The 61608-nt window shown below is 42.8% G+C and overlaps 3 pseudogenes; 2 read left to right on the top strand and 1 right to left on the bottom strand.

Moving 5' to 3' along the window:
* The first annotated feature begins 40599 nt into the window (after window positions 1–40599).
* Window positions 40600–41870, top strand: LOC102476230 (keratin, type I cytoskeletal 18 pseudogene; annotated as a pseudogene).
* Window positions 41871–41910: 40 nt separating this feature from the next.
* LOC102475819 (keratin, type I cytoskeletal 18-like) lies at window positions 41911–49973 on the top strand (annotated as a pseudogene).
* Window positions 49974–61059: 11086 nt separating this feature from the next.
* On the bottom strand, window positions 61060–61433 carry LOC106735572 (microtubule-associated proteins 1A/1B light chain 3B pseudogene; annotated as a pseudogene).
* Window positions 61434–61608: the final 175 nt, after the last annotated feature.

Here is a 61608-nt window from a genome sequence, read left to right as displayed (position 1 = left end):
GCCGGCTGTTCTGTGGCTTCTGCGGCACCGGGGTGGGAGCCCCAGGGCCGTCCGGCTGGCGGGCGTGGCTTCCGCGCGCCCAAGTCAAAGTGTTTTAAGACCCTAACATTAACAGCAAGGTGGCAAAGTTATTAATTAATAATAGATTTTTTAAAATAATAGTTATAGTATTTAATGTAACTAATAAAAAGAATACATAAGCTAGCAGAGGGAGAAAACAGTAAAACATAATTGATCTTTTTTTAAAAGCATACAATGAGGCGGGGGAAGGAAAATAAGATACATGCAACATAATATAAAGAGTAATGTGGACAACATATATGCAAATATATTAGTAATTCGTTCTATGAAAACAATTTAAATACTCCAATGACAAATCAAAAAGACACCAGGATCTTCTGAACTGGTGGAATAAAGCCCTCCAAAAAATTCACTCTTTCATGAAAGTGTAGAGAACAAGAAGAGGAAAAGGCATAGAGAGTAACAGTTGCAGAATTCATCAAGATCAACTTTTTCAAAAGTGAAAATTAACCAAAAGTTGACCAATATGAAGGGCACTCATTCAAGAGATTGCAGAGATTCACCTGTAAGCACAGTGAGCTTTGTGGTGTTTTGACTTGCCCCAGTTGCACACCCCCACTCCCATTTCTGTCCAGCTCATTGGTAGCCTTGAAAACCAGCAGCCTCATAACCACAGTAACCATGAAAAACAGTGGCCTGGCAGTCACTGGAAGGGTCAGGACAGTTCTGAATCTCCCCAAAAGAAACAATCCCCAGAGAATTGTCACTGTCTGCCCTTTCTGGCAGCTCCCTGCAAAAGCGTGGTTCATAATGCTCTTTACTCGACCTGACTCAGAGCCCACTCTGACGTTTGTCAGAAACCATCAGTGCCAACTAATTAACATCACAGCTGCAAAGCTAGTTGGGCCAAACAAGAGGCTAGCAAAGAACTTCAAAAAAAATGTGGAAAATGAGCAGTCCCTAGGGGCTTGGAGAAACGCCACTATATTCCTTGAATCCGGAAGGCCACGCTCATGGCTAGGGCTGCATGCATGCCCAGGAAATATCTGAGAAAGTCCTAACTTGTTATCTCTGGCTGACCTCGAGGCACTGTGTAAGCAGGAAATGAAGGCAAGGACCGACCTGTACATGTTTACAGTTTTATCTCCTACATTTAGCTGTTGATCCATTTTAAGTTCGTACTATGGTGTGAAGCCAGAATCAGCTTCATTTGTCCTCACATAGGTATCTGTTGTCCCCACACCATTTGCTTTGTTTTTGCCAGAGGTTGTGTACATTCACCAGACAGAGAAAGAGAGGGAGAAAGTACTCCCTACCCATGGGGTATGGCCATGCCTCAATCCCTTCACCTCCATTTTTCTATGCTGTTGGAATAAGGGGCATGCAGACACACACATGGGCTTTTTTTTTTTTTTTTTCAAGCTACTAGGACCAGGATTTTAACCACAGTTGGCCATGTGAGATCTGACCCCCTTAACCACTAAGCAATGGGGCTGGCCCTGTACTATTTGTTAAAAGACAGTTCTCCCACTGAATCATCTTTTTTTTTTTTTTTGGAGAGGTTTTCGCTATAGGGTGCATGCGCTCGCCAGACAGACAGAGAGAGACAGAGAGACAGAAAGCGAGAAATCACCCCCCAGGGGGGGATGGTCACGCCGCAATCCCTTCTCCTCCATCCTCCTCTTGGGATCTTGGGCACGCACGCACACGCGCCCGGCGTGAGGTTTAAACCACTGGGTCCGGGACACGAACCGCGGTCAACTACATGGGAGTCCAGCAACATAGCCATTACGCTAACTGCTGGTTCCCCCACTGAATCATCTTAAACCATTGTCAAAAATAAATTGATCATAAACGTAAAGGTTTATTTTTGGACTGTCACATATTCCATTGACATATTACATTTGTCTGTCATTATTCAAGTATTATAAAGCTGAGAAATTCAAGCCCTCCAACTTTGTTCCTTTTCAAGATTATTTTGGCTATTCTGGGCCACTTGCATTTCTATATGAATTTTAGGATCATCTTGTCAGCTTCTGGAAAAAAAGTGAAAGAAAAGAAAAGAAAAAGCCATAGCACAGATATTGCATTAAATGTATACACCAGTTTTGTTGGGTCATATTTGGTCACCAGGTCAATGTATTTCCTGATCCCAAAACCAAAGTTTTCAGTATCTAAGAAGTCATTTTTTCCTAAATCATACTCCCAAACCTTTAAACCATTCTCTAGAATATCTTCTGCCCTGGTCCCACAGACTGTGCAGTAGACAGCAATCTTCTCACTTCTCCTAATGCCAAAGGATCTGACCGTGTATCTGGCTTTGGAAAACACAGAGGTCTGGCCTGTGAGCTGCTCCAACACCTTGGCTGCTCAAGTCAGTCTGTCTCCACTCTCCCCCATGTAGAGGTGGAGGCACATTGCCAATGTGAAGTCCCCCATGTGGGGTCCTCCTTTTCACCCTGTCCTGCACCATGATGGAGAACAGGAAAACAGGCAGTGCTTTTCCTTTTTCACTCTTTCTCTGTCTCTCTGGTGAATGAGTGTACTCTCTGGAAAAAGTTTTTTTTAGTTTCTTTTTAATTTGTGGTAGAGCACATGTGTATACACATAAGAAGGCGGGGGCCGGGGGAAGATGAGCACCTCTGCAGGGTCCGGTCATACCATGGCCCTCTGCCTTTAGTCCTCCAGCCCATTAGAACCTCGGTCACCCTGTGAGATCCAGCTTCCCTTGGGCAGCACATTACATCTGTACCAAAGAACTGGCTCACTCTCTATTTTCTTTAATAATGAATCGTATTTCACTGTATTGGGGGAGAGGGCTTTAGAAAGTCCATGGAAAATGCATATTATTAAAAAAAAAACTATGTATGAATTTCAGAAGTTTTTTCACCAAAATACTTTTTTAAGAATAATTATTTATTCAGGACCAGCAGTTAGTGCAATGGCTACGTCGCTGGACTCCCATGTAGTCGACTGCGGTTCGTGTCCTGGACCCGGTGGCTTAAAACTCATGCTGGGCACGTGTGCGTGCGTGCCCAAGATCCCAAGAGGAGAACGGAGGATAAGGGATTGGGGCATGGCCATCCCCCCTGGGGGGGGTGATTTCTCTCTTTCTGTCTCTCTGTCTCTCTGGCGAGCACATGCGCCCTATAGCAAAAACCTCTAAAAAAACAAATATTTATTTATTTTATTTATTATTATTAATTTTACAGTCATCAGAGAGAGGGAGGGAAAGTGAGAAGCCACCAGGTCCAGGACTTGAACTGTGATTGACCATATGGGAGTCCAACACCCTTACCACCACCTGCTGACCACCTCCATCAAAATACTTTTATTCCATTTTTTTTTTTTTGAGAGATTTTCACTGTAGGGTGCGTGCGCTCGCCAGACAGACAGAGAGAGACATAGAGACAGAAAGCGAGAAATCACCCCCCAGGGGGGATGGTCACGCCACAATCCCTTCTCCTCCATTCTCCTCTCGGGATCTTGGGCACGCACGCACATGCGCCTGGCGTGAATTTTAAGCCACCGGGTCCGAGACACGAACCGCGGTCGACTACGTGGGAATCCAGCGACATAGCCATTACGCTAACTGCTGGTTCCTTATTCCATTTTTTAATAAACGTTTTGAAGTCTGCTCATATTTACACGAAATTGCTTGATGTTGCTTAAGTCTGAGGCTCTGTTAATTTTTCTCAATTTCTTTCTTTTTTTACAACTTTAAATATCTTTTTAATTTTATTTTATTTTTATGTTTTTGCCCCAGGGCGTGTGTGCTCACCAGAGGAGACAGAAAGAGGGAGAGTGAGAAATCACCCCCAAGGGAGAGAGCCACACCACAAGCCCTTCTCCTCCATTCTCCTCTTGGGATTGTGGGTGTGCATGCACATATGCCCAGTGAGAGTTCAAAGCCACTGGGTCCAGGACTTGAACCATAGTCAGCCACATGGGAGTCCAGCACCCTAACCGCCACACCACTTGCTAATGGGAGTCCAGCACCCTAACCGCCATACCACTTGCTGGCCCTCTTTTCTATTTCTTATGTCCTTTCAATGGACACATCTTCAAGTTTTCTGATTCTTGTGTCAGCTCAGATACTGAGCTCCTCTGGTGAAATTTTTGTGTCAGTTATTCTACTTTTTCACTCCAGACCTTTCATTTCTTATATTCTCTATTTGGTAAGATACTGTTTCCATACCTTTGAAAAAAATTATATAGATTTTTTTAAAAATTATTTCTTTGCTCGTTTAAAGTCTTTGTCTAGTAAATTCAACCTCGACTTAGGAAGAGTTTCTGTTAACTGCTGCCTTTCCTATGGGTGAGCTATACTTTCTGGTTTCTTTTCAAGTCTCATAATTTTTGTTGAATATTGGACATTTAATATGATGTGGCTACTCTGGAAAATAGATTCTTCCTTATTCCTCAAAAATTGTGGTTGTTTATTGTTTCTTATTTGTTTTGTGACTTTCCTGGACTTTCTCTGCAAAGCTTTATTCTTTGCTGTGTGTGATCACTTAAACTTATGTTCGATTAGCTTTATGTTTATCTAATATTTAGACAGAGGTTTTCTCAAATCCTTTGGGCAGTAAGTGTCTCATCCTTTGCCAGGGTCTCTGTGCATGTCGAGGAGTATGCCCGTGGTAACTGGAGAACTGCTGGCAGTTCCTCAGTATGTTACCCACAGGGTCATCGTGTGACCCAGCAGTTCTCCTCTTACATGTACACCCAAGAGAAATGAAAACATGTTTATTCAAAAACTTGTATGTTTCTAGCAACATTTTTTATAATAGCCAAAAAGTGAGAACACCCAAATGTCCATCAGTGTATGAATGAATAAACAGTGTGAGATACCCACTGGAATATGAATTGGCAATAAAAACACGAACTATTGATGATGAACCTTGAAAACATTAAGTGAAAGAAGCTAGTCACTGGGACCAGCAGGAAGTGTAGTGGTTAAGGCTCTGGACTCCCACATAGTTGACTGTGGTTCAAGTCCTGGACTCAGTGGTTTGAAACTGGGCACACATGCATGTATATCCCAAATCCCAAGAGAATGAAAGGGGAGGGATTGTATAGCATGATCATCTCCCTGGGGGGTAATTTCTAGCTTTCTGTCTCTCTGTCTCTCTGTGTGTGTCTGGTGAGCACACAAGCCCTATCATAAAAATCTCTCTCAAAAAAAAGAAAAAGAAAATAAGCCAGTCACAAAAAACTGCATATTGTGTGATTTAATTCATATAAAATAGATAGGATCAGTCCCATAGCACAGTGATGAACCCATGTATAGAAAAAGCTGGATCCCAGGACCAGCAGTTAGTGTAATGGCTATGTCGCTGGACTCCCACGTAGTCGACCACAGTTCGACTCCCGGACCCGATGGCTTAAAATCACTCTGGGTGCGTGTACGTGCGTGCCCAAGATCCCAAGAGGAGAGTGGAGGAGAAGGGATTGCAGTGTGGCCATCCTCCCTAGGTGGTGATTTCTGGCTTTCTGTCTCTCTGTCTCTCTCCAAAAAGAAGAAAAAAAAAAAAAGCTGGATCCCACCTGGCTGAACAGCATTCGAATCCCAGTCCTGTTGTTTGAAAAACGTGCACTCACATACCCTGCATCCTAATGGGATGGAGAAATGGAGGAAAAGGGAATTTTGATATGGCCAGGCACTGGGGTAGGCACGTTCCTTCTAATATGCACATGCCCCCTCTGGCATTTAAAATAACACAAAATAGGGACCAGCAATTGGTGTAATGGCTATGTTGCTGGACTCTCATGTGGTCAGTCATGGTTTGATTCCCAGACCCGGTGGCTTAAACTTACGCTGGGCACGTGTGCGTGCGTACCCAAAATTCCAAGAGGAAGATGGAAGAGAAGGGATTGCAGCGTGGCCACCTTCCCTGTGTGGGAGGGAGGAGCGATTTCTGTCTCTATGTCTCTCTCTATTTTTCTGGCAAGTGCATGCACCATACAGCAAAAACCTCTGGAGGGGAGGAGATAAAATATACCGAATTGGCAAATCCATAGAAACAGAAAAGTAGATCAGTGCTTGTAGAAGACAGGGGATGGGAGGAATGAAGAGTGCTTGTTAATGGATGTAGAGTTTCTGTTGGAAGTAATGAAACTGATCTAAAATTAGATAGTTGTAATAGTTGCAAAACTGGATATACCAGAACCACTAAATTGGATAATTTGAAGTGGTGAACTTTATAGTATATGAATTATATCTTGCTAAAACATTACTTTGAAATAGCAGAAGAATGGGGCCAGCCGGTATCATGGTGGCTAGGTGCTGGACTCTCCAACCCCCACCCCCACCCTGCTCCATGAGCACATGTGCCCTATAGCAAATTAAAATAATAACAATAATAATAACAAAATTAAATAGATAGTTCTGTAAAAAAAAAAAAAAAGCAAAGATTGGGGTCAGCAGATGGCATAGCCATTATGTAGCTGGACTCCCACATGGCCGACCACAGTTTAAGTCCTGAACCTGGTGGCTTGAAAATCAGCCCAGGTGTGTGTGAGTGTGTGCCCAAGATCCTGGGAGGAGAATAGAGGAGAAGGGATTGCAGTGTGGCCACCCCCCCCAACCCCCGTGGATGATTACTCACTTTCTCTCATTGTCTCTGTCTCTCCCCCCCTCTCTCTGGCGAGCACAAGAATCCTAAGGCAAAAATCTCTCAAAAAAAGAGTAAAGATTGACAGGTTGGATTTTTATTGAGTTGTCGGAAAAGTCATGACGTATTTTTCTGTTTTTTCTATGGAAAAATGCATCATGACTTTTCCAATGACCCAATAAAACTATATATGCTGCTTACAAGATATTCTATATATAATAAAGCTGAGGGGCCAGCAGGTGGTTAGCATGCTGGACATTCTGATGTTGCCGACCATGGTTCAGACCTGGACCAGTTGGCTTGCTTTCTCACTTTCTCTTTCTGAGTCTTTCTCTGGTCAAATAAAAATAAATGAATGAATGAATAAATAAAATTACATAATTATTTTTAAAAAGAAAGGAAGCCAAAAGTAAAAGGATAAAAGGTATACAAACACTAACCAAAGGAATGTTGGCATAGCTGTCAAACAAGGTGAACTTTAAGACAAGACGCATTATTAAAGATAAAGGAACATTTCTCTGTGTGTCTTAATTCTTTATGTCAGCCTTTGTTTCTCTCTGCTCTACTCTCAGGAATTTCTCAGTATCTAACTCCAGCTGCCTAATTTGCTGTTTATCATCAACATTTGAGTTCATAATTCCAATTATTATATTTTTATTTTCAATACTCTCTTTTATAGTTCCTTAGTTTTATTTTCAATACTCTCTTTTATTCCTTTAAACATATAAAATACATGTTTTAGGGTCCTCCTGGCTGATTCCAGTATCTGGAATATGTATCTTACCCTGGTCATACTACATTACAGTTCCAAAATCACAGGAGAGCAGGCTTTTCTCCCACACTGAGAGTCAAGGCCAAGACAGGCAAGACTCCTTTACCCCTGTGAGACAGGCTTCCTTCTTGGTGCCTGCTTCTTGGCTGTCTTTGTGGGAGGTCTCGAGTTTAGTGAGGTTAGCGGAGATGATGAGGGAGTGAACTCTGATTCATCTTCACACCTTGGGTGGGCTCCAAGTCATCTCCTGTATCTTCCCTCCAGCACGCATGTGGACACACACACACACACACACACACCACACCTATACTCTCTCTAGTCTTCTAGGAGCCTAAAGATGACCCACGGGTAACTGTTGTCAGCGGCACTGATTTGCCTTCTAGATCACATCTGACCTTGAAGCAGTCCCCTCACTTTACTCCTAGGTCACTCATGCATTCTTTTTTTTTTTTTTTTTTTCTTTTAGGTGCTCTTGAGACAATAAGATTACCAATTTTCTGGAAAATGAAGTGTAGACTTTTCAGATGACAATAGGAATAACCATTGTTGAATGGAATGGCTTTCTCACATTTAGACGATGTGATTTATCAAGGAGTGGGGGGTAAACAAATGCAAGCAGCATCATGAGTTGGGTTGGGGGAGGACTATTCCCATTGAACTGGGTGCACAGGGTCCTAGCAATATAGTTAGGAATAAAATCTGTATAATCTGATTTCCAAGGTTGGTCCTTAGTCTGCATTTTCTGACTGCCCTTCTTTAGAGAACAAAAGTAGAACACTGCATGCAAGAGAGCAAATAATAGAGCAGACACCGCCAATAGCCTATTGAAAAAGAATGCACTTTAGAGATATCCAGAACTGGCTTTTCTTTTCTTTTTTTTTTTCTTTTTCTTTTTTTGAGAGGTTTTTGGCGTAGGGTTTGTGTGCTCACCAGAAAGAGACAGAGAGACAGAAAGTGAGAAATCACCTCACCCAAGGGGGGGTGGCCACACCACAGTCCCTTCTCCTCCATTCTCCTCTCGTGATCTTGGGCACGCACGCACACATGCCTGGTGTGAGTTTAAGCCACTGGGTCCGGGACTCAAACCGCGGGTTGACTACTGCTGGTCCCCAGAACTGGCTTTTCAATGTGAAGTATTCAGAAATCTCTACATTTGGCAAAGTAAGCAAAATGTGTTTGGGAAATTAATGAGAAAGTTCTCCACAAGGAGCTTTATGTACCAGACTCATCTAGGTCAGTTCTTTGCTCTCAGATGAACCTACAGTGAAACTAAGACATAGCCTTCTTTGGGTCAATCTGAGAAGCACAGCAGGTGGAACTTTGCTTCTCTGGAGGTCAAAGCCCTCTTCATCTACAGAGCAAAGCAGAAGCCCAGCTCCTAGGGCCTCTGCTGCCAGACTTCATCATGCCAACTTCACTGCCCAGTGCTTCCCTGTGCTTCATACCTGTCATCCATCATAGCTGACCTTGCTTCCCCCTTCCTGTCATAATGCCTTAGAGTCCCTTGTTCTCTTAGCTCTCTCTTAAAACAAAAAAACGAAAAGAAAAGCAAAAAAAGCAAACAAAAAAACAGAGAGAGAAGACATTTGTGGGACACAGATATGGTTTATTATCTGTTGATGAGGATGTGTATAGTAATCTCAACTGGGCTGGACTGAGGTGTATATCATACTGGGTAAGTCTCTTTACAATCTAAATGATGTATAACAATTGAATGTATAAATAATAATAATAATAATAATAATATTTTTTAGAAAGAAAAAAATAATAATTGTTTATTGAGACCAGCAGATGCCATAATGTTTATGTCGCTGGACACCCATGTAGTCGAATGAAGTTTAAGTCCCAGACACAGCAGCTTAAAACTCATTTGTGCATGCATACCCAAAATTCCAAGAGGAGAATGGAAGAGAAGGTATTGCTAAGTGTCCATCCGCCCAGGAGGTGATTTTTCACTGTCTGTCTCTCCAGTGAGTGCATGTGCTCTATAGCAAAATCTCTGAAAATAAATACTTATTTGATTTTATTATGATTTAATTTGCTATTGGACCCACACACTCACCAGAGAGTGAGAGAGGGAAAGTGAGAAAGCAGGCCACTAGGTTCAGGACTCAAACTACAGTCCACCATGTGGGAGTCCAGCACAATAACCATGATACCACCTGGTGGTCCCTTCTCATATCTCTCTTCGTCATGTTCTTGTGAATGAGTTATACTGTTCCTAATTTTCATTGTTACAAAAAAAAAATTAGTATTCTTGTGCACATGTGCAAGGTTTTCCATGAAAAATGTCAGAGTAAAATTTTGGTGGCTCTTATGGTATGCGCATTGTCCACTTTCCCAGGCTTCACCAAAGGGCTCTCCAAAGTAGCTTACCAGTTGCAATACCAACCACAAAATATGGGTAACTCCCGGTACTCCACGTCCTTGCCAATATATGGCATTGTCAAACTATCATTTTTTTTTTCTAGAGAGATTTTTACTATAGGACACGTGCTCTTGCCAGAGAGACAAAAAGCAAGAAATTATCCCCCAGGGGGAAAGGTCATGCCACAATCCCTTCTCCTCCATTCTCCTCTTGGGATTTGGGGCATGCATGCATAAGAGCCCAGTGTGAGTTTTAAGCCACCAAATCCAGAACTTGAACCATGGTCAAGTACATGGGAGTTCAGTGTCAAAATCAGTATGCCATCTGCTGGTCCCCAAACTTTTCTTCTTCTTCTTTTTTTTTTCAAATAGTCATGGTTTAAGATGTGATTTTACCATAACCCGAAACTGACAAATTTGATCATTTCTATGATAAACTATGTTAGAACTATTTATCATTAAAAGTATGACTAAGAGCAGACTAATATGTAACAGATATTTAAGAATCTCATACAACTTTGGAATGCCCATTGACACAAATTTCTATACACAGAGCTAAACACCATTTCATATTTGACAATGTTTCCCATAAAATTTCAACACAGCAGGAAGTTTAATCTTTCTTTCTTTCTTTCTTTCTTCTTTCTTTCTTTCTTTATTTATTTTTTGTTTTTTTTTTTAACTGTGGCGATACTCAGCACTTTTTTTCATTTTAGCAAAAGTACTTGAAAAGTAAATATATTTTCAAAAGAAAAGCAACAGATTTAACCTAAGATTTGATTTTTCTAAAAGTGATCCAAACTATTTTATTTCTACAGCATGTGAAGAATTTAACATCGGTACAAATACATTTTTTTTTCATTTGGGTCATAATAATTTTTGTAGTGTATACAAATAGCACATTTGGAGATAGAATCTTATTAAGAAATCAAATTTAGACTCACCAAGGAAAGTGAGTACATGACTAGTTGCTTGCACCAAAAGTACTGAAAATAATTGTAGATCTAACATGGTTCTCTTGATTGTTTTTTTGTTTGTTCGTTCTCTTACATCTGTTGGTCTCTCTTTAGTTTTCCTGGGGTAACACTCCCTTCGGTACTTCTTGAAGAGCTAGTCCAGTGTTAATAAATTCTTTGTTTATTTGAGAATGATTTCATATTTTCTTCCTATTTGAAGGATAATCTTGCTGGATATAGTAATATGGGTTGAAATTGTTTTTCCTTTAATGTTTTGAATATATTTTTTCATTCTTTCCTTGTTTGCATTATTTCCTCTGAAAAGTCCAATGTTAGCCTAATGGGATAACTTTTGTAAATAAGTTGGCATTTTTCTCTTGCCATTTTTAGAGTATTTTCTTTATCTATGATTTTAGCCAATCTGGCTATGATGTGCAATGAGGAGGATCATCTTGAGTTGAATCCATATGGGGTCCTTTGTATTTCCTGAGTCTGGATATTTGAATACTTCTCTAGCTTTGGAAAGTTTTCTTCTAGGATTTCATGGAATAGATTGTTAATGCCCTTACTAGTTCTTCACCTTTTGGAATACCAATTGTTCGGATGTTTAGGCATTGCATGTTATCTAGTATTTCCTGTGTATTATTCTCATCATTTGGGGTTATTTTTCATTCTTTCTGGTAATTTTTTCTAGATCAGAAGTTTTGTCTTCTACATCTGAGATTCTATTTTCTGATGATCTAATCTGCTTTTAATACTTTCAAGGGTGGTTTGGATCTCCTGCTTTGCAGACTTCAACTCTAGAAGTTCTGTTTGATTCTTCTTTGTGTTGTCTTTTTCTTTAAGTTTTCAAAGGACTTTCTCATCGCTTGGAGTTCAATGTCTCTTTTCTCTTCCATCTCACAGAGTTTTATTGCCATGAATATTCTGAATTCCTTCACTGACATTTCACTAATATTTCTTCTGATTTTTCCATACTTGGAGACAAGTTACTGTGTTCCCTTGTTGGAGACATCTTACTTGGTTTTCTGATATTAGGCTCTTCTTCAATTTTTGGTCATTTGGTGACATGTTAATTTTTGGCTAATTTGTTGGAGGAGGGTTCTGCAACTGTGATCTTGTATGTTTCCCCTTAGTGTAAGGTATTTCTGTGCCAATATCTCTCTTCTCCAGTGTTTTAAAAAGTGATACTCACAGGAGAAGTTCTGAGGTCAGATTTATGAAGAGGAGTATCTCCCTTTGCCACTGGTTCAGTGACGGTGGGGGTGGGGAGGGGGAGAGGATTTCTCTGAGTCTAACAAAATTCAGAGATTTGGCTACTATGTACCTAAACCTCTCTATATACTCACTCAGTGGAAGCTGAGCAGAAAAATGAGAGAGTAAGATAGAAGAATAAGAGAATATAAAATGGGAAAAAAGACACACACATGCAAGAAAAGGTGCAAGTGTGGTGCAGGAAATGAGCAGAGCACCTCAGATGTAGGTGTCTTCCTTCAATGCCCTTGTCCTATGTGGGGGAAGGAGAGTAAAGAATTAGCAAAAGAAAGAATTTTTGAAGAGTGAAAGAGGAAAAGAAGAAGAAGAAGAAGAAAGAAGAAGAAGAAGAAGAAGAAGAAGAAGAAGAAGAAGAAGAAGAAGAAGAAGAAGAAGAAGAAGAAGAAGAAGAAGAAGAAGAAGAAGAAGAAGAAGAAGAAGAAGAAGAAGAAGAAGAAGAAGAAGAAGAAGAAGAAGAAGAAGAAGAAGAAGAAGAAGAAGAAGAAGAAAAAAAGTCCCTGCTCCACCTTTCTAGCTATAGAAAGCCAGGGAGGTAAGTTGAGCCAGAGAGGTGAGTTGGAAGAGGGGGGGGGAGCTGCAGCTTGGGGCTGCTCAGTCCTCACATTGGTCCCTGAATTGAGCAGAGTACCTCAAATGTAGATATCTCCTTGCAATGCCCCTGTCATTTCTGAAAGCTGGGGAGGCCAAGATAAAGGCACCAGCATCAGATGAGGGAGGGCCCTCTTGCTGTAGCCTCTTGAGAGGAACACTAAGTCTTCACATGGTGGAAGGCAGAAGAGCAAAGATCCAGACTTTAATTCTTAAAGACCTTCTCTTTGCAAGCCAATCCGGTTAATTCTTCTTGAAGAGTGAGCTTAGGTTCCTCAATTTGAGCACCTTTTTTGGGAGAAGGAATTATGATGTATCATAAGGAATTTCACCTATCAACTTGTTTGGATTATGAGGTGCCCAGATAGCTGGTTAAACATTGTTTTAGAGTGTTCCTATGAGGTTGTTTCCAGAAGAGATTAGCATTTGAATTGATAGACTGAGTAGGGAAGATGTTCCTCTCCAATGTGAGTGAGTACCTTCCAATCCATAGAGGACCTAAACATAATAACAATAGACATAAAAGGCAAAAAAAAAAAAAAGGTTGAATTAACTTTGCCTGGCTGTTTGACCTTGGTTATCAGTCTTTTCCTGCCCTTAGCACTCCTGTTACTCAAACCTTCAAACTCAAACAAGAACTTCCTACACCATTGGCTCTCCAGCTCTCAGGCTTTTGAACTATACCACTAGATTTCCTGGATCTCTGGTTCATAGATAGCAGACTGTGGAACTTCTCAGCCTCCATAGCTGCATGGATTCATGTAATAAATCTCTTTATGCACACACACACAGGGTTTGGTTTGTTTCTCTGGAGACCCTCACTACAGAGGGTCTGACTATCTTTCTTTGAGTGAGAGCACGTGTCAATGAAAAGGAGAAGAGTTGAGGATCTGAGATCCAAGGGGGGCTGTGCCTCCACTGTTTGTCAGCATGATCTTGAAGATGAGGTTGGCAGCTACACTGAAACTTGAACGAGTCAAACCAGCCTACATTCTGTCATTGATGTGTTCTAATGAAAGAGTGCCCAGATAATGGGGATTCCAGGTCCTAGGGCCAAAGATTGGAGCTGGCCTCTTGATGACAGATGGCAGTCTGGAGGAGGCCAGACAAGGAAGAGGCATGGAAAAAGAAATTATGGCAGTGAATGTTCTGGCAGATCTGTGTGCACATCTGGATCTGAGGCATGTGCTTGTCTGTCATTCCACTTAGTGTCCAGAGGTAGTTAAGCTAACAGAGTGGTTACATGTGACCTTAGAAGGTAGCTAAGCTAGGGTTTTTCACCTCCAACTCCACGATGTTAAGCAGAATAATTAAAATCTCTATGCCTCAGCTTCCTTGCTTATAAAACTCAGATATTCATGCTTAGCGAGGGTCTGGTACATAGTAAAAACTTAGTAAATGTTACTTGATATTCTTAACACTATCATTTTTGCTGTTTTAAGCCACAGCCTATGGTCAGCCCCTCTAGTGCAAACTGCAATTTCAGGACTAACATCTTATACATCAATTTTGATTGATTGATAGTGACTGCTTTTAGAATGAATTACAGAGGCCAACAGGTACCATAGTGGCTAAGGTGCTGGAATCCCATGTAGCAGACCACAGATTGAGTCCCGGACCTGGAGGATTGAAACTCACACTGGTCGCGTGTATGTGCACGCCCAAAATCCTAAGAGGAGAATAAAAGAAGGAATTGTGGCCTGGCCGCATGTTTCATGTCCAGATGTACACACAGCTCTCTCAGAACATTTACTGCCATCGTTTCTTTTTCTATGCCCCCCCCTTTTATTTTTGAGAAGTTTTTGCTATAGGGCACATGTGCTTGCCAGAAAGACAGGAGAGACAGAGAGACAGAAAGCGAGAAATCATCCCCCAGGGGGGATGGCCACTCCGTGATCCCTTCTCTTCCATTCTTCTCTTGGGATCTTGGGCACGCATGCACATGCATCCGGCATGAATTTAAACCACCAGGTTCGGGATTCAAACTGTGGTCGACTACATGGGAGTCCAGTGACATAGCCATTATGCTGTTGGTCCCTCTATGCCCCTTTTTTGCCTGGACTCCTCTGGACTGCCTGCCATCTGTCATCAAGAGGCCAGATGTCTCTTGCAGGTGATTTCTCACTTTCTCTGTTGCTGTCTCTCCAGTGAGCACATGCACTCTATAGCAAAAATCTCTCTCTAAAAAGAAGGATTCCAAAGTCACCCTTGTGCTCATCCAAAAGGAACAGTGAACTGCCATTAACTGGCAATGTCTGCCATGGCTCCAGATGGGGAGCAGTAGCAGACATGCCATGTACTTGCCTCCCATGGTCTACATTTCACCGCTTATTTGGTAGGAAACATGGATTCAGAATTGTTCTCATTTCAAGTTTCTAAGAGAGTACCTATAAACAGACCCATAAAAATAAGGATTTTTTTAATGAGGCGAACAGCACATGGTTTTTCTCTAATGTATGTATTGAAAACAGGTACTACACCCTCTTCTGTTCTGAGTTCTATAAAGAATTTCCATTTTATCATTCATGGCTGTTTGGCTGTATTGATGGCTGCCATGGAGGGTGAGCAGGTGGGCTCACCATCAGCAGAGCTGGCACCCAACTTTCCACAGCTAGTGCTACAAAAGCAGAGTACCCTGGGGTGCAAAGAGATTCACAGGAAAGTACATTGCAATGGGAAAAGTCTGGAATCCACAGGCCTGGATTCCAGGGTAGCAGAAACCCAGAGGGTGAGACTGGGAGGGGCAAATTACTTCCAGACTCCAAGTTTCCTATCTTGAAAAATGGTAAATGATCCCCAAGATTCCCTCCAATTGTGTTATTCTATTCTAGGAAAGGAAAGGTACATCTCATAGCTATTATGTTTTTGAAAAAGAGAGAAGTATGTAAAAATGTGTGGAGGAGTCCAACCTGGTGGGGCTCCAGGACCCGTCTGAGCCCCTTGACCTTTGAGCATCGCTTCCGGTCGGTTCAGTAAGTTGGCAAGGCTGTGACTGTATGCCTCCCGACCTTGGAACAAGCTTGGGTCATTTAGCATGTCGGCAAGACCGCTTGCTATTCGCTCTGGGACTGTGATAGCCTTGCTGGGAAGTGACCCCCCCCCCGACTCCCCGATATACTGCTATAAAAGAATTACATAGCTCCCTCATACATCTTGAGTGTGTGGTAAGATTTCCCGAAAAGTCCCCCCGACCGCTCCCCTTTACCCTGACCACTTACTGTTAATTACAATGCTTCATTGGGCACAGTAAAGGGTGTGCTAAAGTTCTTCTTGATCTTTGGAAGGCCCTTCAAGACACATTTAATATAAATAATCTTTTCACGTACAATAGGACTAGGCCGAAACTGGTCCAGGACGCTCCCATCTCATGGTAACTAATGTTCTAACAATATACATAACAGTGGTGCCATAGGCTACACAAGTGTATCCACAACACCATAAACCCATTTTAAAGTTTTTCATTAACTTATTAGTTACTTCACCACCAGTTGAAAAGGCTGCATCCCCGCCCTCATCAAGTGAACACTAACTCTACCCCTTCAGGATAGGTAAATATATTAGGATTCCTTAAGTTTTAAATCCCTATAGAATTATATAAGTATCATTCTTTATGAAAATCCATAAGAACTAATATCTATGCTTGAGATTTTCTTTTAGTAATCATAAGACGGCTGCTGCTGAACATCGGTTGATAGTTAACTCTGCTTGCTGGAATTGTTTCCTGAAACTGCACTGCTTGAAGTTACCAGGAACCTGCTTTCATCAATCAAACAATTGTTGAACTGTATCGATGATTAATAGACCTGCCCTTAATCAAACCCTGAATGGTTTCTATTGTTAAAACTTTATGAATTGATAATTAGAACATGTAGCCCCTCTCCCATTTACTTGCATGTATCGCATTTTTAATAAAAAGGCACGATGATTCCTAACAGTTGTCACTCCTCAGAGAGCGATCTTAGAGGAGTGTCCGACTTAGGACGGCAAGTTAAAGCACGAGGCCTTTGTCTTTCTTTCCTTCCAGCGTCACCTCTGCCTCCGTAGTGCCAACCCACCCCCGCCATGGCTGGTCCCCGGCAAATGCGCATTTTAGTAGACCCTTGACCTTCTTGAAGGACTTACTTTAAAATTTTCCTCAATTCCCAAATGGTGAAACATCACCAACCCACATTTCTCCTGGAGATGAGTTTTTTACAATGGAAAAAAAAAATAGCCTTTTCAGTATAAAAGATGATATAGTATGAAAACAAGGATTAGAGAAGAAATTACCTGAAAAAGTGGATTATTAGGGAGGAGCTGCTTCATGTAAAGGGGATTTCAAAAAGTTTAAAGCAAAGGACCAACAGTTGATGTAGTGGTTATATGGTTGGATGTAGCAGACTGCGGTTCAAGTCCCAGACTTGGAGTCTTAAAACTCACACCAGGCATATGTGTGCCCCAAATTCCAAGAGGTGACTGGAGAAGAAGGTATTGTGGCATGGCCATCCCTCCTACAAAGTGATTTCTCACTTTTTGTCTTTCTGTCTCTCTGGCAACTGCACATGCCTTATAGCAAAAATCTCTTTCAAAAAAAAGTTCATGACAAAAATGGAATTGAAGTTAAAGGTTGTTCTCTTGCAAAGGATTTTTGAAATTCATAGTTCATTTCCAATATGCATTTCCCTTGAATTTAATGAAAAGTCCTTGTATTGCACCTAATTTCCTACCTACCCTGCCCCCCACAAACAAGTACTCATACACTCTGACTTCTTAACCTGGTAAATCAAAGTCATAGTTCAGTGAAATTATAAAATAGAACTTGTCAGGGGCTCCTGACACTAACACTGCAACTGTTAAATTCATCACTGGGAAGGGTCCATTAAATACAAATGCATAAAATACTCAGACAACCATGTTATGTAGTATGTTTTAATAATATGACACCAAGAAAATTAAATATTAAAACATGAGATTTTTCTTACCAACAGCTATATATTCTGAAAACATCATAACTCCCCAAAATCATCATGAATTGTCTTTTCTTAAATACAATAATAATAATGTATAATAATTTATTGGCATAAACTCACAAGAATGACTTGTTTTGTAACAGAAAGTGTGTGTGTGTACACATGAGAGAAAAGTAGAGAGGGCCGACTTTGTAACCTAGTGGTTCAGGAAGCTGGACCCCCACATGGCCAACTACAGCTTGAGCAGGAAGCTGGACCCCACATGGCCAACTACAGCTTGAATCTCAGCTCTGGCAGCTTGGAAAATATGTCAGGCTTCTGTACATGCCCCAAACCCCAACAGGATGAAGAAATGAAGAAGAGATTGTGACATGACCATGTCCCATTGGGAGGTGCTTTTTCCCTCTCCCTCTCTCCTTGCCAAATGCATGCATCTTCCGGCAATTAAAAAAAAAAAAAGTGTAAGAAAAATAGAAAGAAAGCACCCTCAATAGGGCCTTGTCTTGCCTTGATCCCCCTTTCCCAGCCCTCCAGCTTCTCAGGATACTAGGCGCTCATACGCCCTAGGGCATGGTTTTCAGGAGACCAGGGATCTGAACGGTGGTGGCTACTAGGATTCTTGCCCACAGACTGCTAGCACTATAGTGACTGGAACAAGAACGACTTTTTAAGAGATATTTTTGCTATAGGGTACATGTGTTCACCAGAGAAAAAGACAGAGAGACAGCAAGAAATCACCCCCTGGGAGGATGACCACTCCACAATCCTTTTTCCTCCACTCTTCTGTTGGGATTTTGGGCATGCACACACACACACTCATCGTGAGTTTCAAGCTACTGGATCTGGGACTTGAACCGCAGTCGGCCATGTGGGAGTTCAGCAATATAAACATTATGCCACCTGATGGTCCCCCAAGAATGATTTTTAATAACCATCCAAGTCTTCTAATCCTAATGAGAAGTTTCCTTTTCAAAATTACTTCTTTGGGAGTGGCTGTCCTTACTGTGGTGGTGGAGTCACTTTTGGCCCTTCTTAGAAACTGCTTTTTACAGCCAGTTCAGAGGTCTCAGGAGGAAACCAGGTCCCAGGTGCTGGTATACATTTTTTTTTATGTCCAAAACAATATTTTCAGATCCATCACAATGACACAACTCACTTCACTTCAAGTTTCAAAAAATGTTCACAAAGACTTACTTCTGAATTGTTCTTTATTGTTTTCCAGATCTATCTTCTATGTAAGAAAACTGACTACTGCTAAGGCAATTGGAAAAAACATACCTTGGGCTCTAAAGGCAATTCCTCCTGAACAATATTGAAAAGATTGCAACATACACAGAATATATTTATAGTATCCCTTTTTAAAATTTGCCAGAAGGCACTTGTCAAAGAGAGACAGAGACTGAGACAGAGGGTGGGGAGAAAACACCCCACAATGCGGGCACAGTCACACTGCAATCCCTTTTCCTCCATTTCTCCTTCCTGTTGGAATTTGGAATATGCACACATACACACAGATGTCTGGCATGTATTTCAAGCCACTGGGACCAGGATTTCAGTCTTGTGTTTGGCCATGTAGGATCCAACTCAGTTTAACCATTAGGCAATAGGACCAGCCCTTATGACATCTTTAATGGGGCTGTGCTTATCCATTAATTTGAATTTTTTTAATTACCAAGATACAAAGGGACTTCAAAAAGTTTATGAAAATGTAACTAAAGCATAAGTTCATTTTGGTCCAAAAAAATTGAAATCCATGCATAGTTTTTTAAGACATTTTTTCCATGAAACTTTCGAAGGACCCTTGAGTGTCAAGTATTTACAATTTGACCTCCAAACTCACTTTCTGTTGACACTCATTTGGCCTCATCCTTTGCTGTACTCCCATCAAAATGGCTGTGTCAAAATGGGCACTTCAGAAAGCCCCAGGATTAGAGCTGCCAGTCTGGGTTTCCACAGCCCATTATCCTGGGTCGAGATGCTGTAGATTCTGATATTACCGCCAACCACAACTTGCTTGTTTGCAAGCCTGCTCGCCATTTACAACCGCGAGGCAGTACATTTTCAAGACATCATCACAGGAGACCAACAAACTCAGATTTTATTTCCATTCTGAGAGGATGAAAGAGGAAAATACATTATCTAATACCATCTTCTCACTCAGTTATAATTCTGCCACTAGGCTGAATAGAAAATCCCAGATCCAGGTAACTTGGGCTTCTCTCCAGGAATTAGGACATTTGGAATCTTTTCTCAATCTCTGTGTGTACATTGACTGTGAAAAGGTAAACTCACCAGACATCCCAATGACCATACTTAGAGGTTTCCAGTCTGTCCTTATCTAATTGACATGACTGGCATGTGACATCTCCTTTCCAGGAACTGTGTCCCTTTTTACACGGCCCTTTCTCCCCTGTGACCCAGTCCCACGTGACTGTTAATGTCCCACACTTGAAACTCAACGTGCATAAATGCGAGCTTATGCCCACCCCATGACAACTGGCTCTCTCTGCCTTCATTGCCATTTACGTAGCAGTACTCTGCTTTCTGGGCTCCACTTTGTTACCTGCCTCCTAGTCCCTCACAACCCAAGGTCCCTGGGATTCTGCCTCTTTCTTGGTTCCCAGCCACACACAGCTGGCTGTGAGGTAGGGCACCTGCTGCCTTAGCTCAGACCAGCTCCCTCTAGCCTTTAAAAAAAAAAAAGTGTAAGAAAAATAGAAAGAAAGCACCCTCAATAGGGCCTTGTCTTGCCTTGATCCCCCTTTCCCAGCCCTCCAGCTTCTCAGGATACTAGGCGCTCATACGCCCTAGGGCATGGTTTTCAGGAGACCAGGGATCTGAACGGTGGTGGCTACTAGGATTCTTGCCCACAGACTGCTAGCACTATAGTGACTGGAACAAGAACGACTTTTTAAGAGATATTTTTGCTATAGGGTACATGTGTTCACCAGAGAAAAAGACAGAGAGACAGCAAGAAATCACCCCCTGGGAGGATGACCACTCCACAATCCTTTTTCCTCCACTCTTCTGTTGGGATTTTGGGCATGCACACACACACACTCATCGTGAGTTTCAAGCTACTGGATCTGGGACTTGAACCGCAGTCGGCCATGTGGGAGTTCAGCAATATAAACATTATGCCACCTGATGGTCCCCCAAGAATGATTTTTAATAACCATCCAAGTCTTCTAATCCTAATGAGAAGTTTCCTTTTCAAAATTACTTCTTGGGGAGTGGCTGTCCTTACTGTGGTGGTGGAGTCACTTTTGGCCCTTCTTAGAAACTGCTTTTTACAGCCAGTTCAGAGGTCTCAGGAGGAAACCAGGTCCCAGGTGCTGGTATACATTTTTTTTTATGTCCAAAACAATATTTTCAGATCCATCACAATGACACAACTCACTTCACTTCAAGTTTCAAAAAATGTTCACAAAGACTTACTTCTGAATTGTTCTTTATTGTTTTCCAGATCTATCTTCTATGTAAGAAAACTGACTACTGCTAAGGCAATTGGAAAAAACATACCTTGGGCTCTAAAGGCAATTCCTCCTGAACAATATTGAAAAGATTGCAACATACACAGAATATATTTATAGTATCCCTTTTTAAAATTTGCCAGAAGGCACTTGTCAAAGAGAGACAGAGACTGAGACAGAGGGTGGGGAGAAAACACCCCACAATGCGGGCACAGTCACACTGCAATCCCTTTTCCTCCATTTCTCCTTCCTGTTGGAATTTGGAATATGCACACATACACACAGATGTCTGGCATGTATTTCAAGCCACTGGGACCAGGATTTCAGTCTTGTGTTTGGCCATGTAGGATCCAACTCAGTTTAACCATTAGGCAATAGGACCAGCCCTTATGACATCTTTAATGGGGCTGTGCTTATCCATTAATTTGAATTTTTTTAATTACCAAGATACAAAGGGACTTCAAAAAGTTTATGAAAATGTAACTAAAGCATAAGTTCATTTTGGTCCAAAAAAATTGAAATCCATGCATAGTTTTTTAAGACATTTTTTCCATGAAACTTTCGAAGGACCCTTGAGTGTCAAGTATTTACAATTTGACCTCCAAACTCACTTTCTGTTGACACTCATTTGGCCTCATCCTTTGCTGTACTCCCATCAAAATGGCTGTGTCAAAATGGGCACTTCAGAAAGCCCCAGGATTAGAGCTGCCAGTCTGGGTTTCCACAGCCCATTATCCTGGGTCGAGATGCTGTAGATTCTGATATTACCGCCAACCACAACTTGCTTGTTTGCAAGCCTGCTCGCCATTTACAACCGCGAGGCAGTACATTTTCAAGACATCATCACAGGAGACCAACAAACTCAGATTTTATTTCCATTCTGAGAGGATGAAAGAGGAAAATACATTATCTAATACCATCTTCTCACTCAGTTATAATTCTGCCACTAGGCTGAATAGAAAATCCCAGATCCAGGTAACTTGGGCTTCTCTCCAGGAATTAGGACATTTGGAATCTTTTCTCAATCTCTGTGTGTACATTGACTGTGAAAAGGTAAACTCACCAGACATCCCAATGACCATACTTAGAGGTTTCCAGTCTGTCCTTATCTAATTGACATGACTGGCATGTGACATCTCCTTTCCAGGAACTGTGTCCCTTTTTACACGGCCCTTTCTCCCCTGTGACCCAGTCCCACGTGACTGTTAATGTCCCACACTTGAAACTCAACGTGCATAAATGCGAGCTTATGCCCACCCCATGACAACTGGCTCTCTCTGCCTTCATTGCCATTTACGTAGCAGTACTCTGCTTTCTGGGCTCCACTTTGTTACCTGCCTCCTAGTCCCTCACAACCCAAGGTCCCTGGGATTCTGCCTCTTTCTTGGTTCCCAGCCACACACAGCTGGCTGTGAGGTAGGGCACCTGCTGCCTTAGCTCAGACCAGCTCCCTCTAGCCTTTCTCCTAAGCCCCTTCTCTCAGAAAATTCATCCCATGAGTCAGTCATTGATTTGTCTTCTGTAAAGTCTGCATAAATCATTTTGCAAGATGTTCCATGGTTCCTGTTAGCTACAATGCAAACACCACAGCCCTTCTCTGCCACTCGAGGACTGTTCTTTCGGTCCCCACTTAACTTGCCAGTTCAGATGGTTCTCTGTGCCATTCCCTGGCCTCGTTTCTTAGACAGGATCCCATCTCGCCCATGGCTGGTTTCCACTTGGAGAAAGTTTCTGTAAGCATCCTGCCCTCTGTGGCTCACACAGTCCTCCCCAGAGGAGTGACTTATCTTGTTGGTTAGTCTGGGAAAAGGAACGGGGCACTCTCAGCCCGGCATCTTTATCTTGAGAGCTGAGCTGCCCACCACGCTCTCTCTCATGGTTTCAGGGCAGTGCTCCCACAAGGAAGTCAGTGGTGGTCCCCGGGAACCTGTGATTGTTTAGGACGCTCCCTTACCTGTGAGTATGAACACATCTGCCAATATTTAACCTCTCACTTCATCTCACTTATTCTTTTTTACTATTTCTCAGTTAGTGTAGAACTCAAGGAAAGTAGGATGCTCTTGACTGAGCCCTCTTTTACTCCAATAACACTGGAAATAGTGCCTTCGGGTCTCTGTTCCCATCCTTCCCTTCTCTCTGAAGAATAGTTGCCCCCTCCTTCCATCTGTCTAGTTCTCAACTACCGTCCAGAACCTTCTAAACTACCTTCCAGAACCTCCTAAAATCCCACAGTATCGTGAAGTTTTCCTGGGCCCCTGCAACTTCTCTCTCTCTCTCTTTTAAGGTTTTTGCTATAAGATGTGTGCACTTGCTGGAGAAAAACAGATGCAGAGAAAGAGAGTGAAAGGTAAAATGAGAAATCATCCTCCAGGGGGGATGACCAGGTCACAATCCCTTCTGCTCTATTTTTCTCCTGGGATTTGGGGCACACATGCACATGTACCCAATGTGATTTTCAAGCTGCCAGGTTCAGGACTTGAACCACTCTCATCATCACACCACCTGCTGGCCCTGTGTCTTGGCTCTGCCTGTCACTTAGCACCCTTATACTGCTGTGTTATGTCCCTGGAAACTCAACTTAAATGTGGTTGAAATTCTCACTTGTCCATATTTTGCCTCCCTGTAAATTATACCTGAAGGCATGTACATCTCGGGCTCATTAGCATTCTAACCCTCCACGCACCTGCCCAGGGTCTTGCTCAAGGAAAGCCCTGGGTGACTGAGGTGTTTAATTAAGCCACTGACAGCGTACCAGCAGCTTCCCACCTTCTTGCCCCAGACACCGTGGAGATACAGGTTGTGACTCCAAGGCCACACTGCAGCCTGACTGTGACCTTGGACAGTACTGAGGCCTGGAAATGGGGAAATGATCACAGTCCCACCAGAGAGTTCCAGAGACCCTTCTCTCTGACAACATGTCTGTTCTGTATCAATAATTTTGCGTCAGAGAGTGAGCAAAGTCCAAATGGTCAATAACAGAGACATGTTTGTTCACACTTCCCGTGAGTTTATAGGCTCCAAAAGGCCAGGTCATGTGTTCTTCTGGTCGCCCCAGTAGTGCAGATGCTCAGGAAACACTGCTCGCTCAATTTATTTTTTGACAATGGGAATGACCACATACTCATGACTGTCATCAGGGTCATTCTTTGATTATGTAACATGGCATTTTGTTACTTGAGGTTAAAGTTTATGTATTAGTTATAGATAAAATGAAAGTTGCAAATAACAGCAACTTAGGGTGTGTGTGTGTGTGTGTGTGTGTGTGTGTGTGTGTAGGGAGAAAAGTTGGAGAGAGAGATGTTAAGGCCAACAAGGCCAGTCTTTAAACAAAGTACATTCACACGAACAAAATTGCTCTCATTGCAGTCATTTTGCAGTTACCTAAGCCTCCATGAGCACTGAATGAATAGAAATATATCTTTGATTCAAGGCAATGGTTGGCAAAATAAGCCATGTGTGTCTGTCTGATGCAGGGGGCTCAAAGAGCCCGTTCTAATTAAGCACAAAGATTGGGGCGGAGGTCAGCAGTCTGATCCACCATGCAGCAGAGTGATTGACAAGCTGATTATTATTAGGCTGAGTTGGCCTCATCTGGCCTTTTTTGAGTGCAATATGGTATGCATAACATGACATATGAATGCTAAACTCCTGGCAGGTCCTGCAAAGGAGACAATGAAGCTGGCAGCCTGACACCAGAGCAGCTGGGAGGGGAAGGCATGGTTTCTGCACATTAACACATTTGACATTTGGTATCTAAAGGGAAAAGCTAATAAATAACTCGCCAACGATGACACTCTGTAATGACAGCTTTTATTACCAGCCAGTTAATCCTCCACTCCAGTTCTGTCCTTTTGAGCCATCTGGTGCTGAATTCTTATTTACTAGGGCTTGAACTCAGTAAATAAGAATTTTTATTTTTATTTTCCTAGGGCTTGCACTTGAGTTTACCTCCTGTCGCTGTCATATTGTGAAGCTGATTCAAGGGCTAGGACATTGGCAAGATGCTTGTAGGTGATTCAGCACTAAGGTCCACAGAAAGTGGAAGTGGGCAGTTTTTGGCAGGTGATCTTGTATTTGTGGTTCCCCCGAGTGAAACTAGTTAGTCATCTTGGGTCCAGAAACATGGCAGAAATTCACCTCTTGATGGCCATGTCTTTCAAGAAACTATATGTATAGGGACCAGCAGTTAGCGTAATGGCTATGTCGCTGGACTCCCACGTAGTCGACCGCGGTTCAAGTCCCAGACCTGGTGGCTTAAACTCACGCCGGGCGTGTGTGAGTGCATGCATGGCCAAGATCCCAAGAGGAGAATGGAGGAGAAGGGATTGTGGCGTGGCCATCCCCCCTGGGAGGTGATTTCTCACTTTCTATCTCTCTGTCTCTCTGTCTGGCGAGTACATGCGCCCTATAGCAAAAACCTTTCAAAAAAATAAAAATAAATAAAAAATTTTTAAAAAGAAATTGTATGTATAGTTTCTGTCTCAACTGAATTCAACACACATTTATTAAGCATCCACTATATGCCCATAAGATGACACATTCCTGGGACATAAAAATAAGGTTATTAAGATGCAGTCCAGGGCCAGCAGTCTGGTGGTTAAGGGAACTGTATCCCACATGGCCAACAGCGTGGTTTGAGTCCCAGCCCAGGAGGCTTGAAAAATACACCTGGTGCATATACATATGTGCCCTAAATCCTGAGAAGATGAAAAAGTTGGGGGATAAGCGATTGTTGTATGAACACACTCCACTGGGGTGTGCTTTCTCCCTCTCCTTCTCCCTCCCTGTCTGTCTCTCTTGGGCGGGTGAGCATAACCTCTGGCAAATTTTTAAAATTTTAAATAAAAGATGCAATCTATCTCTTAAAGACCAGAAGATGAGACCCATGAATAATAAATCTCAATAATAGACTACAAGCCATAATAGGAGTACGCATAAAGTGCTATGAGGTCAGAGGGGGAGAGTTCATTTCTTCCTCTTCAGAGAATATTTTCCAGAATTGAAAAAGGTCTGACGTTTTACCGTATTAACAAGCTAACAAGTTAACCAACATTTTATGCATTGATTGTTTATGTCCCCAAAAAGTCATGTGGTAAAGTTCTAACCCTCAGTGTGATAGTATTTGGAGGTGGGGCCTTTGGGAAGAAATCAGGTTTAGATGAGATCATGAGGGTGGTGTCCGAGTGATGGGATTAGTGTCCATATGCAGAAAGATGGAACATGCTCGCTCACTCTCTCTTTACCATGTGAGGATATAGAAAAAAGACAGCAAGTCAGGAAAAGAGCCCTCACCAGACTCCAACCACACTGGCACCTTCATCTTGGACTTTCAGCTTATGGAACTGTGAGAAACAAACATCTGCTGTTTAAGCCTTCCCATCTGTGATACTTTGTTTTAGCAGCCCAGTCTAAGAGAGTGGCTACAGTTTGATGGGTGCTGCCAGAAAACACAAGACACCAGGATCAGAGACAAAGGACTTTATTACTCACAACAATAACGGTAGTCAAAGAATCAACTTTTGTGTAAGTTTTCCAAACCCAGTTTCCAGGGTGACACAAAGGTCAAATGCCACCTACATGTACAAAGAATTAATTGGAAGAGAGTAACCCTGAGATTAGGGAGCCCAAATATTTTTAAGAGAGATTTTTGCTCACTAGAGAGACAGATAGAGACAGAAAGTGAGAAATCACCCCTCCCACTCCACAGGGGGATAGCCATACCACAATCCCTTCTCCACTCTCCTCTAGGGATTTGGGGCATGCAGGCACACACACATGGCATGAGTTTCAAGCCACTATGTCCAGGATTTGAACCACAGTTGGCCATGTCAGAGTCCAGTTTATCCCAAGGGAGCCTAAATATTTTTATTTATTTATTTATTTATTTTTGGAGAGGTTTTTGCTATAAGGCGCATGTGCTCACCAGACAGACAGAAAGAAAGAGACAGAAAGCAAGAAATCACCCCCCAGGGGGTATGGCCACGCCGTAATCCCTTCTCTTCCATTCTCCTCTTGGGATCTTGGGCACGCATGCACACGCACCCAGCGTGAGTTTTAAGGCACCGGGTCCGGGACGAGATCCACAGTTGACTATATAGGAGTCCAGCAACATAGCCATCACACTAACTGCTGGTCCCCCAGGAGCCTAAATATTTTACAGAGGATAGGAAACATGACTTCTCTTTGGACTCCTACTATGTCTCCTGAGGCCGTTCACTGAAAAAACATCCTTGAAAAGAGAATCCTGAACAAGGCAGTAAATGTGTCTATTCACAGATGTGCAAAAACTCAGGAAACAAATGGAGAATTTTCTCCTAACATTGGCCACAAAATCAATAGATGTCAGTTCTCTATCAAAGAATTTCATAAAGCCCAAGACACATTCAAAGGAGTAACAATTTCTTCAAGGCTGAGTTTCTCTCTAGTGGGCTATCTATAGGGGAAAAATATACAATCCATGGGCCAGCACTATAGCCTAGTGGTTAAAAGAACTGGGTTCCACATGGTTGACCATGGTTCAAATACTGGTGTCTTGTGTCTTCTGGCAGCTTGAAAAACATCCTGGGTGCATGTGCATGTATGCAACAAATTCCAAGGAGATGGAGAGATAGAGAAGGGATTGAGGCAAGGTCATACCTCATTGGAAGTGCTTTTTCTTTCTCTCTGTCTTTGGCAAGAACACCCATGCTGTAGCAATTAAAACACATACAATCCATGGTACCACTTCCTAGGTAAAGTCTATTGGCTATAACCTCATGAAAGTATGGAAGGAACCATGACTGTGTGCAGAAAGCCACTGTGGCTCTGTTTGCAGATGCAGCAGAAGTGATACAGGAAGGGGTACCTGTCTTAGTCCACTACTGTGTTGCTCATAGTAATACACAATACTGGGTATTTTATAAAGAACAGGTGTTTACTTGGCTTATGATTCTGGTGACTAGAACATCCAAATATTGTGGTTGACATTAGGCTGGCCTCCAGTCCTGTCACAAGATAGCCAATGGAACCAGAGAAGATGGTGAGCACAGGCAAAGAAAGACCTGGGCCAGTCATCTTCCTTTTACAACCACCAGCTCTTGTGGGAACTAACCCCTTCTCATGAGAGTTAGAACTCACTCTGTCTTACAAGGCAGCATTCACTCATTCATAAGGCTGGTATCTTTATGATCCAAATACCACCAGGAGGCATCACCTTTTAAAGGTATCACCTCCTCCCAGCACCATTACCCTAGGAGCCAAATTTCAAAGCACAGATCTTTGGGGGAACAAACCATTATCTAAACCATAACAGCATCTGAGGTCCTTCCTGATACAATTCTTGTCTACCTCCCAGCCTGTGTATGGTGACTCCTTGCCCATTTATAATATGCTGTGGTTTTGATTCCACACCTTACTGTGCCTCCCACCAATTTACTTTTAATTATGCAATCTTCTCTGAGTTTTCCACTCTAAAACTTAGCTCACTTGACTCATCCTTCATCCTTTAAGACCTGGATCAAATATCGTCACCTATACAAAGCCCTCCTGGATTATCTCAGGCTGTGCGAGGTGCTTTTCTTTGTGTTCTCTATAATCCTGCGCGTCTGTCTCTTTCACTGCCCTTCCACATCTCTGTGTGTGTTGGTTTCTCCACTGTACTCTGGGATATCTGGAACAATGTCCTTTCCTCTTCGGGCTCCCATCACAGCATCCAGCACTGAGAAGTTACCCAAAATATACTCACTAAATGAGTGACTCTCACTTTCTCTTCCACCCTACCCTGGACATACAAAGATCCAAAGAGCCATTGACAAATCTGAAAATTGCAGGAGAACCCAGCCACATGCTACCGAAAAAGAGTTATTTTTTAAATAGCCGTTAAAGGATCATGAGGCAGTGAAATGTAGTGATTTTTCTCCACTATTATTCCTTCATTATTTCTGCCGTCTTTCTCCCCCGAAACCTAGTCAGCAGTTGCGGCATCATCTCATTCTCTCACTCTTTCTCTCCTTCTCTTTTCCTGCTTACCTGCTTGTGGTGTGATCATGCTAGCTGCAAACAACTAAGTTGCATAACCCCTGTGGTAGCTTGAAGGTTCCACCCACTTCTGTTTTACAGAGAAAAATGAGAAGTGGAAAAAGCCCAATGATCAGATCATTCCAAACCTTTGTTCTTGCTTTGAGTATGGGTGATGAGCACTACTGATAGATATCCCTGAAAATCTGACAAAATAGACTTTCAGGCCACAGTATGTATATGCCACCCACAAAATTGTACAAATACTAGGGATTGATAGAGACCTATAGTCTCCAGATATAAGCAAACAAACAAACAAAAAAACAAAAACAGAACTAAAGGAGACACCCAGATGGTGTCTCTTTACCACTCAAACCTTTCTAGGTCCTAAGCTTCTGTAGGGGTGAGCACCATCACTCAGAAGAAGGCTTGGGTCCCGCAGCTCTTTACGCAGTGAGCCAATCATAGAATATGCAAAGGGGAATAAGGAGCAGATGGTGTGTGCTATTTGACAACTTTGACCTCACTGCATGTGGGTGATGACTAGGCAAACCATGGAAATTGTTTCCAATAATCTTCTACCTATGAAAAGTTCCACTTGGCCTACAAGGTCTGTATTTGTTAATTCTGCCTCCTTCTGTAACTGCACATCTCAAAGTCCGTCTGCTACTCAGTCTTACTGAACCTGCAAAACTGAGTCATGTGTGCCATGAATACACTGCCAGTGTGTGTCTCCGTCCTGAGGCACACAGGCTTCCTGAAAATAACACAAAAGGTGTGTAGAAAGGAGCAAGGTAGATTACATTTTGGGTTCACAATCTGAATCCGACCATGTGTAGTTTATCAGGTTATCCACTCTGCAAGAGCAAAACCTGCTTTGTTCATGCCTATGCTTCCAGCACTCAGCATGTAGTAAGTGCTCTACAAATAAATGCTCAATGGATAAATGCATTAACGGCCATTTATAACCCAAATTGCACAATAAGTTTCCGGTGTTTGCACATTATCTTTTCCCCACAAAGGTGCAGAAGTGTACTGCTGTATCCCACAGCCCAAAATTCACATTGAATTTTCAACTTAAAATTCATGCTCTACCCCCCCCTTCACCCTGACCCATGCTCTTCCTCCCTCAATCTACAGTGGCACAAATGTTTGAGGCCAGAACAGAACAGAACTCATGGAAAGGGAATGAAAATGCCACATAAGCCCTGATGCTGTCCCTCCTGGTGCTAATTGCATCTGGTTGTCATCCCGCTTTCTGGGCTCTGTGGACTCCTATACCTAGGCTCATGCCATTCACTGCTTCTGTGGGCTCCCTTCTGCTTCTATAGACAGCTTCAGGACAGAATGAGCAGGCTTGCATCTGTCCTGGGGGTGCCCTGTGCAAATGCAGTCATAGTGACCCTCATACCAAACCCTCTAGCCTGACTACAGGACAGTAGCTCCACCTCAACCTCACCCTAGGGTCCCCTGGGATGGCTGTGTCCCCCATCTCTTTGGGGATAGATTCTCTTAGGTCTTTTCCTTGGTCTCCACATCTTCTTCCTCTAGATATATCCCACCACCCAGGGACTTGGTCAGTTCTGCTGGGGGGTGGGGGCGTAGACCACAAAAGCCACATTGCAGTTGTGGGGGAAGGACTACAAACAGCCTCCACCTGGGCTGCGCCATCTGGTTATGCAAGTATCATGGGGTCTTGATAGATTCACCTCCGTCAGCTGTCAGCCTCTTACCCTGCTCCCCATAAGAGAAGTCACACCATCCCCTGGTGGGCAGTAGGGGGCACAAAAGGGAATGCCAGCCCTGCCCCTCCAGGCTTCCACCCTCTCCCATCACCCTCCTCCATCTCAGATGCCTCCACCATTCTCCTCTCTCTTTTAGCCTAAATACGGCATTCCCTGCATAACCCCTAGCATGAGCAGCCTCCCCTCCTGGAAGGAGAAGCAGTCACCTTGTTGGCCCTCGAAGATGCTCCGAAGGACTTTACTCAGCTGCTTCTGGAGGCTACGAGGAGTCACAGGCAGACAGCTGTGCCCGGATTCCAGGGTGACATGTATCCTCATCTCCTGTTTGCCTGATTAAGTCAGATTAAAATCAGCATCTCAGGCTATCTGTGAGCACACGAGAAAACAGAAGGTCAGCACTTTCCTTTCAGGATAATGAAAAATATAAGAAGAGAGCAAACGTTCATACCCAGAATCTGCCTCAGATTTTTGTTTTGTTTTCTTTTAACATGCGCCAATGCACTCCCCTCACCACCTCTGCCCTTGAACCACCAGAACGGGCAGCACAGTGAGGGGAGAGAACAGAACAGAACTCATGGAAAGGGAATGAAAATGCCACATAAGCCCTGATGCTGTCCCTCCTGGTGCTAATTGCATCTGGTTGTCATCCCGCTTTCTGGGCTCTGTGGACTCCTATACCTAGGCTCATGCCATTCACTGCTTCTGTGGGCTCCCTTCTGCTTCTATAGACAGCTTCAGGACAGAATGAGCAGGCTTGCATCTGTCCTGGGGGTGCCCTGTGCAAATGCAGTCATAGTGACCCTCATACCAAACCCTCTAGCCTGACTACAGGACAGTAGCTCCACCTCAACCTCACCCTAGGGTCCCCTGGGATGGCTGTGTCCCCCATCTCTTTGGGGATAGATTCTCTTAGGTCTTTTCCTTGGTCTCCACATCTTCTTCCTCTAGATATATCCCACCACCCAGGGACTTGGTCAGTTCTGCTGGGGGGTGGGGGCGTAGACCACAAAAGCCACATTGCAGTTGTGGGGGAAGGACTACAAACAGCCTCCACCTGGGCTGCGCCATCTGGTTATGCAAGTATCATGGGGTCTTGATAGATTCACCTCCGTCAGCTGTCAGCCTCTTACCCTGCTCCCCATAAGAGAAGTCACACCATCCCCTGGTGGGCAGTAGGGGGCACAAAAGGGAATGCCAGCCCTGCCCCTCCAGGCTTCCACCCTCTCCCATCACCCTCCTCCATCTCAGATGCCTCCACCATTCTCCTCTCTCTTTTAGCCTAAATACGGCATTCCCTGCATAACCCCTAGCATGAGCAGCCTCCCCTCCTGGAAGGAGAAGCAGTCACCTTGTTGGCCCTCGAAGATGCTCCGAAGGACTTTACTCAGCTGCTTCTGGAGGCTACGAGGAGTCACAGGCAGACAGCTGTGCCCGGATTCCAGGGTGACATGTATCCTCATCTCCTGTTTGCCTGATTAAGTCAGATTAAAATCAGCATCTCAGGCTATCTGTGAGCACACGAGAAAACAGAAGGTCAGCACTTTCCTTTCAGGATAATGAAAAATATAAGAAGAGAGCAAACGTTCATACCCAGAATCTGCCTCAGATTTTTGTTTTGTTTTCTTTTAACATGCGCCAATGCACTCCCCTCACCACCTCTGCCCTTGAACCACCAGAACGGGCAGCACAGTGAGGGGAGAGGGGGGAGAAGCTGGACTCGGGGTGCTGCTCCCAAGTCCTCACCTCAGTATTAAGCAAGGAAGTCCTTCCAGTCCTGAAGAAGTCATGAGAAAAGGTCTGTGTTCATGGATACATCCAACTACTACAGATTAGAGTTACAATCTACAGCCAGAAACTCCACCAACCATGTAAATAGGAACTGACAAGTTTTGCCCCACAAAGAAAGTACCTTGTTCCATTTTACCAAAGTTTAAGCAATTTGTCCTTGACTTGATAGACTGATAATAGATAATAGATGATAAAATAATAGGTAAATGGATATTAGAACTAGCAGTTGGCATAATGGCTATGTCACTGGACTCCCATGTAGTTAACCGCTGTTCAAGTCCCAGACTTGGTGGCTTAAACTCATGCTTGGCGTGTGTGCATGTGTGCCCAAGATCCCGAGAGAAGAATGGAGGAGAAGGGACCCTACCGAAACTCCATGCATCCCCACCGTTCTTCCTCCTTGGACCCCAGGTTGGTTGCCTGGGACTTTAAGGCGAACCCCCACCCCTCCCCACCTGAAACCCGGATCGAGCCGGCCAGCAGTTCCGGCCCGACCAACCCGGTACTGTCATTCATTGTCTGATCCCTTTCCACTAGCCCTTGGACTGTTTGAATTTTGGTGATTTGAGTAGCGCACGGTGCGCGATGCGCGCCATGCGATTTTCTTTTTCCATTTTGTTTTTCTTTGTTCTTGGGGTGTTGCTTTTTTGGTCAGTTGAAGGCTCACCACTCCTTAGATACAGCGAGGACTTTAGGCCTTCCAGGGCTAGTGGCAACAGTTAATGGTAATTGTGAGCAACAGGTAGGCCAACCATAAGATAAATCATCAATCTTCTAAGCCTGTACAACTTTTAAGAATCAGAGATACCTTAAATAAGTTAGCAAGAAACATATAGATTACCTGATGACTAAGAACAATCGCAAAGGCTCAAGAAATATGAGCAACCAACAAAAGGCCTCTCCGTCAAGGGAAATCATCAAGCCTACATCACCCACAGTCAATACAATGGACGTCGTGGACATGTCTGATAAGGAATTCAGAATATTTGTAGTGACCAAACTAACTGAGATGGAAGAGAAAAGAGACAAGGAGCTCCAGGAGATGAGGAAGTCCTTTAATGACTTGAAAGAAGAAATGGATACCCTAAACAAGAACCAGATGGAACTTCTAGGTTTGAAGAATGTGATAGAGGAAATCAAAACCTCCCTTGAAAGCATTAAAAGTAGGTTAGACCAGGCAGAAGACCGAAACTCTAATGTAGAAGACAAAACATCTGACCTAGAAAAAAGTATCAAGAAGATTGAGAAAACAACCATGAAAAATGAGGATAATATACGAGGAATACTGGACACCATCAAGCACCCCAACATTCGGATAATTGGTATTCCGGAGGAGGAAGAAAATAATAAGGGCCTGGAAAATTTATTCCATGAGATCCTGGAAGAAAACTTTCCAAATCTAGAAAGGCATTCAAATATCCAGACCCAAGAAATACAGAGGACCCCAAGTAGAATCAACCCAAGAAGATCATCTCCAAGGCACATCATAGCCAGACTGGCAAAAACAACAGATAAAGACAAGATACTAAAGTTGGCAAGAGGGAAACGCCAGGTTACTTACAAAGGTCACCCCATCAGGCTAACATCGGATCTCTCAGCAGAAACAATGCAGGAAAGGAAAGAATGGGGAAGCATAGTCAAAGTGTTGAGTGAAAAACAATTTCAACCAAGAATACTATACCCGGCAAAATTATCTTTTATATGGGAAAAAAAGATAAAAACATTCTCAAATAAACAAAATTTGAAGGAATTTACCAACACCAGACCAGCTCTTCAAGAGGTTTTGAAGGGAGTACTATACCAGGAAAACTAAAAAATCAGAGACAGTTATACGAGAACAAAAAACAACTAAGAAAATGGCTCACTTAATGATAGGATCAGGTATGGAAATATCGATAATTACATTGAATGTCAATGGATTAAATTCCCCAGTTAAGAGACATAGACTAGCTGAATGGATAAGAAAACAGAAACCCTCTATCTGTTGCCTACAAGAAACTCACCTTATGGATAAAGATATACATAGACTAAAAGTCAAGGGCTGGAAAAAGATATTCCATGCAAATGGAAATCAAAAAAAGGCTGGAGTAGCGATATTGATCTCAGACAAAATAGATTTTAAAACAAAGACTGTAAGAAGAGACAAAGAAGGGCATTATATAATAGTAGATGGGGTAATCCAGCAAGAAGATATAACCCTTATAAATATCTACGCACCCAACTCAGGTGCGCCTAAATATGTGAAGGAAAGACTGCTGGAGCTAAAAGGAGACATAGGGAAAAATACTATAATTGTTGGAGATCTCAACACCCCGTTATCTCCTATAGACAGATCTTCTAGACAGAAAATAAATAGAGAGATACAGGACTTAAATGATACTATAAATGGAATGGGCTTGACAGATATCTATAGAACTTTCCACCCTACATCCACAACATATACATTTTTCTCACCCCGACATGGAACCTTTTCAAAGATAGATCATATATTAGGACACAAATCAAGCCTTTACAGATTCAAAGGCATAGAAACTGTACCCAGCATCTTCTCTGACCATGATGGAATTAAACTCAAGATTAATTTCAAGAAACAACCCCGAAAACACACGAACACATGGAAACTGAACAACCTACTTCTGAATGACTTCTTCACTACTGAAGAAATTAAGGCTGAAATAAACAAATTTATGGAAACAAATGATAATGAGGACACAAGTGTCCAGAACCTATGGGACACAGCAAAAGCAGTCATAAGAGGGAAATTCATAGCAATTAGTGCACATAAGAAAAGGATGGAAAGATGGCAAGTAGATAACTTATCATCATGCCTCAGAGAACTGGAAAAACAACAACAAACGAACCCCCAAAATGCCAGGCGAAAAGAAATAATAAAGGTTCGAGCAGAAATAAATGAAATAGAAAATAAACGAACCATACAGAAAATAAATGAAAGCAAAAGCTGGTTCTTTGAAAAGATCAACAAGATCGATACTCCATTGGCTAGACTGATCAAGAAGAAGAAAGAAAGAAACCAGATTAATCAAATATGTGATGAAACAGGCAATATTACCACGGACATAGCAGAAATACATAATATCATTAGAGGATACTATGAGCGACTTTACGCCAACAAACAAGATAACCTGGAGGAGATGGACAAATTCCTGGATGCATATAAACTACCAAGATTGGATCAGGAAGACATAGAGAATCTGAATAGACCTATAACAAGCCAGGAGATTGAATCAGTAATTAATAATCTCCCAACAAAGAAAAGCCCAGGCCCAGATGGCTTCACTTGTGAATTCTACAAAACTTTCAAGGAAGAATTAACCCCTATCTTACTAAAATTATTTCTAAAGATTCAAAAGGAAGGAAACCTTCCAAATTCATTTTATGAAGCCTCCATCATCCTCATCCCCAAAACAGATAAGGATATGACAAAAAAGGAAAACTACAGACCAATATCATTGATGAATATAGATGCGAAAATTCTCAACAAGATACTCGCAAATCGTATCCAACAACATATAACAAAGATCATTCATCACGACCAGGTAGGCTTTATACCAGGGATGCAAGGGTGGTTCAATATACGCAAGACCATAAATGTAATACACCACATTAACAGAAAGAAAGATAAAAACCATATGATCATCTCAATTGATGCGGAGAAAGCGTTTGATAAAATACAACATCCTTTTATGATTAAGACTCTCAGTAAGATTGGTATAGAAGGGTCATTTCTGAACACAATAAAAGCAATCTATGAAAAACCTACAGCTAATATTATACTGAATGGGGAAAAGCTGAAAGCTTTTCCTCTGAAAACAGGTACTAGGCAAGGCTGCCCACTTTCTCCACTGCTCTTTAATATAGTACTGGAAGTCTTAGCTATTGCAATCAGAGAAGAGAACAGTATTAAAGGCATTCGAATAGGCAAAGAAGAGTTGAAAATATCTTTATTTGCAGATGACATGATGGTATACTTAGAAGACCCAAAGGTATCCATGAAAAAACTGCTTGAAGTAATAAGTGAATACAGTAAGGTGGCAGGATACAAAATCAATATCCAAAAATCTATAGCATTTCTATTTATGAACAACAAGTTGAATGAAGCAGAGCTGAAGAAAGGAATCCCTTTCACCATAGCCACAAGATGTATAAGATATCTAGGGATAAACCTAACTAAGAAAGTCAAAGACCTTTATAAAGAAAACTACGAGAATCTTAAAAAAGACATTGAAAGTGACATAAAAAAGTGGAAGGACATCCCATGCTCCTGGATTGGTAGAATTAACATAATCAAAATGGCAATTCTACCCAAATTAATCTACATGTTTAATGCAATTCCAATCAAAATACCAGAGATATTCTTCAGAGATCTAGAAAAGACAATTATAGAATTTGTCTGGAACCATAAAAGACCTCGTATTGCAAAAGCAATCCTGCGTAAGAAGAATGGAGTAGGAGGCATATCACTCCCTGATCCCAAGATATACTATAAAGCTGTGGTCATCAAAACAGCATGGTATTGGCATAAAAACAGACATGTGGACCAATGGAAGAGAATAGAGACCCCAGAAATAACTCCCAAAGCTTATAGCCAACTGATCTTTGACAAAGGATATCAGTCAATCCATTGGGAAAAGGAAAACCTCTTTAGTAAATGGTGCTGGAAAAACTGGGTATCCACCTGCAGAAAGATGAAACTGAACCCCCATCTTTCACCATTAACAACAGTCAACTCAAAATGGATCAAAGATCTGAACCTAAGACCTCAGACAATAAAACTACTTGTGGAAAATGCTGGGGAAACTCTGGGAGACATTGGAGTAGGCAAAGACTTCTTAAATAAGACTCCCAAAGCACAGGCAATAATCCCTAAAATAGACAAGTGGGACTATATTAGACTAAGAAGTTTCTGCACAGCAAAGGACACAGTAACAAGTGTGAACCGACAACCCTCAGAATGGGAAAATATTTTTGTTAAATATGCCTCAGACAAGGGACTGATAACGAGAATACATAGGGAACTCAAGTGCCTTATGCGAAAAAAAATGATTAACCCGATTAAAAGATGGGAAAGTGAGCTGAACAAAAGTCTCTCTAAGGAAGACATACGAACAGCCAAAAAGCATATGAGGAAATGCTCGACATCCCTCATCATAAGGGAAATGCAGATAAAAACCACAATGAGATACCACCTAACCCCTGTCAGAATGGCAAAGATTAAGAATATAAAAAGTGATAAGTGTTGGCGGGGATGTGGTGAAAAGGGAACCCTCCTACACTGTTGGTGGGAATGTAAACTAGTTCAACCACTGTGGAGAACAATATGGAGGTTCCAAAAATTGGAGGACATAAAAGCAGTGAAGGTACTTAATGAGAATAGGACAGTGTGGAATGGGGTAAGTGAAGAGAAGAGGATAGAGAAAGATAGCAAGTGAACAATAGAGAGGCAGGACGTTAGTGAGAAACAGATAGGGCTTATTAACTGTTGTTGATGACATGTATAGTATTCTCAACTGGATTGGTCTGAGAAGTATTTCATGATGGGCAAAGTATTTTTACAAGCAAAATGAGAAATAGCAATTGACTGTTTTAAAAAATAATTCGAATAATAAAAATAATGATTGGGGAAAACATAGAAAAGATATTGAATGTTGAAGTGGGGAGATTAATGTCTCTGTACTGACGGACATGCATGGCATTCCCTTTTGAAAAAGCAATGTAATACACTGTAAAGTTATATGTAATCCAATGTAATATAAAGAAGATTATGGTGATGATAATAAAAAAATAAAATAAAATAATTAAAAAAAAAAAAGAATGGAGGAGAAGGGATCGTGGCATGGCCATCCCCCCTGGGGGGTGATTTCTCACTTTCTGTTTCTCTCTCTTTCTGGTAAGCGCACACGCTCTGTAGCAAAAACCTCTCCAAAAAAAAAAAAGATATTAGATAGGTGATGGATAGATGATAGCTAATCCAGCTGAAACTACAATAAGCTCTGAAATTGCAGAAATAGCCTTAAGGAAACAATCAGTAAGAGCTCAGCTATTGTGGCATGTGCGACTAAGACACTGGCTGCACAGGGTGGGACCACCTGTGAGGCCCGGGTTTGATTCCCAGTTGAACCTAAAGAACAGGTGCAGTTATATGTCTGTAATCCCACGACGACTCAGGGCTGAGGCAGGAGCATCAAAATACAGAAAGATGCTGTCTTTAAAAAAAAGAAGAAGGGAAAAAAGAGAAATTAAAAAAGAAAAAAATATCATCTTTGTTTCATTTTTGTCCTCAATCAGTAACCATTATCTTTTTCTAGAAAAAAAATAGTGTTTTAAGAGGGCTACTGCTTTCCATTTTTTCCCCTTAATTCACAATAGATTGTGCACATGAAGTGTACATGAGAGAGGGACGGAGAGAGAGAGAAGCACTCCCACAGTACTGGTCACACCATAGTGCCCTTCCTCCGGTCCATCGGATCTTTGATATTCCTTCTCAAGCCCAGCGTGCTTGAAGATGCCCAGGATTTGTGGATAATTGTGGGAATTGAACCACAATTACCATGTGAGTTCAAGTGTCTCTTCAACACATTACCGCTGAGCCATAGAGCCTGCCCAGAGATAGCCAATACTTTCAACTATAACCAGTCAAACTAGACCTCTTTTGGAGACAGCTGGCTTGTCAGTGTTTTGGTTTTATTTTCTGATGCTTTAACATGTGCCTCTGCAAATGACCAAGAAAAAAACTAAGAAAGCTTCAGTAATGATCTTGGCATAAAACTCTGAAGTGGCTTCTTAATGTTGACTCCATTAATATTTGAGGTCTTGTCATTCTCTGCAGTGGAGGGCTTTCCTGGGCATTGCAGGATCAAAACACCCCTGATCTCTACCATTCGGTGCTGGAAACACTCCCCTTGCCATTGTGCAAGCCAGAAATGTCTGCAGGCCCTGCCACAGGTCTCCTGGGGAAGCTAAACCACGCCCAGATGTGAACAACTATTCTGAAATGATAAGATGATGGTAACAGGAAATTCAGTCACCCCACTCAAAATTGGGCACTAGTACCTTTAAACTTTCCATAATCTGGAAGAGCCCTGCCTGTACTTTCTTTATGCAAGTTTCTGTACCTGTGTAGGAAATTGGGCAACAACCACAGTCTTCCTGAGTCTCTCTGTGGCCACCATAAAGCAACTGAGAAGCATCCAGTTGGCCAGCTGGAGGCCTGAAGTGGGGAGGGTTACAGCATGGCAGAACCATGTCTAGGGTGCATATTTCTCTCTCTCTTTCTCTCTATAAAATAAATGGGGAAGGGGCCAGCAGTTAGCGTAATGGCTATGTCGCTGGACTCCCACGTAGTCAACTGCGGTTCGAGTCCCGGACCCGGTGGCTTAAAACTCACGCCGGGCGCGTGTGCGTACGTGCCCAAGATCCCGAGAGGAGAATAGAGGAGAAGGGATTGCGGAGTGGCCATCCCCCCTGGGGGGTGATTTCCTGCTTTCTATCTCTCTGTCTGTCTCTGTCTGTCTGGCGAGCGCACGCGCCCTATAGCAAAAACCTCTCACACAAAAAAATAAATAATAAAAAATAAATGGGGAAGAGAGATGGGGAGAGAACAAACTTTAAAAAAAAATCAAAATGTATGTACCTACACATCCAAAATGGTCAATGAAGCACTACACACGATCTCATATCATTTAAAGTCTACAGCTTCTGTTTTTTATTCTGGGGTGAGGGGGGAGCCCACCACCCTGTGCTCATGTCACTTCCCTTCCCCAAAGCAACAGTAAGACTCAAGGGGCACATGAATGTCTTAAGAACAAATCCTACACACCCAAAGTTTGAAGGAAGCAGAGGGAAGTCATTTAACAACGATAGAGATCCACCTCTAGACAAGGTCCTCTCTAAGGATAGGTATGTCCAAATCAAGCAGAGATGTGTGAGCCCTGGCAGTAGGTGCACAGGAGTCTTTGCATATGCCCATGACTCTTAAAAGAATTTCCTTTGTGGCTTGAACCTGGTTCCTGGCCTCTGGCTTTCCTCCCTGGACAGCATGAGTTTCACCACCCACTTTACCACCTCACCCACCAGCTACCAATCCCTGGGATCTACCCAGGTGCCCAGCCACTGGGTCTGGCCAGCTAGCAGTGCCACTAGCATCTATGCAGGTGATGGGGGCTCAGGCTCCTGGATCTCCGTGCCATTCACCAGCAGCATCTGCAGTGGCTGGGGGGCTGGGGACCTAGTGGTGGGGACGGCCAGGGGATTGGCAGGAATAGGGAGCTTCCAGAGTGAGAAGGAGACCTGAATGACTGCCTGGCCTCCTACCTGGACAGAGTGAGGAATTGAGATGGATAACCAGAGGCTGGAGAGCAAAATCCAGGAACACTTGGAGAAAAAGTGGCCCCAGGTCATAAATGGAGACATTACTTGAAGGCCATCAAGGAGCTGAGGGCAAGATCTTTGCAAACTCTTTGGACAATGTCCTTGTTATTCTGCAGATAGACAATGCCCATCTTGCTGAAGACTTTAGAGTCAAATATGAGACAGAGCTGGTCATGCATCGGTCTGTGGAGAGGGACATCTGTGGACTCTGCAAGGCCACTGATGACACCAATGTCACTTGGCTGCAGCTAGAGACAGAGATCGAGGCTCTCTAGGAGGAGCTGCTCCTCATGAAGAAGAACCATGAAGAGGAAGGTCTACATGCCCAGATTTCCAGCAGTAGCCTGACCATGGAAGTGGATACTCCCAAGCCTCAAGACTTCAGCAAGATCATAGCCAACATCTGTGCCCAAGAGGATGAACTGACTCAGAAGAACCAAGAGGATCTGGACAAAACTGGTCCCAGCAGACTGAAGAGAGTACCATAATGGTCATCACACAGTCTGCCAAAGTCAGAACTGCAGAATCAATCCTTGTAGGGCTGAGACACACAGCCCAGTCCTTAGAGATCGAACTTGACTCAATGAGCAAACTGAAGGCCAGCTTGGAGAGAGGCCTGAGGAAGGTGGAGGCCTGTTACACCATGCATATGGAGTAGCTCCATAGAGTCCTGCTGCACCTGGAGTCAGAGCTGGCACAGATCCGGGCAGAGGGGCAACACCAGGCCCAGGACTAAGAGGCTCTGCTGAACATCAAGGTCAAGCTGGGGGCTGAGATTGCCACCTACTATCGCCTGCTGGAAGACAGCAAGGGCTTCAGTCTTGGTGATGCCCTGAACAGCAGCAGCTCCATGCAGATCATCCAAAGTCCACCACCCACAGGCTGGTGGATGGCAAGGTGGTATCTGAGATCAATGACACCAAAGTTCTGAGGTGTTGAGACAACAGGGTACCCTTGGAAAGCAAGAGATCAATAAAAAATGCAGAAGTCACTGCATGTCAAAAAAAAAAAAAAGAGAGAGAGAGAGAGAAAGAAAAAGAATTGCCTTTATTCTATCCCACATAACTCACTCAATCTCTGACAGGGAACCCTTTGACAGTCTGGCACTCAAACTCACATGGGGCTTGCATATATGTGTGCCCAAGATTCCCAGAGGAGACTGGAGTAGAAAGGATTGTGGTGTGGCCATCCCCCCTGGGGATGATTTCTTGCTTTCTATCTCTCTTTCTAGTGAGTGCATGCGCCCTATAGCAAAAACCTCTCAAAAGAAAAAAAAAATCATTCCTCCCATTTTCTCTTCTTTTTTTGTACACCTATCTATGGACACTTCCTCAGAAATAATTTTAAAATTCGTAAAATAAGACACATTAAATTTATTGAGTACACCAATTATTGGGTCGTTGGAAAATTCATGATGCATTTTTGCATAGAAAAAAATACTTTACGGCCAGGGGATTGGCAGGAATAGGGAGCTTCCAGAGTGAGAAGGAGACCTGAATGACTGCCTGGCCTCCTACCTGGACAGAGTGAGGAATTGAGATGGATAACCAGAGGCTGGAGAGCAAAATCCAGGAACACTTGGAGAAAAAGTGGCCCCAGGTCATAAATGGAGACATTACTTGAAGGCCATCAAGGAGCTGAGGGCAAGATCTTTGCAAACTCTTTGGACAATGTCCTTGTTATTCTGCAGATAGACAATGCCCATCTTGCTGAAGACTTTAGAGTCAAATATGAGACAGAGCTGGTCATGCATCGGTCTGTGGAGAGGGACATCTGTGGACTCTGCAAGGCCACTGATGACACCAATGTCACTTGGCTGCAGCTAGAGACAGAGATCGAGGCTCTCTAGGAGGAGCTGCTCCTCATGAAGAAGAACCATGAAGAGGAAGGTCTACATGCCCAGATTTCCAGCAGTAGCCTGACCATGGAAGTGGATACTCCCAAGCCTCAAGACTTCAGCAAGATCATAGCCAACATCTGTGCCCAAGAGGATGAACTGACTCAGAAGAACCAAGAGGATCTGGACAAAACTGGTCCCAGCAGACTGAAGAGAGTACCATAATGGTCATCACACAGTCTGCCAAAGTCAGAACTGCAGAATCAATCCTTGTAGGGCTGAGACACACAGCCCAGTCCTTAGAGATCGAACTTGACTCAATGAGCAAACTGAAGGCCAGCTTGGAGAGAGGCCTGAGGAAGGTGGAGGCCTGTTACACCATGCATATGGAGTAGCTCCATAGAGTCCTGCTGCACCTGGAGTCAGAGCTGGCACAGATCCGGGCAGAGGGGCAACACCAGGCCCAGGACTAAGAGGCTCTGCTGAACATCAAGGTCAAGCTGGGGGCTGAGATTGCCACCTACTATCGCCTGCTGGAAGACAGCAAGGGCTTCAGTCTTGGTGATGCCCTGAACAGCAGCAGCTCCATGCAGATCATCCAAAGTCCACCACCCACAGGCTGGTGGATGGCAAGGTGGTATCTGAGATCAATGACACCAAAGTTCTGAGGTGTTGAGACAACAGGGTACCCTTGGAAAGCAAGAGATCAATAAAAAATGCAGAAGTCACTGCATGTCAAAAAAAAAAAAAAGAGAGAGAGAGAGAGAAAGAAAAAGAATTGCCTTTATTCTATCCCACATAACTCACTCAATCTCTGACAGGGAACCCTTTGACAGTCTGGCACTCAAACTCACATGGGGCTTGCATATATGTGTGCCCAAGATTCCCAGAGGAGACTGGAGTAGAAAGGATTGTGGTGTGGCCATCCCCCCTGGGGATGATTTCTTGCTTTCTATCTCTCTTTCTAGTGAGTGCATGCGCCCTATAGCAAAAACCTCTCAAAAGAAAAAAAAAATCATTCCTCCCATTTTCTCTTCTTTTTTTGTACACCTATCTATGGACACTTCCTCAGAAATAATTTTAAAATTCGTAAAATAAGACACATTAAATTTATTGAGTACACCAATTATTGGGTCGTTGGAAAATTCATGATGCATTTTTGCATAGAAAAAAATACTTTTCCTATGACCTAATATATTAAAAGAGTATTTCAGAAAAATTTCTATCTGCTATACAGTTACATACCTTTTTGTTGTTTATTTGACTGTTCATGAGAGACTCAGTGAGAGATAAAGATGGGTACCCTTGACAAGGTCCTGCCATGCCACAATTCTCCCAAGTCCTCAGCCTCCCAGCCAGCCATGATCATGTACAGTGCAGGCTATACCCAGCATGTTCTGGTCAATCCAGTATCTGAAGCCAGAGCCTCCCACGTGGTTCCACCATGGCCCATCCCACGCTACTACCTGCACCACCACAGCTAGGCCTCTTTCTTCTTTCTTAATGCATTAAATAGCAAGGCCTACAAGTGGGTCTCATAATTACAATACTTTTAAAATGGAATATGCGTGAGAGATATTTGCAATGTCCTTCTTAACTGTAGCATGTTATAAAATATGTCTTGGATTTCTATTGGTTGAAAGTCACAGGCAACTAATACTATCGATGTTTATGGCCTATGTGTGTCATTAAAGAAAATGTTCTATTTCGGTTAAAGAATAGCTGAAATAAAAATGCAAGTTTTCAGACCAAGTTCATGGATCTCTTGAATTCAGAGGCCCATACATTCCAGTGGATTCTGTGTCCTGCTGCAGGATCTCTGCTTCCCTCACCACAGGAACTGGCTGGTGCCCCAAGCTGGACTGTCAGAAGTTTTGTCCCTGTAAAGCTAGTGAGTTTTTCAGGGATGGAGATTTGACCCAAACCAGATCAATCAAGGTCTTTTCTGGAACTTTTTCAGAAAGTTTTCAAGGTACATTCTTTTTTTATGCAGATGATATTATGAGTGGGTTATTTATTATTAATTATGGATTTCATACTCCAGAGAAGTCTGGAGGACTGAAGAAGCAGGTGATTCAAAACCTCAGTCCATCTGTGATAGTTTCATGTGTCAACTTAACCATGGGGGTGCTCAAACATTTGTTTAAACATATTCCAGGTATGTCTGCATGAGTGTCTTTGATGGGATTAATGTTTGGATCAGCAGATTGAGTGAGGCTGATCACCTCCTCAGTGTGGATGGGCCTCATCTGATCTGTTGAAGGACTAAATGAAAAAAAGAGGCTGCGTAAGGGAGAACTTGCTCTCTGCCCAACTCTCAGCCTCCATAATTGCATGAACCAATATCTTAAAATAAGTCTCTTTATGGATAAATAGACTAGATAGATCAAAAGATTGATAGGCAGTCCTGTGGTTTGGAACATGGTTCATCCTCTCAGAGTTTTATGTTTTGGAATTTGGTCTTGGTGGTGATTAGATGTTCCCCAGTTGATTGGTTGCATCTAGATTGTATCAACTGTACTGTGAAGGTATGAGGTATTAAGTGAAAACTTAATTCCTTCATGGGGTCCTGGGTGACATCTTGGGGTGTGATAATGTCATGAAGGCAGGGCCCCTCTGACTGAGTTATGGCAGACATAAAGTTGGAGGAAATGAGACCAGAACAGCAAAACACTCTCTGTCCTGCTGTCAGTTGTGCTCCCCACCATTTTGTGATGACTGTGGACTTTCCAGTCACTAGAATTGTGAGTTATTAAATCTCTATTTCTTTGTAACTCACCCATCCTTGGGTACTTCTGTTAGCAATACAATAATGGATTAATATGGGCAGACAGATAGACAACTTATTGGTTCTGTTTCTCTGGAGAACCCAACACACCATCTTAGCCTTACTTCCATGTTATGAAGGGGTTGGTGTAAGACATGGTACACACAGACAGAAATATTTTGCAATTCCTATTTCCTAGTATAGAGAATTGTTCTTTATATCTTAATCACAGGGCAGTAGGATTTTAAAAGGAAAAAGAGAAGGACTCATTGAAAAATAACAGAATCTACCCTGTGGAGTGGACTAATATAGTTTTACTGTGTGACAAATACATAACCCCATAACCTGAGAATAAACTACCAAGTAGTTTTAGGGTTAAATTCCAATCTCTTGAGATAGCTTTGGGAAAAAAGACAACTTTAAAGTCAAGCATTCTCTTTACAACGACTGTCCTTAATCATGTAAAAAGATTTCATCCTATTGCAGCTCTTTATGTCACACTGTCAAGTTCATTCCCAGAACCAGAGCTCTTCAAGGTGTTGACGCCTATTTTCCACTTACCCATGTGTGGTTGGCATTTAGACATTCACTGCCCATCAACTGGTCTTGCATGGTGTATGGATTTGAATCTCCACATCTGTCCATCAGTTCCAGTCACTGCCAAACAGGTAATAAGCCCAAGGACCCAGAAAGAAAGGTTTTAAAATGGATTCAAAATTCTGGCTTTCTGGGAACCAGCAGTTAGCGTAATGGCTATGTCACTGGACTCCCACGTAGTCGACCACGGTTCGCGTCCTGGTCCCGGTGGCTTAAAACTCACGCCGGGCGCGTGTGCGTGCGTGCCCAAGATCCCGAGAGGAGAATGGAGGAGAAGGGATTGTGGCGTGACCATCCCCCCTGGGGAGTGATTTCTCACTTTCTGTCTCTATGTCTCTCTCTGTCTGTCTGGCGAGCACACCGGCCTATAGCGAAAATCTCTCCAAACAACAAACAAAAATTCTGGCTTGCTTGCAGCATGTGGGAGAAGGTCTCAGGATCCCTAAGGCTGAAACCAAATATTTTGAGCAACTTTGCACTGATGAATAATCAAGTCAAAATTAGAAATAGATCATTTCTGTGGAGACCTCAGCCTGCTCTCTGATTGAAGCACTGCAGAGAGAAAGTTATTTTGTCACTAGGACCCTTTTTGTTCTGAGGATGGAAAACACATTTTGAAGACTCTGGAGCTTTAAGTCAAAGGCGCTTTAAGGAAAGGAGAAACAACCCATGCGTGAATTCTAAGAGGGCTCACGCTAGCCACAGAGCTGTTTTCTCCACCAGAACCCCTTGGTTGGCCCAGTCCCAGCTTCAGTTGTTTTCAGTTCTTTGTTGTGCCTTTAATTCCAAAGAAGCAGCTATTTTATTTGGCTTTCATTCTATTACTCATGCAGTGCGACATGTCTGTGCAGCCACACGTCCAAGAAAGTGAAACAGAGGAGATTAAAAACAGATCTGTCTAGTGAGCAGGTGTCGAGCATTATCTAATAGCAAACTAAATATAAAAAGGGAGACTAATTAGAGTTCTGGCATCTCTCCTGCTGTTGGCTTTGCAGCTCTTTAACTCTTGAAGATGCTTTTCAAGACAGAAAGACAGAACTTACCGGAAAAGAAGTCTGCAGTTCCACGTGTGTGTGTGTGTGTGTGTGTGTGTGTGTGGAAAGGAAGAGGGGCCAAAAATGGAGCAATTTTGCCTGGCAATGCCACACAATGAGGAACATTGATAAGAAGTTCCTTGTCCTGATGAGAAAAACCCAGTCCTCTAGAACATTGTTTCTCGAAGTGTGGTCCTCAGACCAGCAGCCTCAGCACTCCCAGATGCCCGTTAGAGATAGTCTTGGCAGGGAGCATTGGTAAAACGCAGTGCCCTTAAGGCTAACCCCTGTGGGAAGGCTCCCAGCTCGCGAATGCAGACCTCCCTGCTTTGCATGCCTGTGCCCGTGATCTGAGCTGGCTGAGGCTGGGTGGGGTGCTGTCAAGACCCTGTTGGGGGTGCTATCTCTCTTACTCATAGAAGAAAGAAACTTTTTATTGAAAAGAAGAAACTAAAGTGTAAAAAGACTATATAACTAGGAAAAGAAAAGCAATACAGACTTGGGCCCATGTTGGAGATACTGACCCAGACCTGTATTTCTCTTAGTTTTTGTTTTGTTTCTTCTATAAGATGTGTACACTTACTGGAGAGAGACCGAGAGAGGTGAAGTGAGAAATCACGCCAAAGAGGGAATGGCCGTGCCACCATCCTTTCTCTTCTCCGGATTTTAGGCACACGCACACCCATGCCCAGTGTGATTTTCTCTTTCTTTCTTTCTTTCTCCCTCTCTCTCTCTCTCTCTCTCTCTCTCTCTTTTTTTTTCTTTCTTTCTTTGCTTCTTTCTTTCGGAGAGGTTTTTGCTATAGAGCATGTGTGCTTTTGTGCCCACCAGAAAGATAGAGAGAGACAGAAAGTGACAAATCACCCCTGGGGGGATGGCCACCCCACAATCCCTTCTCCTCTTGCGATCTTGGGCACACACACACGCTCTCAGCATGAGTTTAAACCACTGGGTCCAGGACTCGAACCATGGTCAACTACATAGGGGTCCAGCAACATAGCCATTATGCCAACTGCTGGTCCCATCCCAGTGTGATTGTCAAGACTGAGATTCAAACTTCAGTAGGCCATATGAAAATTCAGTGCCTTATCCACCACGCCACCTGCTGGTCAATTGTCAGAAGGCACATGTGCTCACCAGAGAGGAGAAGGAGGGATTAATTCTAGGAGGGCTCACCTTAGCCTCAGAGCTACACCACAATCTCTTCTTCATTTCAGCATCCTGTCAGGATTTGGGGCATGCATTCACACGTGTCTAGAGTGCTTTACAAGCAGCCAGGGTCAAGATTCAAACTGCGGTCAGCCATGTGGGATCTGATTGCCTTAACCACTAGGCCACAGTGCCAATCCCAGAACCTGAATTTCTAACAACTGATTGCCAGTTAGTTTATATGTGCAGTGAAGTTTCAGAAGCAACATTCCAGAAATTGGAATGGAGGGGATAGGAGTTGGCAGTGGAGTTGGTGGAGTAGAGCTGAAGAAGGCAGTCCCTAAAGAGGGAATTTGGGTGGGATACTTGGTAATTGACTAAGGCAGGGAGAGTTCGGCAAATTTCCGTAAAGGTCCAGATGGTAATTATTTAAGTTTTGCAAGCCATATAGTCTCCACAACAGCTAGTCAACTGTGTCACTATAGCACAAATACAACAACAAACATTATATAAACAAGCAAGCACAGCTGTACCCTATAAAACTTTATTTACAAAAGCAGGCACTAGGCCCAATTTGCTCATAGTGGTCTTTTGCCGACTCCCAGTTTAAGGGAACATGCATGGCTTTGTGGGAAACATGCTCACCTGTCCGATGCCAAAGAATGGTCACAGGGATGTGAGGTATAGGAAAGCGAGATTTTAATGACAGGATTGCAAGATCGAGTGTCTGACGGGCAGTCACCTCCAAATCAGTTACAACAAGCATTTTATTCCCTAGTGCGCAAGTCCCTCCCCCAGTTCCTCATTGGCTGAGCACTATTGGGTGTACAATCTCCCTGGACATCACCTAGGTTTTATTATTCTCGTATTGGTATTAAGGCACAGACTTGGGACAAGCCCACAGAAAAAGGCCCGCCAATGTCCTGAGTAGAGAGAAGAACCAGGAAGTAAAAAGAAGCAAAAGGCTGGTGACCAATACCATCTTTTTTTTTTTTTTTTGGAGAGATTTTTGCTACAGGGTGCATGTGCTCACCAGATAGTCAGAGAGAGACAGAAAGACAGAAATCGAGAAATCACCCCCCCAGGGAGATGGCCACGCCACAATCCCTTCTCTTCCATTCTCCTCTCAGGATCTTGGGCACTCACGCACACGAGCCCGGCATGAGTTTAAGCCACCAGGTCCAGGACTCGAACCACGGTCGACTACTTGGGAGTCTAGTGACATAGCCATTACACCAACTGCTGGTCCCGTCCAGCCACCATCTTGAGAAGTCACTTTTCAAGGGCAACTTGTTTTGGGAACTTTTCTGGAATGTGTACTTTCTGGGGTTGTCACATCTGCAAGTTGGTTAAGCAACTTTTGTTAAGCTACTCTTGAAGATAAATCACTAAAGGCTACTTTTTTTTTTTTTTCAAATTCATATAATGTGGAATATTCTAGGCTAATCATGAGCTTGATTATACTAATCCCAAGGCTTGTGGTATCACTAGCTTCTAAAACCAGTCCTGTCAATGATACAGAATACTTTAAAGGAGGGCTTTGTCTTTGAAAATTAAGAACATATACTTGAGGAACTAGCCCTGTTCCTCAAGTATTCCCCTTATTCTGAAAAATGCTAAAAATGTGTTATTGCATAGGCTACTTGGAACAGTCCTAATTATCTTCTAAAATGATCCCCAGTAGGTAGGAGAACCAGAGAACAAAGTCAATTTATCCACACACACACATAGTGAAACACTCTCGGGTCACCACTAAAATGTTTTTATTTAGCTGAGCTGGCGTTGGCTTCTTCTCTCCTTGTTCTTCCATTTTATGCCCAGCCCTTTTGGCTACTTAAAATTCCATCACCTGGCTCCCAACCCGGGCCTCGCACTGACACCCCTTTCTCATTGAAACTTGGGATACGGGGAATCTGGATCACTAAGAGTTGTGGAGGAATAAAAGAAGCACTCCCAAAAAGGTTGATAATTGGAGGCCAGTAATGCTGGTTTAGCAGGACCCCTGGCCTGAAATGGCACCACTAACACTGGCTCAGCATATGCAATGAGCATGAGAATATACCTGGCCCCTTTAGTTTTGTGACTCAAAGCAATCCTAAAATCCCATGATCTTGGATTGAGTCCCCCAGGAGGAGACCCTGAGACAGAGGTTCTAAGATGTAGTTTATTGGGGAGGTGGCCCTGGACCATGGTAAGGGAGCGAGGACCTCAGAAGAGAAGGAAGTCAATAACGTATGTGCACTGAAATCAGTTACTGCTGAGGGCAACTAGAGTTTCATTCTGACAGCCAGGGTAGATCCTGCACTGGAATTACCCCATCTGAAGGGCAAGGGACCTAGGGTGTTTATAAACCAACCCCATCTGTCACGGGCTGGAAGATGCTCCCAGCCGGGGGGAAGGGGTGATTAAGTCCCTGGAACTCGCTTCCAACCTATCATGTGTGCAAACAGGACAGGTTTCAGAGGCTGGATGCATTCTGGAAAAGAGATAAAGGTTTGCAGATAGAAATGAGACTGGCATCAGAGAAATGTGAGCACCAAAGTGTAAAAGTCGGGGCACCAGGAGCATCTGCCATGTCACTGATAGACAGAAGTCTCTGTAACATTCCCTCCGAATGTAAAACTGAGCAGAGATTCCTAACAGACACAGAAAAGACCGACGTTAGCATGGGTTACCTTTAATTACAAGTAACTGAAAACGGGACTAAATAGTGATGTAAATATCTTAGATACTGGGAGAGTTTTGCTACTAAACCAAGAGGTAAACTAAGACATAGGAAATACAGGCCCAAACCGTGTAGTCATACATTAAATCCCAGGTGAGGTGCAAGAATGTCTCAGGAAGCAAGTCACCGACAGAACAAGAACAACCAGTCCTGCTGCAGTGGTAGAGAGAACCCAGGAGAGGGCTTAGCAGGAAGAGGAAATGAATCAAATGAAGAACAGGGCATGTTTCCACATTTGCAAAATAGTAAACTGCTAAGGGGGTAATTAAAGAGGTTTATGAAAAATAAAGCAAAAGAGGACCAGACAGTGGTGCAGCAGTAATGAACATTCTGCTATGCTGAACCCACTCAGAAGGGTCCGGGGTTGGCATTCAAGGCCTCCCTGACGTATCAGGTGCATACATGTGCCTGTGATCCAGGTTGGCCAAGGGTAGGGGTGGATCATGGTGTGGGGACTCTTCTGGGATTCTTTCTCTCTTCAGAAGAAATAAATAAACTTTTGTTTAATTTGCCCAAGGGTGTATGCGCTCACCAGAGAGAGATGGAGAAACAGAGAGAGGAAAGAGAAAGCAGCCTCTAAAGAGGCATGGTCATACTGCAATCACGTTTCCATTTCTCCATCCTGTCAGGATTTGGGGCACACATACACACATGTCCAGCATCTTTTTCAAGTTACCAGGGCTGGAATTCAAACACATGTTCAGGCACGTGAGATCTGACTCCCTTTACCATTAGGACTTGGGGAGCCTTAAATAAATAAACCTTTTGAAAATTAAAATAAAGGCCAGGAAAGTGTAAAAATAAATAAACAAATTGAAAAAAGAAAATAAATAAATACATAAATAAAATAAAATAAAATAAGGCCAGGAAGTAATGTGGTTGTTAAGGCGTTGGATTCCCACATGGCTGACCATGTTTTGAGTCTCAGACCTGCCTCTTGAAAATCACATGGGATATGTGTGCACTCATGCTCAAAATACCAGGAGGAGAAAGGATTGCGGTGTGGCCACCCCTCCGAAGGAGATGATTTCTTTCTTTACCTCTCTCTGCCTCTCTCCAGCAGTGCAAGCATCCTATGTTAAAAACAAAACAAAAAATTAAATAAAAAGAAGCCAGTTTTAAAATAAAGTAGTTATGGGACCAGCAGCTAGCGTAATGGCTATGTTGTTGAACTCCCATGTAGTCGACCGTGGTTCAAGTCCCAGACCCGGTGGCTTAAATTCACTCCAGGCACATGTGTATGCATGCCCAAGATCCCGAGAGGAGAATGGAGAAGAAGGGATTGCGGCGTGGCCATCCCCCATGGGGAATGAGTTCTCGCTTCCTATCTCTGTCTCTCTCTGTCTTTCTGGCGAGTGCACATAAAAACCTCTCCAAAATAATAATAATAATAAAGCAGTTATTGATTCTAAAGAAAGGAAAAACAATAAAGGAAATTGAAACATACATAATTGCTACACAGAAAGCCATAACTCAGCTGCAAGTTTAAACAGCCACCACCCTGGAGTATGGTTCTTAGCAATGGAGAACTGGAGTTGGCGGCTCTGTGGCACAGCTTCCAGTCACTGGCGGCCTGCTCTGGGTGGTACTCTGTGCACTCCTCCCAAGTCCAGCAGAACCAGACACCCTTCTGTACCTCAGTGACGCAATGTCTAATACATTTTTTTAAGAGCTTGTCCTTGTCTCCATCCCAGTCTCCCTACTCGACCACTCTTGGTTTCTAGAATGACTTTGTAAATAAACTACTTGCACTGAGAACAAACTCACTACCTTCTTCTCTCATTCCCTACTTAAAATGAATGAACAAATTCTAGGGAAAATCCTATAATTTGTATGATGGAGGGAAGGGTCTCTATTAAGCAATCAAACAGCTTCCTGATCAGAAAAATGTCTCATTTCTGTAATTATAGTCTTGCCCCTCTTGCTGCCCCAGGATTGGGTAGCTCAGTCCTGTGACTCTTCTCTCTGCTCTCAGCTTGTTAAGCAAGCATTCCAGCTCCTTCAAGGTGGGAGCAGAGCAGAGAAAGGAGACCTAAAAGTAGGGGCAGGAAAGGCCTTATGTGGAAAGTACTGTTGTGACATGGCAAAGCTCATTTCTAGACTGGGGGAAGGTGGAGATTGCAGTCACCCACTCCCCAATCATTCTTGGCGTTGTCTCACCTGCAGTTCTCTTGAACAGGCAAATGTCCTTCCCTGACTGAACACCTATGTTTCCTCTTTGGCTCCTGGGAAGCCATGGAGAGGCTAACCTGCCATAGTGTCACCACTCCCCATCAGGCCAACCTCCTAGAAGTAAGATGACCTCTCTCATTCAGAAGGTCACCTCAAGATTTTTCAGGAGTGATTCAGACATCACCTAGTAGATCTAGAGTGCTATTGGAGATTTATATCAGGGTCTGGGGAGATTCACTGAAGCCCCTTCCCTAGCAGAGGTGCGGGAAAGTATCTTCCGTCTCACTCATGTGGGTATTGGGGAAATGAGAGGAGGGATAGGACTCCCAGCAGTCTGACAGCTTTCTCCAATACTCATCTAATCTCCAGTTCCTAGGGCTTCCACGATGTCTGTAGAGTCTGGAGATGGGTGCTCAGCTAAGGGCAGAAGCTAGTTGTTGGATTTGCCAAGACCTTGCTCCAGTCTCACTTGGAATGTGGGAGTCATCAGCATCTCTTGTCTTAAGAGTTTTAACCCAAGTTGGGAGAAAAAATTGTTATTTTAACCTCCTGTTATACATGATGAAAATAACTTTGCTCAAGACTCAGCAATATGTACATGGTCATAATAATGCAAATGCTGAAAACTGATTTAATCAAAATGATGATGGCACCATAATAGAAGACAAAGGGGAGAGAGTCACAGCTTCACCCACCCACTGGGTAATGTCAAGGCTCCAAGTTGCCAACAGCAGACTCCACCCTGTCTTGTTAAAGCAGGAAATCAGGTTGTAAAGGACATTAGGTAGTTCTCCAGAATCTTCTAGAACAATCCCTAGCCACTCATGGTACAGCCAACACTTCAAACTACTGACACTTAGAACCATACATCAAAGACTCTATCCCTTCAGCCGCTCAAAGCCCAGACCAGACACTGCTCTGGTTACAGAAGACCCTCTTCCCCTGAATGTCCCTTTCCTCGTGTACTCACTTTGGAATAAAAATCTTGAGCAGGTACATCTGATTGGCCACGTCTGATTACATTCCTGCACTGTACCCGGAACTCCTGCTCCCTCAGCAGGGGAGACAGAGAACACCTTATGGCTTCCATCTTGGAAATACAGGAAATTACCAGAATACAAGGCCTGTTCAAACAATTTCGAGTTCTACAAGTTCTTCAAATGTCTACTTTGGGAAGTGGGCAGGAAAAATGAATAAATCCAGAAGTTTCAGATAGGCATTTCATCTAGAAAGATGTACCAAAAAGTACCAAAAGAAACAGCTCAAGAGTTGAAAGTCCTGGAGAAAAGGATGGGGAGTAGAGGATAAACGATGGTAAGACAAGGACAGCTGTTTTTCAAATAAGTCATTAGAAAATATTTTTTAAAAATGTATGCCATGTGCATGTGATACTCTGGTAAATGTAAAACTTTCTTCTCTCATTCCCTACTTAAAATGAATGAACAAATTCTAGGGAAAATCCTATAATTTGTATGATGGAGGGAAGGGTCTCTATTAAGCAATCAAACAGCTTCCTGATCAGAAAAATGTCTCATTTCTGTAATTATAGTCTTGCCCCTCTTGCTGCCCCAGGATTGGGTAGCTCAGTCCTGTGACTCTTCTCTCTGCTCTCAGCTTGTTAAGCAAGCATTCCAGCTCCTTCAAGGTGGGAGCAGAGCAGAGAAAGGAGACCTAAAAGTAGGGGCAGGAAAGGCCTTATGTGGAAAGTACTGTTGTGACATGGCAAAGCTCATTTCTAGACTGGGGGAAGGTGGAGATTGCAGTCACCCACTCCCCAATCATTCTTGGCGTTGTCTCACCTGCAGTTCTCTTGAACAGGCAAATGTCCTTCCCTGACTGAACACCTATGTTTCCTCTTTGGCTCCTGGGAAGCCATGGAGAGGCTAACCTGCCATAGTGTCACCACTCCCCATCAGGCCAACCTCCTAGAAGTAAGATGACCTCTCTCATTCAGAAGGTCACCTCAAGATTTTTCAGGAGTGATTCAGACATCACCTAGTAGATCTAGAGTGCTATTGGAGATTTATATCAGGGTCTGGGGAGATTCACTGAAGCCCCTTCCCTAGCAGAGGTGCGGGAAAGTATCTTCCGTCTCACTCATGTGGGTATTGGGGAAATGAGAGGAGGGATAGGACTCCCAGCAGTCTGACAGCTTTCTCCAATACTCATCTAATCTCCAGTTCCTAGGGCTTCCACGATGTCTGTAGAGTCTGGAGATGGGTGCTCAGCTAAGGGCAGAAGCTAGTTGTTGGATTTGCCAAGACCTTGCTCCAGTCTCACTTGGAATGTGGGAGTCATCAGCATCTCTTGTCTTAAGAGTTTTAACCCAAGTTGGGAGAAAAAATTGTTATTTTAACCTCCTGTTATACATGATGAAAATAACTTTGCTCAAGACTCAGCAATATGTACATGGTCATAATAATGCAAATGCTGAAAACTGATTTAATCAAAATGATGATGGCACCATAATAGAAGACAAAGGGGAGAGAGTCACAGCTTCACCCACCCACTGGGTAATGTCAAGGCTCCAAGTTGCCAACAGCAGACTCCACCCTGTCTTGTTAAAGCAGGAAATCAGGTTGTAAAGGACATTAGGTAGTTCTCCAGAATCTTCTAGAACAATCCCTAGCCACTCATGGTACAGCCAACACTTCAAACTACTGACACTTAGAACCATACATCAAAGACTCTATCCCTTCAGCCGCTCAAAGCCCAGACCAGACACTGCTCTGGTTACAGAAGACCCTCTTCCCCTGAATGTCCCTTTCCTCGTGTACTCACTTTGGAATAAAAATCTTGAGCAGGTACATCTGATTGGCCACGTCTGATTACATTCCTGCACTGTACCCGGAACTCCTGCTCCCTCAGCAGGGGAGACAGAGAACACCTTATGGCTTCCATCTTGGAAATACAGGAAATTACCAGAATACAAGGCCTGTTCAAACAATTTCGAGTTCTACAAGTTCTTCAAATGTCTACTTTGGGAAGTGGGCAGGAAAAATGAATAAATCCAGAAGTTTCAGATAGGCATTTCATCTAGAAAGATGTACCAAAAAGTACCAAAAGAAACAGCTCAAGAGTTGAAAGTCCTGGAGAAAAGGATGGGGAGTAGAGGATAAACGATGGTAAGACAAGGACAGCTGTTTTTCAAATAAGTCATTAGAAAATATTTTTTAAAAATGTATGCCATGTGCATGTGATACTCTGGTAAATGTAAAACTGTTTAAGGGGGTCCTGCTTCATGAGCACCAGTCTCTCAGGGTGACACATTTCAGACACCCCAGTGCGGCAGGCCCAGTGGAACTGCACGCCAGGGTATTTGGCATGCTGTCAGATGGTATGTTTTCTGCTCATCTGCCCACAGCTGTCTGTGTGGAGGGGCTGCTAGCCGCTCTCCTTCCGGAGAATTCATCATTGGCAGAGGTAGAAAAATAGATTGGCTTTTGTATTGTGTTTTGTTTGCTTTCTTTTCTTCTGACTTACTTAAATATAAAGATCGTGTTGAAAATGAAAAGAACATGATAATACCAAGTTTGCCAGACACTCATCAATGTAAGACATTACATTTTACAAGGCCATGGTTTCCAAAACAGGCCGGAAGGGCCCACTGTGCCTCCTTGCCTCATGAGCCCAAACCATGTGAGCACGTGGTCTCTGTAGTCACGCAGGACCCCGTGTTAAAGGCGCCTTGAACTTGGTTTAATGCTCTGCCTCTGCGGTTGTCTCAAAAGTCTTTATAATTTTTGTATAAGGAGCTCTGCGTTTTCATTTGGCACTGCGAGCTGCAAACTATATAGCCAGTCCTGTGTGAGCCTAAATTAGCCAGTCCAGGACTCCATTTAAGGCTTCAGCAGAGAAGTCACATTAGTCAAAGTGTTAAGGTGCTTCTTTTCTTCTCTCTCTCTTTGCCTCTCTCTCTTCCTCTGGGATTTTTAATCTGGAGACACTTCCAATTGTATATAAACTTTTCTGTGAATATATGACTTGCATTTCTCTGGACAGTCTCCTTAGCTTTTATCAAAAGTTCTGTCACACCTACTTGCTCCTGAAAAAAAATGTTGAGCACCATCTGTTTACTGGGCTTTAACTTTCTAGTTTCTCTTTAACAAGGTAGCATAAATGTGTGCGTTAGTCCATGCCACCTCCAAATCCCAAAGATGGTAACTATGTCAAGTGTTCCTTCTGTAGGCTGAGTCATGTGCTTGCGTCTCCCATCACCAGAAAGAGACAGGTCAAGCAATGGGCACACTTCCCTTGCTTAAAGTGACGAGATGTGGCACTCTGCTACCAGATTCTCTTCTTAGGCTAAATGGCAGATGCTTGAGAGCAAAGTCTTGTAGCTCTCTATCTAGGAGGCATTTTGTTTACACAGGACAGCTCAGCTAAAAGAAAACTCATTTCGTACAGCATGGCTTTTAGAGTAATTTACCTTGAATGGAATCCTCTAGATAATAATATACTCTGCAAACATGGAGTCATAGCATGTGGGAACTGATAGATTCCTAGAAACAAATGGAAACTGCAACACGAAAAGCTTACCGTATGTTGAAACATTTTAGGTACAATCTCCCAAAGTTTAGTCTCATGATTTAAAAAAAAAAAAATTGTAGTTTATTCATTTTGTATTTATTTCATGAGGGAGAGATAGAGAAAGAGAGAGAGGCAGATATCCCCAACAGGGCCTTAGCACCGCTGTGCCAATCACCTGGCCCCTAGGCCTGTGATTTCCGACAGGTTAAATGGACCCTTTGAGAACGTTCTTCCTCAAACACAGGGTCTCTTGCTTAATGAATAGAGGTTTCAGAAAAGTAAGGGGCTGAGTCTCAGCCCTAGCATCTTGCCTACGATTCTAGAGTGAGCAAAGGGCTTCCACGTGCCCAAATTATTTTTAGTTTTTTCAGTTCTCTGAGGTCAGTAACAGCATCCCTGTTGTTCAGGGAATGAAATCAAATCTCAGAGAAGTTTCATCATGTGTCTGAGGTCACACAGCAAGGAATGGGGATGTAATGTCAGTCTCCAACTGAAGTGCTCCTCTCAGGGCCCAAGAAGCAGAACTTCCCGAGCGTGGGTTCTCTGCAAAGTCTCTACTGAGTGGCCCCGTGGGCTGTGCTGGGAGATATTTTCACCCCTTGGTTAGTGACTTAAGAAAGTCATCTAAATACTCCATTGTCTGTTTGTCCACACTTACTATGGGAATAATAATAATGCCCATCTCATAATATTACCATGAGAGCTAAATGAGTTTGTTATTTAAAAAACTTTTTTTTTTTTAAAAGTGTAACTCAGGGGCCAGTTCCATGGTGCAGCAATACTGGACAGCTTAAGAGAATCTGGATCCCACATGACAACCAAGTTTAGGATCCGTAGCCCACTCACTTGAAATACATAGAGCATGTGCACAGTGCCCAAAATCTGAAAGCCTGGAGGACTGGAGGAAGGAGATTGCGACCTGACGAGATCTTAGAGGGTTCTGCTCTCTTTGTCTGTCTTTCTCTCTCAGTCATGTTCATATATACTCTATCACAAATAAAAAAAGAAAAAAGAACATTTTAAAGTCTAGCTCATAGTAAGCACCAGGGTGCTCATTATTATTCTTGCTAATGCTATTATTGTTACCCTTGTATCTCATCAATACTGGAAATTACTGGGCCAGCTCCATAATCTAGTGATGAAGGCTCTCAGTTTCCAAATGGCTGACTACGTAGTTCAAATCTGGACCAGGTGGGCAATGCACGTGCATGTCCAAAATCCCAACAGGGTAGAAAAATGGAGAAAGGATTGTGATGCGACTACATCCCACGGGAGGGCACTTTCTCCCTCTGCTTCTCTGTCTTTCTGTGTCTCTTTGGAAAGCACATATACCTTCTGGCAAATAATTTAAAAAAAAATTTAATACCAGAAATTATTTAGTTTCTACAACTTAGGAGACAGAAAAGAATCTTTTTTCAAAAAAATTGACATTTAATAATTGCACATAGAGTACAGTGTTATTTTTCAGTGATGTGAATACACTGTGTAATGATCAAATCAGAGTAATTAGTATAACCACCTCAAACAGTTATCATTATGTTGTGCTGGGGACATTCAAAATCCTTTCTTCTATCTATTTTGAAATATACAACAAATTATTGTAACTATAATCACTCTATTGCGCTATAGAACACTAGAACTTATTCCTTCTATCTAATTTGAATGCGATATCTGTTAACCAGCAGCTCCTTAGTAACCACCATTCTACTCTCTACTTCTATGAGAACAACATTTTTAGCTTTTATATATGTGAGAAAAGCAGTATTTTTCTTTCTGTGCCTGGCTTATTTCGCTTAATTCAATGTCCTCCAGGTTCACCTGTTTCCTGACAGGATTTTGTTATTTTTAATAGCTAAATAATATTCCATAATGGAATATGTGAGAGAGATATAAATGTGTGTGTGTGTGTGTGTGTGTGTGTGTGTGTGTGTGCGTTCATGTATCAATACTGGAAATATCAATACAGGGATATATATATATATATATATACACTTTTTCTTTATCCATTAATCAGTTGATGGATACTTAGTCTGATTCTATTTCTTGGCTATTGTGAGGAGGCTACAATGAACATGAAAGCATAGATATCTCTTCAAAATACTGATTTCCATCCCTTTGAGCATATGTACAGTAGTAGGATTGCTGGATCATGACCAGTGATGTTGAGTATTTTTTTTTCATATATTTGATGACCATCTGTATGTCTCATTTTGAAAAAATGTCTATTCGGGTGATATACCCATTTTAAAAATCCAGTTATTTGGGGTTTTGCTGCTGAGTTGAGTCCCTTGTATATTTTGAATAGTAATCCTTTCTTAGATGAATAGTTTGCAGATATTTTCTCCCATTCTGTAAATTCTCTTCACTTTGTTGATGGTTTCCTTTCCTTTTTGGTTTTATATAATCTGTCTATTTTCGCTTTTGTTGCTTGTGACAGTTTCTCCATTGGTCTAAGTGCATCTTATGCAAATGCCATGCTAAAGCTTTATAATGTATCTTGAAGTCAGGTAATGTGCTGCCTCCAGCTTTGTTTTTTGTCAGATTGCTTTAACTATTCAGAATGTTTTGGTGTGTGTGATTTCATACAACTATTATGCTTGCTTTTTCTATTCTGGTGAATAGCATTTTGCCATTGGCCTTTTGATAAAGATTGCAATGAATCCATAGATCACTTTGGGTAGTGTAGACATTTTAATAGTGTTAATTCTTTCAATCTGTAAATGTGGAACATCTTTTAATTTCTTGTATGTCATCTTTGGTTTCTTTTATCAGTATTTTATGGTTTTTGTTGTAGAGCTCTTCCTCAGTTATGTTTATTCCTAGGTATTTTATTTTATTTTTTACCTTAGAATGTAAAGTATTTTTTTAAACCTCTAAAATTTGAAAACAAGATGGTCTAGGTTAAATAATTTGGAGCTCAGTTTTTCTGCTTAAAATACAAAAGCAACTTCCTAAAACTCCTAGGTGGGAACAGTACTGTTCTGTGTGTGTGTGTGTGTGTGTGTGTGTGTGTGTGTTGTAAAAATTATTTTATTTAACTTTATTTATTTATTCACTATTATTTTCCAGTTTGATCAGAGAGAGACAGAGAGAGAGAGGAAAAGTGAGAAAGCAGGCCACCAAGTGCAGGACCTGAACTGCAGTCAAGCATGTGGGAGTCCAGCGCCTTTAACCACCACCCCACTGGCCAGCCCCAAGGGAACACTACTGTTTTGATGATCTCTAACTAGATGAATTGATCAATCTCAATGGACAATATCCCTTTTTTTTCCTTGGTAAGGGTTTTAAAAATTTAGAACAGCTGTACTTTTCTAGTCTCAGACTGACAGTTTCATCCCAAATACCTCCTATGAGACATAGACCATATACAGGAATCCATCTTCATCCTTTCTTTTTCATATACTTCAGAGATGGGTGTGGACACACTTACCAGGCTGTGTCCATTCATCAGGAGGAAGAAGGCTTGATTGGCATTGAGCTGTAGGTGCCTTCTCATTACCATGATGAGTTCACTCATGTTGACATGATCAGGTACCAGGAACTTGGTTTTACCCAAGACAGGAAGCTGCTCCTCACCCTTGTGCCACTGTATTAACACCAGTATTTTGGTGGGATGCTGTTCTTGAATAAGTTGGACATCTACTCTTTTTTTGAAGATGCTTCACTGCTTAAGGGTCTTCTCTGTCCACATGGCATGGGAGCTGGACGGTGGCGGTGGCAGCAGGACAGAGGGTCCTGATGGCTACAGGGATAGAAGCAGCTTTGATCTCCTAGGTATTTTACTTTTGCAGCTATTGTAAATGGTATTGCTTTCTTGGTTTTTTTTTTTTTTTTTTTTTTTTTTTTGGGGGGGGTTGGTTTTTTTT

This window comes from Tupaia chinensis, unplaced genomic scaffold, assembly GCF_000334495.1.
Source record: "Tupaia chinensis unplaced genomic scaffold, TupChi_1.0 Scaffold000443_1, whole genome shotgun sequence".
NCBI lineage: Eukaryota > Metazoa > Chordata > Mammalia > Scandentia > Tupaiidae > Tupaia > Tupaia belangeri.
Note: the sequence above shows the minus strand (reverse complement) of the source record. Positions and strands in the feature narration are given on the sequence as shown.